Source organism: Quercus suber, unplaced genomic scaffold (genome assembly GCF_002906115.3).
Source record: "Quercus suber isolate HL8 unplaced genomic scaffold, Cork oak 2.0 scaffold_909, whole genome shotgun sequence".
Lineage (NCBI taxonomy): Eukaryota > Viridiplantae > Streptophyta > Magnoliopsida > Fagales > Fagaceae > Quercus > Quercus suber.
The window spans coordinates 41,380-113,468 of record NW_027070333.1 but is presented as its reverse complement, the minus strand read 5'-3'; the positions used below and the strand labels follow the sequence as shown (position 1 = coordinate 113,468).

The following is a 72,089-nucleotide window of genomic DNA, read 5'->3' as shown; positions in this document are numbered from 1 at the left end:
ACAAGGTCCGTGCAGTCAGAGAATGGCCAACCCCAAAGACAGTGAGTGATGTGCGAAGTTTCCATGGGCTAGCAACCTTCTATCGGAGGTTTGTTCGAGATTTCAGTAGCATAGTAGCCCCTATCACTGAGTGTCTGAAGAAGGGGAGGTTCTCATGGGGAAAAGAGGCAGAACAAAGCTTTGCCTTGATCAAGGAAAAGTTGAGCATAGCCCCGGTTTTGGCATTGCCCAACTTTGATAAGGTGTTTCAGGTGGAGTGTGATGCATTTGTGGTCGGGATAGGCGCTGTTCTTTCACAAGACAACAGACCCGTAGCATTTTTCAGTGAGAAAGTTTGTGAAGCTCGAAGTAAATGGTCAGCCTATGAGCTGGCGTTCTTTGTTGTAGTACGGACTCTTAAGCATTAGGAGCACTACCTGATTCAGAGGGAGTTTCTATTATTTACAGATCATCAGGCATTGAAGCACATTAACAGTCAAATTAGCATTAACAGGATGCATGCTCGGTGGGTAGCTTATATTCAGCGCTTCCATTTCACATTGAAGCACAAGTCTGGTGTCACTAATAAGGTGGCTGACGCACTCAGCAGGCGAGCATCTTTGTTGACCACCCTACGTACTGAAGTTGTAGGGTTTGATTGCCTCAAGGAGCTATATGAGAATGATGAGGATTTCGGTGATATTTGGGGTAAGTGTCAACAAACTTATACTGCTGTCAATAGTATGTACATCCAGGATGGTTTTCTCTTTCGCTGTAACCAATTATGCATCCCTAAAAGTTCATTGAGGGAGCAGATTATTAGGGAGCTGCATGGTGGAGGTTTGGGTGGACATATGGGCAGAGATAAGACTATAGCATTGGTGGAAGAGAGGTATTATTGGCCACAACTCAAGAAGGATGTTGGAAATCATGTGAGGAAGTGTCCAATCTACCAAACTGCTAAAGGTCAATCTCAGAATACTGGTTTATACATGCCTTTGCCAGTTCCACAAGCCCCATGGGAGGATCTATCTATGGACTTTATACTGGGTCTTCCTCGAACCCAGCGAGGTATGGATTCTGTTTTTGTTGTGGTTGACAGGTACTCGAAGATGTCCCATTTCATAGCATGCAAGAAAACTTCAGATGCTACTCGAGTGGCCAATCTGTTCTTTAAAGAAGTTGTGCGTTTGCATGGAGTGCCAAAGTCTATCACCTCTGACCGGGATACCAAGTTCATTAGTCACTTCTGGCGGACTTTGTGGAAGCGTTTTGACACTTCCTTGAATTACAGCAGCACCAGTCATCCACAGACTGATGGCCAGACAGAAGTGGTTAATCGCACTTTGGGGAATCTGATCCGGTGTATCTCAGGCGAGAAACCCAAGCAGTGGGATCTTGCATTTTCCCAAGCAGAGTTTGCATATAATAGCTCAGTCAGTAGAAGCACTGGTAAGTCTCCATTTGCCATCGTCTACTGTGTGCCCCCAAAACACACTTTGGACTTGGTACCTTTACCTGAGCTTCCAAGAGTGAGTCAAGCAGCAGAAAATATGGCTAATCGTATTCAATCCATGCAAGAGGAGGTGAGGCAGAAACTTGAAGCTATAAATGCCAAGTACAAGGAAGCTGCTAATAAGAAGAGGCGTGAGAAGATCTTCAATGTTGGGGATTTAGTTCTGGTCTATTTCAGAAAGGAGAGATTTCCTGTTGGTACCTACAACAAATTGAAGGACAAGAAGTATGGACCATTTCAGATTACTAAGAAGATCAACAACAATGCTTATGTGGTTGCTCTTCCCCCAGACATGAGCATTTCTTCTACCTTCAATGTTGCTGACTTGTATGATTATCATCCTCCTGATGAACCAGATAGTGGGAACTCGGGATCGAGTTCTTTTCAAGTGGGGGGGACCGATGTAGAACAGACAGCACATGCCTTCCTTGAGCAGCAGGGGCGCAGGAAGTCACAACGCAAGATCAAAGGGGGCTGCCAGTAGGAGCCATCGGGGTAACAGTGTCGGAATTGCATGAAATTTGGCAGGTTGAAGGGAAACGACGTTCTGATCCAGACAGCACATGCCTTCCTTGAGCAGCAGAGGCGCAGGAAGTCACAACGCAAGATCAAAAGGGGATGCCAGTAGGGGCCATCGAGGTAACAGTGTCGGACTTGCATGAAATTTGGCAGGTTGAAGGGAAACGACGTTCTGATCCAGACAGCACATGCCTTCCTTGAGCAGCAGGGGCGCAGGAAGTCACAACGCAAGATCAAAAGGGGATGCCAGTAGGGGCCATCGAGGTAACAGTGTCGGAATTGCATGAAATTTGGCAGGTTGAAGGGAAACAACGTTCTGATCCAGACAGCACATGCTTTCCTTGAGCAGCAGGGGCGCAGGAAGTCACAACACAAGATCAAAGGGGGGTGCCAGTAGGGGCCATCGGGGTAACAGTGTCGGAATTGCATAAAATTTGGCAGGTTGAAGGTAAACGACGTTCTGATCCAAACAGCACATGCCTTCCTTGAGTAGCAGGGGCGCAGGAAGTCACAACGCAAGATCAAAGGGGGGTTGCCAGTAGGGGCCATCGGGGTAACAGTGTCGGAATTGCATGAAATTTGGCAGGTTGAAGGGAAACGACGTTCTGATCCAGATTCATAGCCATGAATGTCGCCAAAATTTAGGCGAATTCCTTCATTAAGGCCCCGATAACAGTGTTTTTGTTATTTATAGTAATATTTGTTTTTCCTTAATAACTTTTAGTTTAAAAGTCAGAATAAGGTCCTGTTTGTTTTGGGACGACCCTTAAGGTCAGTAGTTTATGATTCTGCATTTAACTCAATTTTGCCATTTTTGGTAAAATTCGGTAGTTTTGTCACCTAATCACTTAATTAGTGCGAATTAGGGTTTTAAACGTTTTTTTTTTCTTAGTACTTATATGTTTTGTAGCCGTCAGAGGTAAATTAGACTATTATCAATAAACACAGACTTTTGTCAATTTTTCTTCTGGTGGATTCCAGTTTTATCTCCTTGTGGATTCAGGGAAACCCCTCGTGGATTCGAGGTTTACTACCAGAAACTAACAGTTTAGTTTCTGTTCCATCGAGAGAGCATCGTGTGTGCTTCTCTTCAGGCTTCCGCGACATCACAAAAGAAAAGAAAAAGCTTAGTCAAGACTGGATCACATTTCCATGGTAGATAAACTAGAAGTTAAGAATGCAGAGAAAGTTCAAGTTAATTACAAATGAATTAAGAGGACTAAAGTTGTAGTCCTATAAAAGGTATTGATAATACTTGTGCATGGAATTCTGCTTTATTTCATATCCTGAGGAATTTATTTGTGGCTTACACATCGAAGCCAAGGGGAAATCCTGACAGGAATCCTTCAATATGAGCTGAATTGCCCACATGAGGTAGAAATCCAAGGGGCAAATTTATGGCTATAATGAGCATGAGAGTTACAAGTGTTGCACACTAAATATTTAGGACTCAGGGCCTATTCTCACAAATTAAGAGTATATAAGTTTAGGTTAATCTGATAAAACCTTAGCTTTGAGTCTCAGACTGTCACTGTTACTAGCCAAAGACAAAAAGAGCAAAAAGAAAATGCTACCTTATTTGCATAAATTGTCCAATTAGTGAGAAGCTTAGAAATCATGGCTCCCAATGGTACAAAAAATGCACCAGGTACGCCAACAGATTTTGTAATTTCACATGTCATCATGTAGCTAAAAGCCTCCAGAGTTGTTCAGAGAATCACCAAGGGATGATGAACAAAAGCATTCATATAGCATTGGCTGATTGAACATTATTAACACTAGCATTTCTTTCACCTGCAATATTAACGTAGGTGATTAATGATCAAAAAATTGAAATTTAACAAAAGCATGCACTTGTAAAAAAAAAAAAAATTTGTTATATTCGAAACCATAACCTGTCACTATAATGATAAACCCGATAACCAGTCATTGATGAACAAACCTGAAACGATTAGAAAGAAGTACTTATAGGTATGCATAATGCCGTCTACAAAGCCAAGCCATAAATTTGAATTCGTTACTACACAAATACTCCTCTTTAAGTTCTTCCTCTACAAACTTTCATAGGTGATCTGCTCTCAATTTCCAGGCACGACAATCAACACATTTAACACCGAAGCAAGAGAAAACACTCTAGCACCCATACCTTGATTTTTGAGATATACAGACTCACATCCTGGTGTAGCTTATTTCCAAATTCTCCACCAACTCCTTCAAGGTAAAAGGGTGACTCGGGAATCAAGCACAAGTCCTCGTCAAAGTTAGCATAAAATGCTATAAATCCTGCATGAATTTAATTCAGCCACAAGATTTAGGTGAAGCTAATTTAACTTCCCTTTATAAATTGGCTGATTTGATTAAGAAATGTTAATGGACGAGAAATGTGTCGGAAAGATTTAAGATCATTAATGAGAATGCTGATTGACTAGGTTCTTAGCTGCCGGATGGCTGTGCCCCACGTAGCACCCTAGATTGACCAATGGTGGTCATTTACGGATTCCTGACATTTGTTCAAATATAACTTTTAAGTATACAAGACCAAAGAGAACAGTGGAAGAAGAAACAACTGAAAGATTTAAATATTAAAGAATATACTTTATAATACCATTAATAGCCAATGAGGTTTCTGACTTTCTACTTCATCCTTAGCCAACACATTGTTTCTCAACCTTTTTGGACTAGGTTCAAAGAGTTTGCTCCCCATGTAGTGTTAAAAGATTTTATAAACTAGCAGGGCATTAAGTGTTATAAGATTTGAGTTCTAGCCAGGTGTTATAGACAATCTCATAAGTTCATTAGAGTTAGGCATAGAGAAACTGTGATGGGATAGTTTTACTGAACATATTTGGGATAATCATTCTGTTCATTCATATGGATTTTATATTCCTAATTTCCAACGTGTATGTCTTGCTACAGATTTCATCACTGCTGCATGATTACTCTTCTCTCTTTTTGTTTCTATCACTTCATTTTGTGATATATTTGATGGATGGGTGATTGATTATGGGTACTGGTACGAGGCTTAAATTTCTTTGATTTTACTGTTATGGGTTTTGCAAGGTTATTCTTGGGGTTTCTTTTTGAGGGAGACAGAGAGGCAAATTTTTAGAGAGTTCTTGCTTGTCCTCTTCTGGGTTCTTTGAATTTGTCCAAAAAATTTTGTTTCAATTTGGGTGAATACTTTCTTCTCTAGCGAGATCTGGTCTTAGCTCTAATACCCGGTTGACAGTGATGATATTGGAGAGAGATTGGAGCAAGGGAAAGAAAGACAAATTATAATGAAGAAAAAATTGTATTTCACGTGTTGGGTGTATGAGAATGAGTATAACAGCGGGTTTGCTTGGTCTGTAATTGAGATAGAATGAGAGAGAGAGAGAGAGAGAGAGAGAGAGAGAGAGAGAATGACGTGGGTCTTTTTTAGCCTTTAGATTGTTGGCCTGCCAGGTGTCTTTCGTCTATACTAAAATTGGAGAAAACATGAAAGTTTGAAACGGGAGGAGAGCCGGCCCGGTAGTTCTTTCTTCTATCATTCACGCCTAGAAGCTTCTCTCTCACGCAGAGTCCTTTTCAAACTCCTCTCTCTCCCTCTTTCACCACAGATTCATTTGGACTCTACCTCATAAATTTTCATAAATTCTTCAGATTCATATTTACTCCTCTATCTACCAACGGTTCTCATAAATGAAGTCTTCTAATTCAAATCCTACTTCTTTGTTTATAACAGTGTCCATTATTTCTGTGTTTATCAATTTCTCTATAATTTAATTGTTGTTGTATTAAAATTCCTTGGGTTTTATTTGTTGCTGATGGACTATAGTTCTTGTTCCTGTCTAGGTTTTTGTTTTATTTTGTTATATACAAATTATATTAAGTTTTTGTTATGTATGTTTATTAGTTAACAGGCTAGAATGAGTTTAAAAAAAAAATTACATGATTTTAGTATATTTTTGTCTTCCTCTTCCTTCCATTTATTGTTTTGTGTTGGCATTTCAGTTTTTTGTTTCTCTTTGTTAGACTGTTTTCTATGAGTATCATAAACGTGTTGAGTTTTTGAAACTGTCATTTGAGGACATTTGTTATTGTCTTGTCCCCTTTTCGAATTCCAGATATTTTCTGGGTTACTGTTTTCTGGGATTGGATTTTGGTCTGCCGTATTCTAACAATAATTTGGTTTTGTTTGAAAGTACTTTTCCCTTGCTGTATTTCAAAGGGGTCAGATATTTTCTTTTGGTCTGTAGGTAAGCTTTAGGGGATAATTAGCATATTCTGTTGCATATGCTGCAAATGAGGCCATTTTTCTTTACTTTCAATTCCCATTTAGCTGTTGTTAAATTTCTGGAAATGCCAAAGCAAGCACCTATATCATTGTTTATTGTAAAATGCTCATGTGACCATTTCAATACCATGTTATTTGAGTTTGCATTGCTGAGAGTATGCCATGGCAAATTAAAACTATTAATTTTTTGAAACTAATAAATTGATATGAGAAGCCAATCCATCTTATGTAACCAAGGTCTTGAAAAAAGCCCAAACCACCTTTCTATATAACATGATTAAAACATTAGGTACAATCCATGGACTTGGGGAGGGGATAAAGGTAACCATATGGTCAACCATTAAATTTGATGAAAAAAATTAAATAAATAAAAGAAGATTTGGTGCAGAAAATAACTGACTTTTATAAGGATTTCTAATTGTCAATCAAATACCAAGTTTCCTCGTGGTTATCATGACACTTATGTCCTGTTTTTTTTTTTTTTTTTCTTCCTAGAGAAGTGTTGACTTTAGAACGACACCTCTTTGTAGAATTAGGAAGGCACTTATTTGTGGAATTAAGTATTATTGTGGACATTAAGTACTAGTTAAATTGGTAGTTTGGTTTTTGGTTTCAATTCACAAGAATATTGTTTTGTCACAGGAAATGTGTTAAGAGAAAGCTGAACTGCTTCTGTGAGCCTTTTTTTTTCTGTTCACAAGTCACAAATAGTTTTTTTTTTTTGCTCTTTTCTAGTGTTTTGAACTCCAACATCAGGTTTTGTATCGGGCAAGAGAGAATTGTAAGTTTCTGTTTTCTTTTGTTACATGTGAATTTTATATCTTCAAATTAGCCTTACTCTAGCCTTTCATTATGTACCAATTTTACATGGTTTTTTTTTTTTTTTTTAAATGAATGTTTTATGTGTTAATAGGATACTACGTGTTTAAAAAAATTGATATATATGCTTCTACAATATTTTGTGTTCAACTATTTGGATAAATTGAGAATATTTTAGATGTATGTTATTGGATATTTGGGTATTGGTTAAGTATGTGGAACTTTTATGCCATTAGATGGCTAATGCATCAAGCGACGCAGAAGATAGGAAATTGTGGCCTCTGCCTATTGAGAAGCATTTTATTGATGTGCTGGTGGAAGAACAACTCAAAGGGAACATGCAACCAGGTATGTTTAAGAAAGCTCTTTGGGGTTTTATTCAAAAAGAGTTTAAATGACGTGCTAATAAAAACTACCATAAAGACCAAGTAAGGTAGAAATTTCAAAGCTTGAAGGTTAGAAATCGTGTATTTTCTGAGCTAATCGGACATTCAGGGATGGGTTGGGATTCCCATACAAACATATATAGTGATAGGAAGTGAAGAGGTTTGGACAAACGCAATTGCCGTAAGTGTTATATGTGAACACAATAATTTTAATGTTGTTGAATTATTGTTTTACTTAAATAAATATTACATGTGTTTAACTCGTTATGTATGCATGTTGATAGCCCAACCCTAAATGCAAGGAGTTCCGGAAAAAGGGCCTTGATCACCGTGACTTGTTGGGACAACTTTTCAACAAAAGCACTGCCAATGGATTCCTTCAAATTTCATTAGCCCAATCAGCTCCAAACAGTGATGAAGAGCAAGAGCTAGATGAGGGATTTCTATCAGCTGGAGTACGTGTGTATTTAGAAGCTGATAGTGGAGATGACATAGAGGAGCTGATCACACCAATTGAAGAGCAAAGCAGGTGTACTGAAAAGCATGTAGCCCAACCAGAGCATTCCAAGGGGAAGAAGAAGAAAGGAGAGATACTTAGTGAGATGAATGAGGCTATCAAGCGCTTCATGGAAGTGTCAAAGGTAAGGCTCATAGCTAATGAGAGTAGAAAGCAAACAGGTGAGTCTTTTGTGGGGGGTGATAGGTTCTCCATTGACAAAGCCGTTGAGGTGCTCAACTCCTTAATCCCAATGTTAGGGCTGCTTTTATTTCCATGAAGCCGGAAAGGAGAAAAGCTTGGATGGAATTAGTTGGGAATGGATATTAGGCAGGATTGCTTGCGTTGGGTTTGCTTTGTTTTGTTGTTGTGTTGGGTTTGTTTGGTAGTGTGCCACATATTTTGGATATAATGTTAGTAGTTATGTTTTTATGTTAGTGGTAGAATATGAACCAATTGGATGAACAAGTGGTAGTTATATTTTTATGTTATTATGAACTAAGAGCATTCTTATCAAGGATCTAAAAAAATTTAGCATTTAGTATCTTAAAAAGCCACTTTATCAATTTTAACAACTTATTTTACAATACACTCAATATCAAAGGTTTTATTTTTTTTACCATTTCGTTTAAAATAATATAAACTACTCATTAAAATAATAAAAAACAACTACACAAATCATCTTTTCCACCACAAGCATTAAAATAATAATTTTTTTTTAAGATTGGAGCTACAGTGGGCTTTCAAAGATGAAAGCTCATTGTAGCTCAGATTGTATTTTTTTTTTTAAGTTTAGCATGTTTGTTGTAGCTTGCTTTTCGGTGTTTTTTACAAATTTGATGTTAAAATTTAGCATTTATAGCATTTAGCATTCTTAATGAAAATGCTCTAAGTGCTTTTAGGGATTTATATATGGCATGCACTTATATATTTATATTATTGTGGACCTATTGATGTTATGTTATAGCTAATACTACTTATGTTGTCTTTGATATTACACATATTTTATTTATAGCTATATTCATGATTTACCATTGTTGTATTAATCATAGGTGTGATTCAATCATAATTATGGTTCGGACTATGATGAAAGTGATGTAGAGTTTGTAATAGCAACAAGTTATATGTTTGAGTGTATCCAATATGTGCAAAAATATTATCTCAAAAGTCCTAGATGTACCAGTATTTTGACTGGGAGGTCTTTCATGGATGAAATTATTAAGAAATTCCCTAAGTATGTTATGAAATGTTTCGCATGGACATTCACATCTTTCAGCATTTATGCAACGAGTTGACTACACTTGTTAGAGAAAGATACTGGAATTGTCTCAGTTGAGGAGGCGGTTGGGATGCTTTTATATATTGTTGGGCATAATAAAAACACGAGGTTGGCTACAAACCGCTTCCAACATTCACTTGAAACCATTCAACAGAGATTTTATCATGCATTAAGGGCAATTCATTCATTGAGATCCATGATAATTAGGCTAGATAATTATGCAAATGAGCACCCTGGTCATTTTCGTGAAAGTGGGAAGTATTATCCATGGTTTAAGGTATGATACTTTTTCCTATTTATAATAAATATATCATACTTATCAAAAACAAATAATAAATATTTCATAATATGCTAGTGTATACTCAGGTTATACTTGTGTGTGTTTGTTTTTGGTAAATTTTCAATGAAACTTAACTACTTATTAAAAATAAAAAAATTCTTATTATATATTGATGTCACGTTAACTTGTGTTAAAATTTATGGTTTGTTAAAAAAAATGTATAGGAGCTATTGATGGTACCCATATCAGTAAAACTCCATCTTGTAAGAGTACCGCATTTAGAGATAGGAAAACTAAGATAACACAGAATGTTATGTGTGCATGCAACTTTGATATGAGGTTTACATACGTTCATGCTAGATGGGAGGGTAATCCAAACAATTCCAGGGTGATGCAAGAGGCTTTTGGAGATGCTAAGTACCAATTCCCTTGGCCTGCTAGAGGTTACAAAAATAATTATAATTTCTTAGCCCATAGCCATGCATATTAACTTAGTGTTTTAAACTTGTCTTACTTTATTCATGTTAAGACTTACTTTCAATTTATTGCAGGATCCTATTATCTTGTTGATTCGGGGTACGCAATAGCTATTGCATTCCTCCCACCATAGAAGTCAGTAAGATACCATGCTCGAGAATACCGAGGTTCTAATAGATAAATTACAAATCCCCAAGAATTATTTAATTATAGGCATTCATCATTGCGAATGGTTATTGAATAATGTTTTGGTGTTCAAGGCAAGGTTTCCTATTCTAAATGACATGCACTCATATTCAGTACAGCTATTGATGGTACCCATATCAGTACAACTCCATCTTGTAAGAGTACCGCATTTAGAGATAGGAAAACTAAGATAACACAGAATGTTATGTGTGCATGCAACTTTCATATGAGGTTTACATACGTTCATGCTAGATGGGAGGGTAATGCAAACAATTCCAGGGTGATGCAAGAGGCTTTTGGAGATGCTAAGTACCAATTCCCTTGGCCTGCTAGAGGTTACAAAAATAATTATAATTTCTTACCCCATAGCCATACATATTAACTTAATGTTTTTAAACTTGTCTTACTTTATTCATGTTAAGACTTATTTTCGATTTATTGCAGGATCCTATTATCTTGTTGATTCGGGGTACGCAATAGGTATTGCATTCCTCCAACCATAGAAGTCAGTAAGATACCATGCTCGAGAATACCGAGGTTCTAATAGATGAATTACAAATCCCCAAGAATGATTTAATTATAGGCATTCGTCATTGCGAATGGTTATTGAATAATGTTTTGGTGTTCTAAAGGCAAGGTTTCCTATTCTAAATGACATGCACTCATATTCAGTACAGCTATTGATGGTACCCATATCAGTACAACTCCATCTTGTAAGAGTGCTGCATTTAGAGATAGGAAAACTAAGATAACACAGAATGTTATGTGTGCATGCAACTTTGATATGAGGTTTACATACGTTCATGCTAGATGGGAGGGTAATGCAAACAATTCCAGGGTGATGCAAGAGGCTTTTGGAGATGCTAAGTACCAATTCCCTTGGCTTGCTAGAGGTTACAAAAATAATTATAATTTCTTGCCCCATAGCCATACATATTAACTTAATGTTTTTAAACTTGTCTTACTTTATTCATGTTAAGACTTATTTTCGATTTATTGCAGGATCCTATTATCTTGTTGATTCGGGGTACGCAATAGGTATTGCATTCCTCCCACCATAGAAGTCAGTAAGATACCATGCTCAAGAATACCGAGGTTCTAATAGATAAATTACAAATCCCCAAGAATTATTTAATTATAGGCATTCGTCATTGTGAATGGTTATTGAATAATGTTTTGGTGCTCTAAAGGCAAGGTTTCCTATTCTAAATGACATGCACTCATATTCACCAGCCAAACAACAACTCAATGTCACAGCGTATTGTGCATTGCATAACTCGATACACATGCATAACCGGTCAGATAATCTGTTTCATGCAGGGGAAGAACAAGATGCTGAAGTATGTGATACAAACAACTCAGGTGACGCAAGAGTTGGAAGTGGCAGGAATAAAGAAGCCTTTAATCAACAAGCACAACGAGCCATGACTTAGTATCATGATGAGATCACTGAAGCAATGTGGGCAGATTACAGAACCCAACATGTAAACTTTTTAAGTACTTGTATTTGTGAACTATGTTCGTTTTTTTAACAGTTACATGAGAGTATTATTTTGTCGTAGTTTATTTGTAGTTAACTATATATTCATGGCCATATATTCATGAATTATTATTTATAAATTATCAGTATCATATGCTCTATTACTATTCACGAACTACTACTGAAGTTAGTGTATTGTGCATATTTCCATGCTAATTTGAGTAAAATATTAAATGTCATAGCGTGTTAAAAAACATTTTTTCTTATATTGGACTATTATATGGTAAAGAAAATGAATAAATATGAGTACATTCAAAATAACACACCAAACGCAAAGACATAAAGTGAAGACAACACATACTGCACAACCACGACAATAAAATAGTTTTATATATCCATATCATTTTGACAGCAAGTCTTACATGATAGTGTACTGTGCATACAAAGGAAAAAAAAAAATTGTCCATAACACATTTTTACAAAGATGTCATGATTAGTATACACCATCCAACAAACATAATCTTCATCATCTTTTTAGTCTCTACAATGGGTTGGAACTTATCATGCATGGCCTTCAATTCCTCTCTCAATACACAACCCAATTCGTAGTTGTTGGAAATCCTTTGCATATGACAATGGCGCCTTCAAGGTCATACACCATTCAAAATAACAACATTCATCTATTGGGTGTGAGCGCGAGCGTTCCTCCTTGAAGGAAGAGGGGGAGTACACCTCAGCCGAGTGGATCGAGGTAGAGAAAAGATTGGTGTCGCCACCTAGATTAGGTCTAGGAACCATTTAATAATTCCCTTACATGGAAGGACTAAGTTTTACTACCAAAGTATGGGTTCGAAGTTTAGGTACAGTTTTGGGAAGATATTAGGCACCCAAAATCGCCTGGCTTGTGGGTTGGCTTCCAGTCACTGTGTCTTATATCTTAATCCTATTAAAGGCACATTCAACATTGCATTCTATACTCACACTCACACACACACTAGCATACATCTAAGCATACAACATGACATTAATCATTCCAAAACCCTAACATACATCTATCATGGCATCATATCATCATAAACCCTAGCAAACAAATCATGGCAGCAAGTATACATGGCAGAAACACAAACATGGCAAGATCCAAATAAACATGTGATTGCATGAAGAACAAATCATCCAAGCAATCATGTTCATACTCATCATCAAACATATATCCAATGCATGTTCATGTAAATGCATGACTTAGCTCACTTACCTTATTGCGTCTCAACACATATGCATCAATGGATGGCCATATGAATGCATGTTCATGGCATTAGAGCAAGAAATAAAAAGAATCTCTAATCTAGCATGTTAAAGGCAAACAAGTATGTAAATAGAGGAACAAAAACTTAGAGGGCATAAAACGGAACCAGCCAAAGGCATATGATGTAAAAGAAACAAAGAAATAGAAACAGAAAATTCATATTAGAGTTTCCGGATATGAGTATGCGTGTGTATATATAAGCTTGTGTACACAGGCCAGTTTTATGCGTACACATACTATGAGTTTGCGTGCGCATACAGAATCATGCGTATGTAGACACGCTTGATGAACCCTAACCCATAAACTTAGAAACACATAAAACAGAGCAAGACTTAAAACAATAAATCTAACAACCTAACATGCTTTTAAAGATACAAACTACTAAACCCTAGGCTAAACAAACATATCTAAGCATAAACAAAGCAAAGAAACAAGATTAAAAACAAGATTAAAGCATAAATGGAAGAAAAGAGTTTAGAACTCAATACCTCAAAACAAAAGCTCCTAGGCTTGATTTTAACTGTCCCCCTCAGTCAAATCTATTCACAATTAAATCTATTTATTTGTCTTTTCACACACACGTTGCTCATGCTTAGAGACTTCTATTTTTTTTTTCTTAGTACAAAACTTTTCATTCATTATAATTCAATGTTGATGCATTTTTCATTTACAAATATATTTAGGGGTGTGATGAGATTTATGCATTTTTAGATGTATTTATATTTTGATCTTATTACAACCCTAGAAATTTTGATAATTGGTAAATCCATCAACTTCGAGTTATGATAAATGAAAAATTGTTTACCTTGGAAAAAAAATAGAAAAGCCTCTAAGCATATGCAATGTGTGTGTGAAAAGGCTAGTATTTAATAATTTGTTGTCATGTCTCCTTGTCCCCCTACTCAAAAAAATTATTAATATCAATTTTTTTAGAGAGTTTCAATCTATGGCGTCTACTGCTGATGATAGCTTTTTTATTATCAAACCAAGATATCAATCAGTTTTTGGTATAGGCAGGAATTGAACCTTAGATCTTTTATTCAACCATAAGAGACTTTACTAGTGGAGCTAATTAGAACCTGCTATTAATATCAAATTCGAATAGGTTTCTTTTCCTTTATCCTGTTCGTACACTTCTCTTCCCAAATTTAAATAGTTTCTATAATAAATCAAATAATAGGTAAAAAAATGATACAGGTAGCATATGAATATATTTTTCATTTTCCATTATTTTTGTGTTACCTAACATATATATATATATATATATATATATCATTATATACTATATAATCAAAGTTTGGTTTAGATTCTTAGAAGTCGTGGTTGCACCAAGTGATTTCACCAAATTGTAGAATTTTTTTTAAATTAAAAAAAAAAATAGATATAATTTTTCTTGTTCTTATCTTAATCCTATGATTTCTAAGTTGATAAAAATCTTAATTTGATTACAATCTAAATTCTTCATGTAATCATTTTATTAATATAGTTTATCAGTTGATAAAAAATCATAATTTGATTACAATCCAAAATCTGCATCTAATCCTTATTTTTTTTTAAAATGATATTAATACACTTAAATAAAAACAACAACATATTTTTTTTTTTTAGATTTAAAAAAAAAATCCAAATTCTTTATGTAAGGTCTGTTTTTGTTGCCCAAGCCCAAAGGATATGGGTCAGAGGGCCCAACGAACCCAGAACAATGAATTTGTAGAGAGTGGATCGAAGGTTTAGGCACTGGCCGGCGTTCGCGAAGCATGAACTCTTTTCTTTCTTTGAAAAACACTTAGAAAAATCTACGACTGGGGGATGCTCCTCGGCCGTAGTCCGAGGAGGCTTTCCCTTCCCTTCTCTCAAAAAACCCCCCTTACATTTTGCTCACATTTCTTATATATCCCTCTCTTCCTCCTCCTGTTGGTCATCTATTGGCCTTCCACCTGACCGTCTATCCCATCAAAGGTCATATCCGTGCTCAAGTGGTTCACCCTGATCGATGTTGCCCTGTCAAGGGGTTACATCCTCATTAATGCGGCCAGAAGGGTTAGGTGAGCGTATTCAATGCCGAGGTGAAAGTTCGCCTAGGGCTTGCCCCTTCTTTGTACTGAGGCCTCGAACGACAGAGGATAGGGTCATCCTCGGACCCATCATGCGTCCTCGGCGTGGGCCATTTGGGCCTGGGATGAAGTGGGCCGAGGCTACCCGATTTTCTGGCCCCACAATAGCCCCTCAAAATCCTGCTGCACGCATCCTCGGGCGGGGAGAAGGATTTTGACATCCTCGGCCTTATCCCCCCCCACCCCTCGTCAGTGCTGGGGTCCATTCACCTGCCAAAGACACGTCGCTGACGTTTCGGAGCACGTAACGTGCCCATCATTAAATTCAGGTGGCTCTGTGCTTCCCACGTCTAATGAGGCGTTACCCATCCAATGGTGGAGATTCGTCTTGCATTTATGGGCGGGAAAACCCGCATGGTTCCTTGAATTGGGGTATAAATACCCGTACGAACCGCTTCTTCCTGTTCCTTATTTGTAATCAAGAATATTCGTGCGCCCCTTCTGAGTTCAGCCATACTCTCACTAGCACCTCCAGCGCAAAAGCCTGTCCGAAGAGCCCTTCCTCTTTCCAGTAAGTCACTCTGTCTCTCTTTAACCTCTCTTTCTCTTTACCCTTTTTTCTACTTCGCCTGTTCTTTCTTAGTTCTTTTAGGTGTCAATTGGGATGGGTAGGTTTAAGAAATACGTCGATACCGCGGAGGCGATGGAGTAATTCATCACCGACCGCAGAATTCCCGGCAATGTAGGTCTGGGAGTGGCACATACACAGGAAGGAGGGCAAGGTGATAATTCCCATAATTGCCTTCCTTGAAAGGGGGATGACAATCCCCATGGGGCCGGTGATGAGGGATTACCTCATGCACTTCCGGTTGGCCCCCACCCAGTGTGGGATAAACGTCTTTAGGATTCTGGGCTGTGTGGACGCCCTGAACGAGAAGATGGGGCTGAGGTTGACCCACCACGACGTGAACTGGTGTTACAACCTTCAGCTTCTTAAGGGCAAGTCGTATTACCTGAAGACGAGAGACGACAGGGTGCGGCTCATTCAGTGCCTCCTCGAGTCCAGCAAGAGGTTCTACGAGGATTTCCTCATCGTGTCAAGGGAGTGGCACGATGGCCTTTATTGCCCAACAACAGAGGGAATACCAGGTGGGGCAGCGGGAGACAGAAAGGGTTTCAAGTTCTCGTCTTTTTTCTTTCCCTTTTTTTTTTTTTTACTAACGCAGTGGTGCTTTCCATTTGTAGACCCGCACGCCTTTCAGCGTCACTTCCATCTGGTCAACCGGGAAGATTTGTAGAAGGTGCTAAGGGCGCCGGTGTATATAAACAAGGACGACAATCAGGTTAGGGCTGCCCACATAATTTTGGGTTATAAACCCATCCAGAAATCGTTCCCGGTTCCGAAGCACATTATCCTCGCCAACGATCCTCGGCTTCAGAGGATTACTGTGACCGAGGATAGATTTTCGTTCCCCGAGGAGCCCTCCGACCAGGAGGCTGTCACATTAGCCGTACCCTCCTCTTCCCAACCGTTCGCTGAGGTAGCCGAGGAAGCTCCAAAGGGTGAAGGGGACGCGTTTGATGTTTTCGCCCAGCTTGATCAGTCCGAGGACCTTCCCAGAGACTGGGGTGATCCCAATTTGACCAAAGCAGACCTCCTTGCTTCAGAAGCTCCTCCCCGGCCAACAATGGGGTACAAGAAGAAGCCCACCACCAACTTGCTGGACCTGATTGAGGGCCAGCCGGGGGAGTCCTAACAGAAACTTCCCACTCCACCTCCAAAGACTAGGTCAACTTCCGATCGGCAGAAGCTCCCTCCTTCTCCTTCTCAGACGCGCTCGCCCTCTGGGTCCGTACCTGCTGGCCCCAAGAAGAAGAAGGATAAGGGTAAAAGGCCTGTGGAGGATAAGACGGTGTCCTCGCAGGAGGAGGACACTACTCTGCGGCCGTCCAAGCAGCTTAAAATAAGCGACAAGAGCCAAGAGAGGCAGGTCGTCGACACCACCTCTTTCGAGGCCAAGGCCTGGCTCCCAGCCCTGATGCTCTGTAGGGAGCCCTTGAGGGATACCGCCTCCCTCAGGGACTTCAATGAGGGCGAAGGGGCGCGCGTGGCCGACGCGCTGGAGAGGAGCCTGCTGCTCCCAGCGGACATGGCTGACTTAACACTTTGACGAGCGAGCAGGTCTTCCTCAGCCTCAAGCGATATGTGGGGATGGTAAGGGCTACAACCTCGACTCTTCTCCCACTCTTTTTCTTTTATTGGGCTTATAGCACATTGGTTATTCTGGCAGGCTGTCCAAGCTATCTTTATGTTGGAGGGGGCGGCAAACGACCAGAAAGAGACCCTCAAACGGGAGCATGACTGGCGCTTTCAAGCTACCCGGACTCTGAAGAATTTCGAGGCTGACCTCGCCAAGGCCCGAGAGGATTTGAAGGCAGTGACTAGGGAGCGGGACAATGCCCTGTCCGGTCTTGAGGGTGCCCAGAACCAGGCCAGTGAGCAAACGAGGCGCCTAGGCGAGGCGCAGGACCAATTGCAGATCGCAAGGGATCTGATCGCTGATCTGTAGACTAAGGTGACAAAGGCCGAGGAGGCCTAGAGGGAGGCAGAATGGGCCAGAGACCAGGGTCGGGGGGCTAAGGACGAGGCTGGCCATGGCAAGGAGATGGCCGAGCGCGCCAAGGAGGAGGCTGAGACCACAGCTTATGCTGATGGGATGGCTGCGGTGGAGGCCGCCTACAAGGCTCAAGTCCCGGGGGTGTGTAGGCGATATTGTTCCCAGGTCTGGGCTGAGGCCCTCAAACAAGCTGGGGTGGAGGCCACGTCCGACCTGTGGAAGGCAGAGAACGTGTATTACCCCGTCGCTATCCGCGAGGCCGCCCCTGAGGACCCTAAGGTTGGGGGGATTGTTGAAGAGGTGTGGGCAACTGAGCTGGGAGAGCCTTCGAGCGAGGAAGTGCCCCAAGAGGTAGTGGAGATCCCTTCCGATAATCCAACCCCCACCACTGAGGAAGCAGCTACTCTCGCCGTACCCCCGCAGGCCGTCCCCTCAGGCCAGGGCTCGGAGGGGTCAAGGGTTGCCCCTGTTCAGCCTGAGCAAAAGGAGTAGACTCCCCGGCGGCTCGGCTCGTCCTACTTTCACGCTGTCATTTTATTTTGTTGTGTTTCTCCTCTGTGTACTGTGGCTCTTGCCATGCAATTTTTTACAAACTCATCGCTGTAATGCAAATGTAATTTCCCTTTATTTGAATTGCTTACTTGTATGCACGCTGCCTGCTTCTCCTTTTAGATCTGTACGATTTTAGCTAGAATTGTATGTCGGTCAATCGCGCAAGTAACGATGATAAGGAGAGAAGACGTATGCATGGGCAACTCTCTTGCGTCTTAAGGGCTAGGTGGGGCTTGGTCCTTTCCTAACTTGGGATATTTTGTAGTTAGCCTCCTTGTAGGCTTGAGTCCGAGGGCCAAGCGAAGCCCTTGTTCTGTTCAGCACCCTGGTCTAAATAAGCGGTTAGTTTCCCTATAGGCCTGAGTCCGAGGACAATGCAGTGCCTAGGTTCTGTCTAACGCTTTCATTTCTCTGTAAGTATCTAATTTCCCCATAGGTTTGAGTTCGAGGATCATGCAATACCTTGGTTCTGTTTAGTACCAAGGTATAGAGGAGCGATTAGTATCCCCAAAGGCCTGAGTCCGAGGACCATGCAGTGCCTTGGTTCTGTCTAACGCTTTCATTTCTCTGTAACTATCTAGTTTCCCAATAGGTTTGGGTCCGAGGACCATGCGATACCTTGGTTCTGTCCAGTACCCAGGTATAGAGGAGCGATTAGTTTCCCCATAGGCCAGAGTCCGAGGACCATGCAATGTCTTGGTTTTGTCTAACGCTTTCATTTCTCTATAAGTATCTAGTTTCCCCATAGGTTTGAGTCCGAGGACCATGCAATACCTTGGTTCTGTCTAGTACCCAAGTATAGAGGAGCGATTAGTTTCCCAACAGGCCTGAGTCCGAGGACCATGCAATGCCTTGGTTCTGTCTAACGCTTTCATTTCTCTATAAGTATCTAGTTTCCCCATAGGTTTGAGCCCGAAGACCATGCAACACCTTGGCTATGTCTAGTACCCAGATATAGAGGAGCGATTAATTTCCCCATAGGCCTGTGTCCAAGGACCATGCAGTGCCTTGGTTCTGTCTAACGCTTTCATTTCTCTGTAAGTATCTAGTTTCCCCAGAGGTTTGAGTCCGAGGACCATGCAATACCTTCATTCTGTCTAGTACCCAGGTATGGAGGAGCGATTAGTTTCCCTATAGGCCTAAGTCCGAGGACCATGCAATGCCTTGGTTCTGTCTAATGCTTTCATTTCTCTGCAAGTATCTAGTTTCCCCAGAGGTTTGAGTCCGAGGACCATGGACTACCTTGGTATTGTCTAGTACCCAAGCATAGAGGAGCGATTAGTTTCCCTATAGGCTTGAGTCCGAGGATCATGTAGTGCCTTGGTTTTGTCTAACGCTTTTATTTCTTTGTAAGTATCTAGTTTCCCCATAGGTTTGAGTCCGAGAACCATGCAATACCTTGGTTCTGTCTAGCAACCAGGTATAGAGGAGCGATTAGTTTCCCCATAGGCCTGAGTCCGAGGACCATGCAGTGCCTTGGTTCTGTCTAACGCTTTCATTTCTCTGTAAGTATCTAGCTTCCCCATAGTTTTGAGTCCGAGGACCATGCAATACCTTGGTTCTGTCTAGCATCCAGGTATAGAGGAGCGATTAGTTTCCCCATAGGCCTGAGTCCGAGGACCATGCAGTGCCTTGGTTCTGTCTAACGCTTTCATTTCTCTGTAAGTATCTAGCTTCCCCATAGTTTTGAGTCCGAGGACCATGCAATACCTTGGTTCTGTCTAGCATCCAGGTATAGAGGAACGATTAGTTTCCCCATAGGCCGGAGTCCGAGGACCATGCAGTGCCTTGGTTCTGTATAACGCTTTCATTTCTCTGGAAGTATCTAGTTTCCCCATAGGTTTGAGTCTGAGGACCACGCAATACCTTGGTTCTGTCTAGTACCCAGGTATAGAGGAGTGATTAGTTTCCCCATAGGCCTGAGTCTGAGGACCTTGCAATGCCTTGGTTCTGTCTAACGCTTTCATTTCTCTGTAAGTATCTAGTTTCCCCATAGGTTTGAGTCCTGAGGACCATGCAATACTTGGTTCTGTCTAGTACAGGTATAGAGGAGCGAGTAGTTTCCCCATAGGCCTGAGTCCGAGGACCATGCAGTGCCTTGGTTCTGTCTAACGCTTTCATTTCTCTGTAAGTATCTAGTTCCCCATAGGTTTGAGTCCGAGGACCATGCAATACCTTGGTTCTGTCTAGTACCACAGTATAGAGGAGCGAGTAGTTTCCCCATAGGCCTGAGTCCGAGGACCATGCAGTGCTTGGTTCTGTCTAACGCTTTCATTTCTCTGTAAGTATCTAGTTCCCATAGGTTTGAGTCCGAGGACCATGCAATACCTTGGTTCTGTCTAGTACCCGGTATAGAGGAGCGAGTAGTTTCCCCATAGGCTGAGTCCGAGGACCATGCAGTGCCTTGGTTCTGTCTAACGCTTTCATTTCTCTGTAAGTATCTAGTTTCCCCATAGGTTTGAGTCGAGGACCATGCAATACCTTGGTTCTGTCTAGTACCAAGTATAGAGGAGCGAGTAGTTTCCCCATAGGCCTGAGTCCGAGGACCATGCAGTGCCTTGGTTCTGTCTAACGCTTTCATTTCTCTGTAAGTATCTAGTTTCCCATGGGTTTGAGTCCGAGACCATGCAATACCTCTTGGTTCTGTCTAGTACCCAGGTATAGAGGAGCGAGTAGTTTCCCCATAGGCCTGAGTCCGAGGACCATGCAGTGCCTTGGTTCTGTCTAACGCTTTCATTTCTCTGTAAGTATCTAGTTTCCCCATAAGTTTGAGTCCGAGGACCATGCAATACCTTGGTTCTGTCTAGTACCCAGGTATAGAGGAGCGGTTAGTTTCCCCATAGGCTTAAGTTCGAGGACCATGCAATGCCTTGGTTCTGTCTAACTTTTTCATTTCTCTGTAAGTGTCTAGTTTCCCCATAGGTTTGAGTCCGAGGACCATGCAATACCTTTGTTCTGTCTAGTAACCAGGTATAGAGGAGCGGTTAGTTTCCCCATAGGCTTGAGTCCGAGGACTATGCAATGTCTTGGTTCTGTCTAACGCTTTCATTTCTCTGTAAGGAGGGGTTTGTCCTCGGACCGCTTTATTGGAGACGATTCCTCCTTGGGTCGAATTATGATCTTACACGTGGCGTTGATCTCGCCTCCAGCTCGAGCCCCCATCTTTTCATTTACGAAGCGTCCCTTGGCCGTTCATGTTCCGCGCTAGACGTTTCGGTGTGCGAGACGCGCCTTCATTAATGTCCTCGTGAATTAACACAAATCCAATGGTCTACGGTCCCCTTGGAATTTGGTAACTCCATTATTAGCCCTGCTGGTAACTCTCTTTTCGAATTCTGCGTGGATTAATTCTCACCAACCTTCATCCTCTATATAAGGCTTTCCAGGGGGATGGTTTCTCCATACTCCATGAACTTCCTAACGCAAACAGAAAAAACACACCCTTTCAGCTCCCCAAGCCCCTTTAATAACCCCTCCGGAATTGTGACCGGAGTTGGTGGATATGGGGCGGCTTTGGGCGGGTGTGAGGACATCCGTGCCAATAACCGCTGTGACTGCGGCCCCCACTGGACTTCCGGCGCTGCAGAGTCTAGGCGTAACACTAACAGTCCCGTACGCGGTGGCCAGGAAGGACGTCGCTGAAGTACCTAACGTCTCTCCCCGGAGTGCACCCCCGACGGAGGAGATGCGCGAACCTATGTCATGGCTGGTGCCCGAGTGTTGCCGTCTTCAACGGCCAACGCTCGTGAGGATTGGAGAGAATCAAGGGAATATCACAGGGGAGGGCGTCCCAGAGCCCCTGCATCTGCTCCTCGCTTTGTTCAAGCTCCGCCTCTCCGAGAAAGGAGTTGTTGGTGGTCTTGAAGCGAGCCAGCCTCAGCCCCCTTCCGCCCTCTTATTGTCAAGTTCTCCCATTCTCTTGATGCCAATAAGAGTCCGGGTTGACACTTCCCTCTAGCTAGTTTTAGGACGGGTCCGCCTGGGCCTCTGATTGTAGAACTAACTTGTAGGAATAGTTTTAAAACACGCCTGCCTGAGCCTCTGATTGTATTTTGTACTTTTCTTTTTATGAAATAATATCAAGCTTCCTTTCTTTGCTATTAAATCTCCTGTCTCGAACTTTTATCTTTCTGCAGTGTTTGTTTGGTAGTTTTTTTTTTTGCATCATCGCCGATCTTCCGTAGAGTGATTATTTAGAACAATCGCCTGTTGCGCCGGCCAGCGCACTAATCTTTCCCACAGACGACGCCAATTGTAGGGTCTGTTTTTGTTGCTCAAGCCCAAAAGATATGGGTCAAAGGCCCAACGAACCCAGAACAATGAATTTGTAGAGTGGATCGAAGGTTTAGGCGCTGGCCGGCGTTCACGAAGCATGAACTCTTTTCTTTCTTTGAAAAATACTTAGAGCAATCTACGACTGGGGGAGGCTCCTCGGACCACGGCCGAGGAGGCTTTCCCTTCCCCTCTCTCAAAAAACTCCTCTCCTTTACATTTTGCTCACATTTCTTATATATCCCTCTCTTCCTCCTCTTGTTGGTCATCTATTGGCCTTCCACCTGACCGTCTATCCCATCAAATGTCATATCCGTGCTTAAGTGGTTCACCCTGATCGATGTTGCCCTGTCAAGGGGTTACATCCTCATTAATGCGGCCAGAAGGGTTAGGTGAGCGTATTCAATGCCGAGGTGACAGTTCGCCCAGGGCTTGACTCTTCTTCATACTGAGGTCTCAGACGACCGAGGATAGAGTCATCCTCGGACCCATCATGCATCCTCGACGTGGGCCATTTGGGCCTGGGTTGAAGTGGGCAGAGGCTACCCGATTTTCTGGCCCCACAGTTAGTAATTGAATTGGAGATTAGTAGCTTAATAATTGTTTGGTTGTGTATATTGAAAATGATGTAGCAGATAACATTAATAGTGAAACTATCATATCACAAAAGAATTTCAAAATATGAAATCTTGTGAAATGAAATTTTAAAATTTTATGTATTTACTAATTTTTTATTTTGTAATGTTAATACATTCAAGTTTTATTTTTATTAAAAAAATTTTAAAATTTCCTAGAACCGCCGCTGGTGTTACCCACAACTCCGTGCCTTATTGCAGGCACAACGTTTGGATTGGTCTGTGTAAGAACCTGATTTGAATTCCTAACCCAAAGATATGAATAGACTTAGGCCCAAAAGGCCCAAAATAATGAATTTATAGATAAATGGGTTAGAAAACTGGGTTTTAGTTAATCAAATAACAAATTAAGTAGGTTGATGGTGAAAGAATGAAGATGGACAATTGTAGAATGAGTAATAAATGTCCTCGGTAATATCCGAGGAGACTGATTCTTATATAATGATCTTAGATGGGGATACAAGTTTAGTTCTAGATTGCTACAGTGTTTCACCCTTTATTTTTTTTATCCCCCTTTCTTGCTTAGGGATGGCAATTTAAATCCGACCCGTGGATACCCGGCCCGGCCCGACCCTAATGGGCCGGATTTTACCCGGTCCGATAAAGAATAGGGTCGGGTATGAATTTTTTAAAAAAAAACCCGAAGCGGATCCGGGTCGGGTTCGGATTTTATCAAAACCCGGCCCGAAACCCGACCCGGATATAACCCGATTACCTTGAATTTACAAAAAAACCCCCTTATATATATATATAGTAGTAGTAAACCCTAAGTCCCTCTCATAATCTGATCTCATTCAATTCTCACACCTCAGCCTCTCTCTCTCTCTCTCTCTCTCTCTCTCTCTCTCTCTCAAGCTCTCTTGGTCTTGATACTTGTCCCATCAGCACCTTCTTAAGTTTTTGTGTGGTAACTGTAAGGCTGAAACCACTTTCATGTATCATCTCTATATTAATGTGGCAAAGAGTTAGCTGTAGAGCATTTAATATGGTGGTAGTAGTTTTCTCCTTAGATTTTTAGGACTCTCCCTGTCCTATGTTCCCGCAATGCTTATCCGTACCAACAGAATTTTCTGGAACGTTCCTCGCGACGGCAGACTACCTTTTTGGACCTCAACTTTGGTTAGCCGAGAGGCATTCACCTTCGGCTCACACTCCTGGGCCATTATGACTAAAACTAACTTCTTTATTTACTAACACAGACTTTCTTGACAATGTTTACTCCATTTTTGGACGACCTCTCGTCTTCAGCTTGGCCTTAGGCCCAATATATACATAGATAATGAGCTCTGGGCCCAATACCCCTACAGTAAATGAATTGAAATATTATAGATAATGTTTTTTTTTAGCTTTTTAGCCAAATATTGTTTTGTTGGAAGGTTATAATTTATAAAGATTTATTGTTATACTCTTATTATATATAAGAAATTGCTCTTTTTTAGGGTATAAAAATTAATTGTTTTTCCTAATCTTATATAAGAAGAAAATACTATCACTGTTTTAAATAAAAAGTATCATAATGTAAAGTAGTAGAGTTAAACACGTCACGTTTATTACACTATTTTATTTATTTCTTTACTTTCCATAATATATACTATTGAAGTGCACAAGATTAATTACAAGATTTACAAGAAGAGCCTAGCCCGACTTAGGACATGTTTGGTAGACTGTAATAAGTGTTGTAATGTAATAATTATTTCTACGGTTTAGTTATTCTTTAGTTTGTTATGTTTTTATTATAATGAATAATCATTCTTTATGAATAGCTATTCTTCAAAATGGGGAATAATTATTTCTTTTTAAAATGTTGTATTAGCTATTCTTTAGTGAGTGCAATAATTTCAAAACTTAATATATTTCAAGTAAACAAACTTTTCATATACATCTAACAATTATAAAAATAAAAAATCATAAAAATAACAAATATCTCTCTTAAATTTAAAAATAAATTTTTTAAGGAAATATAATTGTATGAGTAAGAAATTTCCTAAAATAAATGTTAAGTTTCATTCTAATATTATATATCACAACCAAACTAATGAATAGATTTTGTTATTACATTACAACACATTTTATTCNACCGCCGCCACCCTCCCTCGCCCTCAGACGCTCACGGTCACGGCCTCACTCAGCTTCACAGCCCCACGCCTCATTTTGCCTCACGCTCCCTCACGGCGTCATTCCGCCTCGCCACCCCTTACCTCTCTCATTCTCACTCGTTTTCTTTCAGCCGCGCCTCACCCAGTCATCTCACTCTCATTCACTCACCAATCCATCCTCACCCTCACTCTTATCACGTGGTGGTTGTTTTTCAGAGAGGAGCACGGATCTTGTTGTTGTTGAAGTTTGTCACGGAGGAGCACGGGATTGTTAGATCTGATCATAGGCTTGTTAGATCGGAGAGAGATCAGATGATCGGAGGACAAGATTGTATTTTCTGTTTATGATTTGTGTTTTTTTTTTTTTTTTTTTTGATGAGTGAAAATCTGTATTAACAAAGAAGAGCCAAAAATAAGCTGATCTGTGTTTCTATTTGTGTTGTGGTTTGTTTTTTTTTTTTTTATATTTTATGAGTGAAGAGTTTATATTATTTCTATTTATGTTCATTTTCGTTTTTATACTTTTGTGAAACTGCCCTGGCAGATCTGCCCTATATCTGAATGTTGATTTTCGTTTTTATGCTTTTGTAAATGGTATCTTGGGTGATGAATCTTTATCACTTAAACACGAAGAAGCAAGGGGAAATTTTTTTTTCAGCTGTAGATTTACTTGAAAACTTTCAAAGACAAAAATTGGAGGTGTTTAGGTGCTAGATTAGTATGGGAAAAATAAAATTGGGTGTTTCTGTGTTTAGTCAGTGCTGTGCTTGCCGAATTTTTTTTTTTTTTTGGGCCACGAATTGGGGCCCAATCCCTTATGGGGCCCATGGGGCCGCGGGGCCCGGCTGGGGCGGGTCCGGGCCCCGAGAAAAAACCCGCTTAGTAAACGGGCCGGGTTTGGGTCACGGGTCTTGGCCCGCGGGTCGGGTTCCGGGTATGAAAAACCCGGCCCGAACCCGACCCGTTGCCATTCCTATTCTTGCTACCTTTTCCTCATTTTATACTCATTTTCCTTTCATCCCTATCTTCAACGTCCATTCCAGATAGTTAGTCTTGATATTTGTCCCATCAGCACCTCCCATAAGTCTTCAGGTAATAACTGTAAGGCTGAAATCTACTGTTCAGGTATCACCTCCACATTAATGTGATCAGGGAGTTAGCTGCAGTACATTTAATGCAGAGGTAGCAGCTCTCTCCTTAGATATTTTAGGATCCTTCTATGTCTTGAGCTTCCATAGTGCTTATCCATATCAACTAAGTGTTTCTATGACGTTTCTTCGGATAGCAGACCATCTTTACGGACCTCGGCCTCGGTCAGCCAAGGTGGTTTTTTATTCTCAGCACAACCCTCTGGGTTGTTATGATCTAAATTGACTTCTCTGTTTGTCAATATGGTCCCTTTTGACAGCGTTTATCCCTTTCTCGGATGCTTTTAATCCTCGGCTTAGACCTTAGGTCCATTATATACCCAAATAATGCACAACCCCCTGGGTTGTTATAATCTAAATTGACTTCTTCGTTTGTCAATATGGTCCCTTTGACAGCATTTACCCCCTTCTCGAACACTTTTAGTCCTCGACTTGGGCCTTAGATCAATTATAATACCAAAATAATGAGATCCGAGGCCAAGGCCCCTACAGTCATTTGTTAAGAGTAAAAAAAATTGATATAATAAAAAATAGATAATGATTGAAGAGTGAAAAGATTGACAAGAATTCAATTTTTCGGTAAAGATGATAAAAAAGTAAATGTAAGAACGAGATTTGAGTCCCTAGTCCAAAAGATGGATGGACTTAGGCCCAAAAAACTCAAAACAATGAATTTATAGAGAGTGGGTTAGAAAACTGAGTTTTAATGAATTAGACAACCACTAAAGTGGATTCAAATAACAGGAGAATGAAGATAGACAAGTTTACACTAAAGAACATCGTTCTCGGCACAATCCGAGGAGTTTAGTTCTTATATATTTTTCCAAGTTTAGTTACAGATATAATTCTTGTTACTATAGTCTTTTTCTCTTAAGTTCTCGATCCCTTTCCTCATTACCTCCTCTCTCTTTTATACTCTTTTTCCTTTTGATCTTTACCCTCTATATACATGCCCGATGGTTGGTCTTGATACTTGTCCCATCAGCACCTTCTTAAAGTCTTTGTGTGGTAACTGTAAGGCTGAAAACCACTATTCATGTATCATCTCTATATTAATGTGGCCAAAGAGTTAGCTGTAGAGCATTTAATATGGTGGTAGTAGTTTTCTCCTTAGATCTTTTAGGACTCTCCCTGTCTTATGTTCCCGCAATGCTTATCCGTACCAACAGAATTTTCTGGAACGTTCCTCTAGACGGCAGACTACCTTTTGGACCTCAGCTTTGGTTAGCCGACGAGGCATTCACCTTCGGCTCACCTCCTGGGCCATTATGACTAAAACTAACTTCTTTATTTACTAACACAGACTTTCTTGACAATGTTTACTCATTTTTGGACGACCTCTCGTCTTCAGCTTGGGCTTAGGCCCAATATATACATAGATAATGAGCTCTGGGCCCAATACCCCTACAGTAAATGAATTGAAATTATTATAGATAATGTTTTTTTTTAGCTTTTTAGCCAAATATTGTTTTGTTGAAGGTTATAATTTATAAAGATTTATTGTTATACTCTTATTATATATAAGAAATGCTCTTTTTTAGGGTATAAAAATTAATTGATTTTTCCTAATCTTATATAAGAAGAAAATACTATCACTGTTTTAAATAAAAAGTATCATAATGTAAAGTAGTAGAGTTAAACACGTCACGTTTATTACACTATTTTATTTATTTCTTTACTTTCCATAATATATACTATGAAGTGCACAAGATTAATTACAAGATTTCAAGAAGAGCCTAGCCCGACTTAGGACATGTTTGGTAGACTGTAATAAGTGTTGTAATGTAATAATTATTTCTACGGTTTAGTTATTCTTTAGTTTGATTATTTTTTATTAAATGAATAATCATTCTTTATGAATAGCTATTCTTCAAAATGTTAGTTTGATTATGTTTTTATTACAATGTAATCATTCTTTAGTTATTACATTACAACACATTTTATTCATAGTAATAAAGATTACAATTTTTGTCGTAATTCTCATTCAGTGTACCAAATGTACCCTTAGTATAGATTGCAGGAATGGAACCAAATTACTTGTTTGTTGGTTATTTTAACTTTGCAAATGACTTTCTCAAAAAAAAAAAAAAAAATCCCTTTGCAAATGAATTTTATAAATACTTCGGAATCCTTGGCATTTCATCATTGAAAAATAAGTAATAATTTTTCTCAATTCTCTCCCAAATTATCTCTTTTTCAATTCTTCCTTTCTTCTTCTTTTTCTTGAAGGTGCCTTATAAAGTCAATTTTCATTCATGTTGTTTCTTTTCCCCGAGAAAATTTTTATATAAAGTTTCTTGAAACTATAGTGATTAAAATCGATATTCCATATAAGATCAATAAAACAGTATCGTAGATCGTATCAATGATCATAAGATTTTATTTTTCATTTTTTTTTTAAGGAATAAATCACCACAAGTGTTAAAAATAATTGGGGAAATTTAAATTTGACATTATACAATTTACATACTCTACACCACACTTCTACGGCTCTACTAGTACTAACTAAAGAAATATTATATATTTCTAAACACAATTTATTTAAATTATTTAAATCGATAATTTTTAAAATGATGAAGAAAAATAGTATATTAATTTTATATTTTAAAAAAAATGTTTTTTGAATATTCCCAAAGCCAAAGTTGTCAATTAACTCATATTACTAATCTAAATATTATTTTTTCTCTGGAACAATTTGAATGAAAATTTCTTCAATCGGCTACCTAACACTGACAGCTTAAAAGTCGATCCATATCTACCTTTAATCACGTAACCTACTTAAAAGTCATGTAACTCGATTGAATGTTTTAATGAAATATGACATTTGATACGTAGACTTAATGATATTATAAACTGTCACGCAATGATTAAGAGGAGAATTTTTGGAGGAAAACTTTATCTTAAAAGGACAAAATTTCAAAACTATATCCTTTAAAATATAGGATGGGTCAACACATAGCAGACAAATTGCAACTATACATTTTTCTTTTGATGATTGCCTTTAAAAGCCTCTCAAATATTCTTCCCAATTCTTAAATACTCAGCCAATGAAACCAGCACGCTTGAAGCCATTATTGACAATGACAACCACACCTTATTCTCAAATAATTTGACGGTGACACTAGTGAGCTCAAAGCCATCATTGGCAGCCACACCTTCCGAAAAGTGTGTTATCATCAAGGCCGTTGACATGCTCCTCAATATACTCAAGGAGGCCATCATGGCATTAACATCATCATCACCATTACCCTTTCTCCTTCCCTCTCTCTGAGTTTGTGATTTCTTTTTTCTGTTCACTTGAATTGAATTTTGGTATGCGTGAATGGTGTTGTTGTTAGGCATTTTGAGAAGCATAATAGTATGGCATAGGACATTATTTTGGCTGAAAAAGATGATTTGAGCTTATGATAGAATCATCTAGAATCATCCTTGGGATAGCAATGCAATCTCAAGTTCTAGCATGTGATTCTTCAACTTTATTCTATGACTGAATATGCAACAATCCGAATCGATCTCATGATCAAGCATCATAAGATACTACAATTTAGATCGTGAACTTAATAACTATGACATTGATATAAGACACTTTATCTAATGCAACCATACAATGCATTTAACTCTTAGGCGATGGCCAAATGCTACTATGCCGAAGAGCACTAGCAATAGTGGCGCTAAATAACTATATAGTTATTTTTAGCACCACTATATATTAAAAAGAGTGCTACAATAGTGAAGGTATAGATATATTTTTTACCTATCTTGCTAAAAAATATATGGCTGTGCATTGTAACTGAGAGCTAAAAAATATATATATTTTACTAAACTTCTCTCTCCTCTCTCATTAAAAAAATGTTCTCTCTTTTCTGCATCCACTTGATCTCTGTGGAAAATGTGCTTACAATTCCTCAACCACCTGATCCCGTCCTCTCCATCAAACTCATATAGACAGACATCACAGTTTTTCGGTGCCGGCACCGCCACAATGTCCTGGACCTTCATCACTGGCAAGAATTCTCGAATCAGGTGCTTGGAGAAAGAGGTTTGGGAAAGTGAGAAAACGAGGTTTCTGATGAAACCCAGAAGGAAAAGTGCTTCAGAGACAATCACAAAGAATTGGCAATGGAAGCAAGAGCAGTTCTTCCACCACAACATTACTTTTTGGGAAAAATATTTATACACCCCCTAAACTTTGAACTAGTGGCCAAAACACCCCCTGAACTTTTTTATTAACCAATTTACTCCCTAAACTATACACATCTGCCAAATTACTACTCCTGTTAGTTTCACTTTAAAACACTAACGGAATAAGAGCATGTGAGAATCACGTGACCTTTAAAAATTAACTAAATTACTGTTTACATAGAAATTTTTATTGTGTAAAGGAGAGACTGACCGGCAGAGAAGAGAGAGAGAGAGGCAGTAGATCCATCAGAGGAAAATTTTGGATCTTAGTTCCAACATAGATCGGACAACAAATACCTTACTATATAACCCAGAAATAAAGCTAGCAAGAAAGACTTGCCGAATTTTTTGCAGTTTCTTTTTTCGAATTGCTGGCATGGAGATTTTTCTAGGCAAGTTGTGTTGTTTCACGGCTGGGCCTCTCTTTGTAAACTTTTTTCTCTCTATAAACTCTTTTTTGTCTTTAAAAGAAGTTGTTAGATCTAGCTAAGAACGTATAAATGAAATCCATATATATTATCTTGTAAATTGTTTTATTTCTATGTTCATGAACAAATGAGTTAGACAAACTAATCAATTAAACAAAACCAAATTTGTGAAAGATAATCCAGCCAAAACCTCTCCATAGCTTTCATCTCTTCCAAGCGTAAACCAGCAATGAAAACCCAGATGGGCCACCCAATTCACTCTCCTCTGTGCGGGCCCACTCCATTATAGAGATTTCCTCGAGAAGACCCTGCTGAAGACCACATAGAAACTGAAGATGATGACAAACTCTTCCTCATCTTTCTCTATTCAATCCCACTCAAGGAAGAAAATGATATTTTTTTATGCCTCTACTGCCTCTCTCTCTCTCTCTCTCTTAGGGATGTGCATGAGTCGGGTTAGGTTGGGTTGAGAGGATTTTTTGACCCAACCCACCATGGTGGGTCAAAAAAATTCAACCCAACTCAACCCAACCCACATGGGTCAGGTTGGGTCGGGTTAAATCCATGGGTTTGACAAATTTTTATTATTATTATTATTAAATTTATTAAATATATTATTATTAGTATATTATATATATAAGCACTTATAGTATATAATATTATTATTAGTATATATTAAATTTACAGCTGATTTTTTTTTTAAATTATTAAATATATAATATATTTTAAATATGGGTGGGTTGGGTCGGGTTTGGCGAGTTTGTAATTTTATGACCCACACCCAACCCGATCCGCTATGAAAAACTTTTTTGTGACCCAATCCAACCCACCAAGCCTTAAAAACCGACCCAACCCGGCGGGTCGGGTCGGATTTGGCGGGGTCGGTGGATTTTCTGCACACCCCTACTCTCTCTCTCTCCTCTACGGTCAATCTCTTCTTTCTATGATTTAGTGTCCGTTTGGCCAGCGCGTTTGCGTCTGGCGTTACGTTTTCAGCCCTTTTTTTTTTTTTTCACACGCGTTTCAAGCTTTTCTCAGCCGAATTTTCACTGTTCATTACTATTGCGGCTACTGTTCATTGAACAGTAGCCGCAACATGTGACTTTTCAACCCAAATTTCACTGTTCACGGACCCACAATTTTCACTTTTTAGCAACTTTTTCATTAAAAATGGGTCCTACAGTACTATTCACACATTTAAAAATTATTTTGCTACAGTGTTTTCAGTTTTCAGTTTTTAGCTGTATCCAAACGGACCCTTAGTTAGTTTTTAAAGGTCACATGCTTCTCACATGCTCTTATTCAATTAGTGTTTTAATGTGAAACTAACTGAAGTATTAATTTGACAGGTGTGTATAATTTAGGGAGTAAATTGGCCAATAAAAAAGTTTAGGGGTGTTTTGGCCACCAGTTCAAAGTTCAAGAGGTGTATTGGCATTTTTCCTTACTTTTTTCAAGATTGGGTTTTGCATATTATCAAAACAAAAAAAAAAAAAAAAAAAAAAAGATTGCGTTTTGCTATTGAGCTTTTTTTTGGTCGACGTTATTTGTTTCTTCAAACTGATGGGTTAGGGTGCTTCATAGACATTTGGAGGCTTGGATCCATTGATTTTCATTTGGAGGCTTTGTGGTTTTCCTTAATTTTTAATTGATGGATTGTGGGTCCTAGTAATCCAACCCTTTCTATTGGTTCACGCAGATATGATTGTCGAAATCTTTCATTCTTCATATTATTGAAATCTAGATGTATTAGATTTTTGGCAGCGGTTGTGAGTGGTTGTTCTTGGTTGGCAGTAGTTGTGAATTGTGCCATTGATGAGTTTGTGGTATATCTTTGGTAGTGGGATATATTATTTTATTATAGTAAATATATTATTTTATTATGATGTTTATATTATTTTATTGTGTTGAAAGCTAAAATAAATCCACTGCTGCTGGATGTTTTGTAAAATAAGTAGGTAAAATAGATAAAATAACTTTTTGTGATGCCAAATAGCTAAAAAAAATAGCTTCACTACTGTGGATGCTCTAATAAAGAGAAATAAAAGGTTTCAAAGGCCAGTTCTGGCGACCAAGTGAACAAATATATAACCTTGTAAACATTCTTATTTCTTGGCAATCCATAATGCAAACCAGGCAAATTAGCCAGCAGAAATCGGCAAGGGCAACTAAAAGATTTTGCAGAACTGCAGAAGGATAGCACTACCATAAGATACCCAAACCAGTTTAATCAAACTTAAAAACACAAAATAAACTATAGATTTCAAGCCCCCACAGGCTAAGGCAGAAACGTAGCCTTAAAAGGTGAAAAAACCCTTAAAATCCAATAATATTTCCTGTTTTCCTGTTCAATGAAAACATCTATCTCTAGTTCAAATTCCCCCTCCCACGCATTTAAAATGCGTGTGTATAACTCAATAGACAAACGAGATATTAATAGAACAAATGACACTACAAGAGAGAGAGAGAGAGAGAGAGAGCTCAATAAATTCATAGAGCAACTGTCAGAATGATTTCACAGAAGTCCTTCAAAGTTACAGGCAGGTCATTGCAAGGCCCAATAACAACCTAAAGCAAATAACACATCACATTTTACCTCAGCTTCACCTTAATTGGAGTCCCAGCATCAATCATTGTTGTTGTGTCTCATGGCTTTGACTTAAGACCTGAAATCAGCAATCCCCAAAATTTAAACAACAACGGAATAACAATAACCAAACCTTAATCCCAAATTTTTGGTCATTACAATTTACAGCAATCCAACAAGTTGCAAAAGCAAGCATCATTAATTATCTAAGAAGTAATTGACCTGGATGGTAAGCAACACTTATATTTTCTTAAAAATTGTATCATGCCAATTCTCTTGAGAAAAGGGGAAAAAACGGAGGTCATATACACAGTTTTTTCTTTTAACTTATTTGCTTATATATAGCTTTTGAAAGCCTCACATTTTTTTAGGCACAATTATACTTTGACCAACTTTCAACAAAATGCTGAATCCAAATGGACAATATTCTTCCATTTCACAATTAGTGGAACAGACAATACATACAAGACATAAGGGTGATAAGTCAATGAAAATATCTATGATTGGATATTTGGATTTAACATTAAAAAAAAAAAAAAAAAAAATCCAATATCCAAAATGAATGATTTATAAAGTTATAATAAGCTTTTACCTATCAAAAAAGAAAAGTTATATTATTATCTGAATGAGGGGGTACCAGCCATAGCAATGGTAGTTCCTTTGTGAGGGGATAGCAGGTGTACCCCAGGTGGGTTGGGGCATAGCCTGACCTGAGCCCCACCCAAAGCATTGACGGTTTCAGGTATTAAAAGGCAATAGTCCTTAAACCAAACTAGCATCCCACTGTCATCCAGAAAGGTTTGAAATCAAGACCTACCACATACCAAGACTCTAACCACTAGGCCATGATGTTGGGTAGTTCATGTATCTCTACAATTGAATCTCTATATGTAAGAGTACCAAAGATAGAGTTTGGATTTAAAACCATCATGTTTAATAAGGACCATAGAGAGAAAGAAATAGAACTTTTGACTGGTGTGAGATGCCAATAGATAGGATCAAATAGATATTTGTTAACGCTCTTGGCTATTAGTAGAAGAGGGCAGACCATCTAATTTTGTAGAATTTAAGATATCCCTGTATTTTTTATAGTTTATCAGGGATAGTTGGGTATGTACCCAGCATGCATATCTATCTTTAAGAACTGAGTTACTCTTTCTCAAATTTTTAATATAATTTATTATCCAAAAAAGAAGAGTACCAAAGACAGTAACAAACATAAAGGTGAAAATAAAGTATTTATGTGACTTTTCTTTTTTTTGCTGAATAAAAATGGTAAATGGTGGTGACAGGCCATAGCTACCTTGCCTAGGTTTGACCACATAGATCCTATATCCACTAAAGAGCCTAGATACAGATAGGGGGCCACAGGCACTCCATCAGGTCAGTTAAGCCATTGCCTGACCTTAGCCCCGCCCAAAGCACCACTGGTTGATTTACAAGCATTATTTAGTTGGAAAGAAACAATGATACTATACACTTTCCCATGAATCTGCTCTTAAGATTCTATCTAATACTACCAGTAAGCTATAGTTCAAATACTTCCCCACCATGCATTAGCTTTGTTTTCACAATTAAAACTACTTATAGTGCTCCTCTGGCATTCCTCTCTTCAGTTCTTATAAATTCCAATAAGCCTGTTCAAATAAATTTATTTCTTACACACAGTTACTTGGTGCACACTCATGAGCTCACACACAACATTGCTTGATAGTTGCCCACAGTATGAGAAGACCTTAGAAGACATACTCAAAAGTTAGTTCTAACAGCGAACTCAAGCATGGTCAATTGAGATCTAAGTGCACTAAACTGCGCAATAAGAAAAAAGTTCAGATTTATACAAGAAAGCAAATCATCTAATGCATGCATTCTTTTACAATTGCTAATGTTCAACAAGAAACCCCAATGAGGTCACAAAAACCAAGTTTGTAATCTATTCCAAAATCAACTCAATGCATATTAAGAAGTAACAGCACAACCTAAAATTATGAAAGACACGAAAACATTTAACAAAATGGGTGTGGTAGATGTCTCACCTAGCGCCCTAAATAAGATGGCATGGTTCCAACGGGTCCAGTACCAGTTTGGGGTCTCGGTACTGCTGAAGATTGAGCCATTTGTGAACTCTGATACGCGCCCAAACCTTGCAAAGCAGCTTGAGCGCCATAACTACCAATCACAGAAGGGCTTATACTATTAATAGGAGGCTGTGCACCAAAGCCTCCTGCACTGAGTTGAGTCAATCCCATAGGATTAGGAGCATTTCCAACCCTGTTCAAGGGCTGCGACACGCCACCAGGAAACCCAAATCCGACATGGTTCAAATTCAAAACCCCTAAAGCTGGATTTTGGGCCATAAAAACCGCCCCGGGATTAAAAGCTTGGCCGGGATTAAACGCTTGACCAGGATTAAAAGCTTGACCAGCCAATGCCGGGTTAAATGCCGCCACAGGAAGAGTAGGAGCAACACCAGCAACACTAGTAGCAACAACGTTATTGGGCTTGGCATCATTGCTATTACTGCTACTGTTATTATTCTTATTAACACTGCGGCCTTCGGTGGCAACAGAGCATTGCAATTTGTTACCTTGGAAGAACTTCACAGGTTCTTCCAATGCCTTTTTGACTCCCTCCGCACTCTTGTAAACAAGTATAGCAAACCCTTTGAACTTACCTGTGTCTTTATCCAATCCGCCTAGTGCCACTGGCCCGTCTTCGAGCTCGCCAAACTCGGCGAAAAAGGCCCTGAGCTTCTCCGGAGCAATGTGAGGACCCACGTTCGCCACGTAAAGCCTGCGGCCGCTTACAGGGGCGGGCTGAGACTGCGGCTGCTGGTGCTGCTGCTGGGACTGATTGGCGCCGGAGGAGGCGAGCTGGCAGGCCGCCATTCTGGAGCCGATTTTCTTCTGGGGTTGCTTGAGGGCTTTGCGGGCGGAGGCGCTGGTTTTGAAGAGGATAAAGCCGTAGCCTTTGGATCGGTTGGTGATTTTGTCGGAGACGACCTTGCACTCCTCGATTGCGCCGAAGGGTTTGAATGCGGCGGCTAGGGTTTCGGAGTTGGTGTCCCAGGCGAGGCCGTGGACGAAGATTTTGCGCTGGATTGGGTCGGAGTCCACGGTCTTGGTTATGTGCTCGATGATTGATGGGGTTTTCGACGCGGCTTCTTTGAGGATTGAGATGAGTTGGTCTTTGCCGAACGGCTCTAGGAGCTTCTTGATACTGTCTCGCTTCGTATCGTCGTCTTCCTCCTCTTCTTCTTCTTCTTCTGATGATGATGAAGAAGAAGAAGAAGATTTGTCATCCGATTCCTCTTCTGCTTCTGCTGCTACTTCTTCTTCTTCTTCTTCTTCTTCTTCTTCTGATTCAGATGAAGAAGAAGATGATGATGATTCTTCTTCTTCTACTTCTACTTCTTCTGGTTCTGATTCGACGTGTTCTTCTTCTTCTTCAGATTCTTCTGCGGGTGGTGGTGGCGGTTGGAGTTTGAGCAATTTAGGTTTAGAAGAAGAAGCTTCTTCGGGTTTGGAGGCTGATTTGCGCTTCTTGCCCATTTGAATCTTTGATACGTTTCAAAGTTTCAGCGAGGGAGAGGGGTTAGGTTTTTTCAGGACTTTCACACGAATGAATACAATGAGGGCTTTTTAGGTAGGGGGTTTTAACCTTATCGGATTTTGGGCTCGCGGAACCCTTTTTTTTTTTTGGTAAAATATAAAAAAAAAAAAATAAATAAAATTCAATAGTTTAAAGACAAAAATAATAGTGAAAAATAACTTTTTTTTATAGAAAAAAATAAATTTTTTTAATAATTTAATAATAAAAAACAAACTTTTAATAATATTTAAGTACAAAAATAAAAAATTTTCAATAATTTAGAGACAAAATATGAACTTAAAATTTAAAGATAAAAACCAAAGTATTTTAGCATCTAATTTTATAGATGTGTGTTGTATCACATCTTAGAAGCATTAGCAATGACTTTGTTGGGATGGTTTCAAGATGCTAGCTAAGAGTTTTAAACACAATACTTTATAAATTTGATGAAATCTTTGAAACCACTACCCCGACTATTTGATTGATTATGATAAGTGCAGTTCCTTACAAACCCTAAAGGAAACATAATAACTTTTGAGTTATTGTTTTTTTAGTAAAGGGTTTTTTTCTTTACTAATCAAGTGGTAAGGTAGGTTATGTTCAATGAAGAAAACAAACATTAGGAAAGTGGTTTAGGTAGCTTAGCTAGTTAGAACAAATGACTGAAAATACTTATATTAGTGGATCCAATCCACTTCTAAGCTTGGAAAGGGTCCAAAGGACAAGTAGCTAAGAGCAAGCCATATTTTAAGATTAATGGCATGTTTGAATGTTTAAAAAAGGAGGGAGAGTAGAGTAGAGGGAGGGAGAGTAATGCAATTACCTTGTTTGGAAGTTTTTTAAACAATGAGGGGGAGGGGTTTGTAGGAGTTTGGAAGGGTTTGGACTCTCTCTAGCCCCCAAATTTTAATTCCCCCAAATTGGAAAGATTTGAAGGGGGAGTAGAGTACATAAACTATTGACCAAGTAAATTACCTAATTTACCCTTATTATATTAACAAAATTACATAAGGGGAAGGGTTAATTACTCCCTTCCCCCTTACTAATTTTAAAAACATCCAAATAAGGTGGAGGTGAATCATTCTCCTCTACTCTCCTCCCTACTACTCTCCTCTACTCTTCTCCCTCTCTAAACTTCCAAACAAGCCATAAAGTGAAAGAGGAAGACAAAAGACGTTAGCGCTCTTACACTATATGACTTTTTGGTGTCTCCCCAATTTGTTGAAGGCAAGATTTATATTAAACACTAAACAGTGCTAATTCAAGACCTAAGCCTAAGGTCCTCATTACAAAAATGTCTCACCCCTTTTATAACAAGGCCCATTATAAAAAATTTCAAAAATATATATGATAGTAAGTGGTTTAAAACAATGTCTATACATTTTTTTGTTGTTTTCTGGGATTTTTTTTGTTGCGGGTTTGTGTTTTCAGTTCTATTGTGGGTATGTGAAATGTCGTAGGTTTGTGTTGTTTTCTGGGATTTTCTGTTACGAGTCTATGTTTTCAGAGGAGGGAACTCGAGTCTTAGATACTCAAGTTCCACATGGATTTTTTAATCTACCTTACCTCATAGAAATTGAGTTTTTAAAACTCGATTTGCTACAGTAAAATCGAGTTTGAAAAATTCGAGTCGTTAGATATCTAACTAGTTTCAAAACTGTGCTAATTAACAAAATAGTTTGACTTTTATAGTTATTAAAAAAATAAAAAAACCTTAAGTCTAGGCCCGAATAGCAAAGTAGGCCGAACCTTGGAAGCCCAAAACGGAGGCAATAATGAGGCATTATCCAGTCCTGTCATGTTCTGCCAGACCCTTTAAAAATCCCATCTCACATAATAGCGACGGAAATAAAAACACTATCCTCTTCCCACAACTCCAAACCCTAGCCCCCCCTTTTTCTGCTTTCCCGCGACACGCAAGAAAAAGAAAGAATTCCCCTAAATTAATTACCATTCTCCGCCATGGCCAAGAAGCGAAAGCTGCGATCCTCCGTTAGTTATTAAAAAAATAAAAAAACCTTAAGTCTAGGCCCGAATAGCAAAGTAGGCCGAACCTTGGAAGCCCAAAACGGAGGCAATAATGAGGCATTATCCAGTCCTGTCATGTTCTGCCAGACCCTTTAAAAATCCCATCTCACATAATAGCGACGGAAATAAAAACACTATCCTCTTCCCACAACTCCAAACCCTAGCCCCCCCTTTTTCTGCTTTCCCGCGACACGCAAGAAAAAGAAAGAATTCCCCTAAATTAATTACCATTCTCCGCCATGGCCAAGAAGCGAAAGCTGCGATCCTCCGACCCCGAACCCGCCAAGGCGCCCGAACCCGAACCCGAACAGCCAGTCGAAGAAGTGCAGCGCGAACCGCAGCCCGACCCAATCCCAGAAAACGAAGAAGAAGAAGAAGAACAACAAGCTCAGGATAACATGGCTGTAGACGATTCTAAAGAAGACCCAGAGGAACAACAACAGCAGCAGCAGCAGCAACAAGAAGGAGAGGCCGAGGAAGAAGAGGAAGGGGAAGGAGAAGGAGAACAAGAGCAGAACGAAACCCTAGAGGCGGCCTCGAACGACGCCGTTCAGGCCGAAGCCGAAGCGAACGGAACGGCGGCGGCGCAGGAGGAGGAGGAAGTGGAAGAAGACGACGAGGACGAAGACGTGGAGAAGCTTCTAGAGCCGTTCACGAAGGACCATCTCGTGGCTCTGATCAAGAAGGGAGTGAGCAAGCACCCGGACTTGATCGAAATCGTGCGCGAGCTCGCCGATGCGGACCCCGCCCACCGCAAGATCTTCATCCACGGCCTCGGCTGGGACACCACCGCCGAAACCCTCACCTCCGTCTTCGGCAAGTACGGCGAGATCGAGGATTGCAAGGCGGTCACCGACCGCGTCTCCGGTAAGTCCAAAGGCTACGCCTTTATTCTCTTCAAGCACCGGAGCGGCGCCCGGAAGGCTCTCAAGCAGCCCCAGAAGCAGATCGGCAATCGCACCACTTCCTGCCAGCTGGCTGCCGCCGGGCCCGTCCCGGCCCCGCCGCCGCTCACTCCTCCGGTCTCCGAGTACACTCAGAGGAAGATCTTTGTCAGCAATGTCTCGGCGGAGATTGAGCCGGACAAGCTTCTTCAGTATTTTAAGCAATTTGGGGAGATTGAGGATGGCCCACTTGGGATTGATAAGCAGACTGGTAAGCCTAAGGGTTTTGCGCTTTTTGTGTATAAGAGCGTTGAGAGTGCTAGGAAGGCTTTGGAAGAGCCTCATAAGAATTTTGAGGGATTTACATTGCATTGTCAGAGGGCTATTGATGGCCCAAAACCCAGCAACAAGCCTTTTCATCATCATCAGCAACACCATCAACCGCAGCAACACCACCATCCTCACCACCACAACCCTCACCCCCACCATTACCATTCAAGAAAGGATAAGAATAAGTATTCGTCCGGTGGCCCTGGTGGTGGACCCGGGCATTTGATGGCGCCTTCAGGTCCTACAGTTGGGTTTAATCCGGCTGCAGCGCCTGGGTTGAACCCGGTGCTGGGTCAGGCCTTGAGTACATTACTTGCTAGCCAAGGAGCCGGGTTGGGGGGGCTTGGTAATCTGCTTGGAGGTCTTGGTGGCGCTCCCATGAACCAGGCAGCTGGGCCGCCGACAGCAGGAGGATATGGGAGTCAGGCTGGGGGCGGTGGCGGGGGCTATGGAAACCAGCCTGTGATGCAGTATCAGAACCCACAGATGGGGCAGAGCAGTGGTGCTAGGCCCCATCTTCATCCTGGTGCCGGTGCACCATACATGGGTCATTAGGTCACCCTCAGGTATCATTTAGCTGTGCTATTATGTTTTTATTATCTAATTGCTGAGTTTTTGTATTGTAGTAAAGAAAGAGTTTTGAAAACATAACATAAGGCTGGTAATCTGGTTATGTGGTACAAAATTAAGGGAACATAATATTTGGGGTGGGGTGGGGGGGAGGGTTTAACAACTGTTTTTGGTTTTTGTTTTCAAAAATCGCTATTAATGCATTGAGTAAATTTTTTCAGCTTCTGTTAGACAGCATGATTTTTAGTGTGATTTTCAATATAGCGTGCCTATCAAACATGTTTAAATGAAGAAATGTAGATGTGTTCTCTAAACTCAATCGTTAAGGTTGAAATATTGTTAATTGCATTCAGTCAGTTGTAATTTTATCTGCACATTTTGTTCTTATTCTAATACACATCAAGATAATGTCCATATGAAAAGTTTGGCTGGATATTTTGCACATTTCTTTTTCATGTATTTGTCACTTGCTATAAAGTGTTGGAACAATTAATAAATTGGTCTTGGTTGGGGGTTGGTCAATAATTAACCCATGTGTTGCTGTCGGTTGAAAATGTGGACTATAGTAGTGTGGATATTCAGAGAAAATGCTAGATGGCTTCTCTATTTAAGGCATTCTGGGTTGATAATTGTAATTCTCCATTTTTATGGCCTCTGTGATGGTTAAGGCAGAGAAAATGCAATATGGTGTTCTGCTATTATGATTTCTTTTCATTTTTATTGAGACATGACTTGTAATAATTCTTCAGGTACATTACATTTGCCTAGTCTTTTACATCATTTAGGCTTCTTGCATTGTTGACTTTATGCTGTGTATCTTTATCAGTAAAGATATTTCTCCAAATAGAGATTTTATATCAGCTCTGCATAATATGTATAAAACCTGCTTTGTTGTCAGTTCTTTTATTTGCAATTCTCATCTGAAATAAATCTTTCATAGTTCTCATGTCAATGTTACGTCTATGTAGGCTCTGGATTGTAAAATTGTGTTTATTCTTCTGTGTTTTTTGATGTGTATTACCTTATTTTGGGTGTTAACTTTGTAGAGAAATTGTCCTTTCTAAGTTTCAGTGTATATTTTCATTGCATCCTCTCTTTTTGCACAGTACATATCCAGGTTTGCGTTTTAACTATTTATCATTTTTGATCCTTAATTAATTTGAATCATCATATAGCATTCCTTCATTTGCTACAAAATATTCCCCTGAATATATTTTAGTTGAATAGAATATGGGGTTAACACTTCAAAATTTCTTCCATATTCTATAAAATTTTCTGCATTTATTTCTTTTATATGTGTTCTTCTACTGTAAATTTTGGTTTTTGAATTTGGTCTTTTTATGCTTATGTATTCATTGTGCAGATCCCTCATAGATGCATCAATCATTTAGTTTTGGACTCTGGTGATACTTCAGAAGTTCCAGGCACTCTTGCAAACGACGTCTTTAAATTTGTACTGAAAAGTTATTATTTGCCAACTCATAAAGACTTGCTCAAATTTGTATTTTCTTTCTATTTCAGCAACCTTCATCCCTCCACCTATTTTCAAAACAATGTAGTATTTTTGGTTCCAATAACTTGTTTCTTAAAAAGTGTTGGGGTACTGGTAGAACTTTGAGGCAGAGAACATCGCGTTTCTTCATGATTTTAAGTGTGTTACTAAACAATGCTTTTCTTATCATCTCCTTGGATTAACTAATGCCCTCATTCTGTGGTTGCTTTCCCCCAGACATAGTAATAAGCTAAATTTTAAACTTTTATCCCATGATTTGAAATCATATTTTGCAAGTTGTGTTTTATTCTTTGAAATAGGATTGTATATGATGCTTTGATGCCACTTCTCTTCTATTATTATAGCTCTGTAAAGCCCAGTAAGTGCAAGCTGGATATAGATCAGGTAATCCTCTCATTGGGTTTTGTATTTTGCTTTTTCCTCCTTCATATGTGGTGGAAGTTGCTTCAGTTTCATATGCATTTTATCATAAATTTCATATTATCTTCTCTCTTGTTATTAGTCTTTTCTTTGAAGTTGGGATTTTTTTAACCAAATAATGATCAACAGATTCATTAGTGCATAACTCCTTGATGATTCAAGATACCTTAAAAAGCAATTAAGTGAATTCAACAATGTTGGTGACTGTATTTAAAAATTTTTTAACTTCAATTTGTCTAAAGAATTTCTTGATATCCAACTTTGGAAACGAGTTTTGAATTCCCCCCCCCCCCCCAAAAAAAAAGCAAAAAAAAAAACCCTCTAAATTTCATTCTAGTCACCTGAGGTTTCAGCAAAAGAAAGCATTCTTCTCTACATTTTAATGGAGTTATCCCACACTCGTAAAATTTTCAAGAGAAAAAAAAAAAAAAGAAGAGATTATTTTCTTCTTGGTTTCCAAGATCTTTGAGATTTTTGTCCTATTTTCTGCTCTGAGTTTTGGTGCCATAGGGTTGTTGAGTAGACTAATTTCTTGTTACATCAGTTTCCAAAAAGTCATTTATCAATATTTTGGCCATTACATGTGCATGAAATTTGGGGAATATGCACTTCTGGTTTGAGAGGGCTGTGGCTTTTACAAGGCTTGGAACCTTGGCAAGAATGGATCCATAGCGTTGATGATCTGCATCTACTGATGGAATACCCAACTTCTATGATCTTTCAAGGTAAGAAGCTGAATTCTGCAGTTGCCCTACTTGGAGGTTATGAGTAGCTTGTTCCTTTGTAGATGAATGAATTCTTGGGAAATTTGATAACAGCTGGAACAGACATTGGGATTTTAAGCATCTTTCTGATGTAGAAACATTCATATGGAGTATTGGCATATTAAAGTGGCATCCATTTGACTTTTATTAGTCTGAGTAGGCATTGAGCTTATTTGGCCATACGCTAGTATTAGCTGAATAGGTTTATATGCTTTGAATATGCAGCTCTAACTCCTCTATCTTTACTTGGCACTGCGGATTGTAGTCAATGGTATTAGTGTTGCCTTGCAAAATTCTGCTCTTTTTGGGTCCGAGATCCATTTGGCGGGTCTCTTCATCGTTTTTTGAATTTTTTTTTTTTTTTTTTTCAATGAAGGGTCTTTCATCCTTAATCCCCCTCATTTATTTTTATTTTTTAAAAATTTTTATACACCTTAATCCCTATTCCGGACTTTTCTGGTAAAAGCATCAAGAGACTCAATGTGCCTTTTCTTTTTTTTTAACCTGGCAATATTGGGGTCTTGTGGGTTAACCGTCGTTACCTTCTCCAATACACGATCTAATTCTCCAATACATGATCTAAATAAGCGTGCGTTTGAGTTGGGCATGATGCGAAAATGTTTGTAATGTTTTTATCAAATGTGCCTTCGTGAGGGAAAGTGGCAATAATATATGGTAAGAGGGAATGGTCTAATGATATGCCTGCTCGTCTAAATGAATGGTAATAATCTCTCATTGATAACAATTTATCCAGCATTAGAATAATCTCGATCTTCCAAAGAAAATGAAAAGATGGACCAAAATAAAAAAAGGGAAATTGGAGGAAATAAAAATAAAAAAAGACAAAAGACAAGAACTTGTTAGAAATTATGAAAAATAAACTATTGAATGTTTGATAGACGTCAAAATTCACTGGAATTCTGGTCGACGTGGAATATGGGAGGTTATCTATTTAGGCCATTCGGTTGAAAGGGAACAAATTTGACAACTGGTTTGGTGACAAGAGCCCATGACTTATTTGCACTTGTAGGGTGCTATGTACCACTACGTGCAGGTTACATGACCAGCATGCAGTCATGGCCTACTACATTTGTGGTCGGCCATGGCTGTTATTACTAGTGAGTCACATAGGCAATACCTCCCATGGCTGGCTATATGCTTACTACATGTGTGAGGCAGCTATGGGTTGTTACCATTGTTTTAATAAAGAAAGACGTTCGAGGTTTTTGGGTTGAATAATCAACCATTATGACTAGGAAATTCATTTTTATAAGAAAAATATGACAAATAAAGAATAAATAACGCCCAATTTATTTAGAAAGAAAAAAAAAAAAAAAAACGTAACATAAACAAACATGAATAAAAACTAGGACTATATTTGGTTGGAGTGAAAATAGGGAGGATAGAAAATACAAGAGAAAAAATAGGAGAAATTTTGAGTAGAAGGATTATTCTGTTAGAGTGATTTTGGGAGAAAGAAAGTAGTGGGACCTAGCTGTTTTCTCCCTTAGCCTATCATTTTTCAGTCCACCTAGATTTGAGAAAAAAATGAGGAGAAGTAGTTTGGTGAAAATGACTTATCTATTCCTTCTCTTTTCTCAAAGGAAATTTAACGTTATAACATGATTTTCTTTTTTTTTTATTTGCTATGTTCAAACTTTTTTTGGGTGAAACATTGAACCTTCTTTCGTTTTTTAATAAATTATTTTTCTGGAATCTTTACTACTCACATTTAAACCTTTTCTTTTCTTTTTCTGAGATTTTTCTCCTTACTTTGAACCATTTTTTTTCTTTATAAAATATTTATATAAAAAAGTTATGTAATAGCCTAATAGGGATATGAGAGTAAATTTATACAAACATTATTTTTTATTCCTCTACTTTTCCAATTTTCAACCAAAAACATATGAGAAAAATTAAAACATTTTCTATATTTCCACTTTTCTATCTCCTGCCAATTTTCTATCCTCCCAACCAAACATATCTTAAAGCGGGTCAATTCTCAAATCCTTGTAACCCCTAACTGGATAAGCCAATACTCATAACTAAACAAGCCACTGTATGTTTGTAGCCAAACATGCTCAATTAATATCCAACTCTTTTAGTGGTGACAATAACACACAACTTCATTAGTAGTGGAACACGAACAATTTTATCCTCACAAATAATTACATCCAATGTAGTTATGAACTGATATTTAATTGGTGAACATATTGTAATACACCTAAGAAATTGTATACCTAATTTCTACCCTCTTATTAACAGGGATTTAGTATTTTTATCCACATTATTGTTTTATTTTGATTTTTTTTAATAACATTAATTTTATCCACTTATGAAGGAAATGTGACAAGAGAACCAATTTGGTAATTTCCTTAAGTTTAAGGTTGAAATTTTCAAATTAAAGGATAAGTTTTATTTATTTATTTATTTTTTAGAATGAAAGATAAGATAAGATAAGCATTAGTTTATATATATATATATATATATATATATAAAACCAAAACTTGCATTGGCTGCTTCCAAGCCCAACTACTTTAGGCATCAGTTAAAAACAACAATAATTCGTGGTGTGGTAATGGGAATAACCAATAAGCCCTGGGGCTGGCATATATAAGGGAAACCAAAACCTTGTGCCTCCGCTTTTTCAACAGTTTCGCACTTCTCTGCAACTGTCAAAATCTTTTCTGTCCTTCTCTCTCTTTCACTCGTTCTCTCTCTCTCTCTCTCTCTCTCTCTCACAACAAAACACACACGCTCACACTGTACCCAAAAAAAAAAAAAAACCCTAATCTCTCTCTCTCTCACAAACCATGAGCGCTCTCTCTCACACTGTAAAACTCGGTCTCGCTGCTGCTGACGGTGATGATGAGAGACTGAGTTGCCATTAAATTAAAGGTTTTGCTCATTTGCTTTATATATAATCGTAGCAGCTGCGAGTGAGAGAAGATTTGGTGGGATTTTTTTTTTTTTTTTTTGGGTTCTAGGTTCGATCGGAGGAGGGATGGTGATGGCGGAGAATGATCAGGAAGCGAGTGGGACCAAGTCGAAGTCCAAGTCCGCGTGGAAGACTCCGGCGGCGGCGGCGATGAATGGCGACGATGCTCCTCCTCCTTCTCATGTAATGATTGGTGCCTCGCCTGATTCTTGGCCAGCTCTTTCCGATGCGGCCGCGGCGGCGGTGGCGGGAGGAGCAGCCTCAAAGCCTGCTACGGTGGCTTCTCCACCTCCACCTTCGCAGGTTTCCCCCAATTCCCTCTTACTATGGTGTTATTGCTTATTGATCAGAAAAAAAAAAAGAGGACTTGCTATGTGTAATGGATGAATTAGTTAATTTTTTCTTGTATAAAAAATGTACTTTGAAAAAAGAAGAAAAAAAAAATCTCATTTGATTGAAATATTATTGATTTGAAATGCTTAATTGCAACTTGTCTGTAGTTCTTGAGCTATTGGTAGTGAAAAAAGCTGATTATTTTACTTGTGTTTTTTTATTGATAAGTTCACATGCACACAATGGGTTTTTGGACCCATGATCTCAAGGAAGGAAGTGCTGTCCCCCACCACCCATAGTAAAATGTTGACATGTTGGTGTAATAGTGCCAATCATTTGTTAGTGGTTTTTAAGAGATATAGACGAAGTGTTTGTGTTTTCATGGTTTATATGGTTTAGGGTTTAATATGTCAAAATTATAAAGTCAGGGTTAATACTCCCAGATCCTAGAAAAGTGGGAGCTTTGTGAATTGGGCATGACCTTTATTTTTGGCGTGTTGGATGTAGTCTTGGTAAAACTAATACTAAATTTATTTCGAATTGTTACAATAACCAATGAAGTAGTGGGTAGTATTTACAGAGGGGATTAACACAATAGGTAGATTGAGGGACTCGGCCATATCAGCTGTCCATGTGGGATGACATGTTCTACCACTCATGTGCCACATCATTATGGCCATGGGTGACCACATTATTATTCCTTGTATCATAATACTTCTTCAAAGTGACCTTCTCACCAACCCAGAAAGTTCACCAATTCCAAGCTTCCCTATAATGCATTTCCAAAAAAGGGCTTTTTTTTTTTGCTTGGGGTAAAATTCTCCTACATCAGTTTTCCCCAGGTTCGAGAAGCTCGTTCTCGAGATTGGCTTCAATTTTCCATGATCTATTGAAGTCATGAATAATATTTGCCATCGCTTCTTTCTTTTTTGTCTTAAATACATAAAAACATAGCTGGTTAGACTTAACATGCTAATAAAAGCTTATGCATGACAGGCTTGGGAACCTTTCTTCAGTTCGTAACATGAAAAATCATGTATAATTAATTATGATTGCTGGGACCATATTGCTTTCCTCTAAAAATGGGCTCAACCTCATCTTTGCATTTTAATATTTATTTTTATAAAAATAATGATACCTATGTTTCAACATTATGCTAATAGAAAATATTATTAACACATCTTCCCAAGTGAAAGTGTCAATCTTTGTTTTGGATTATAATTGAACGCTAGTGGGTATATGAGTTGAACATTCTATGTTCAAAAGAACACTCTTATGAGTTGCATTGAGCACTTGATGTGTATCACTCTCTTGAATAGTTTCTTTGATAAAGTATTGAAATACTTACCTCTAAGCCATTATGATCAACGTGGACATCATAGGTAAGTAGAATGACACAACTTCTTTTCAAAATGTTCTTCCTTCAATTCAACACATCAATTGATAATCCAATCTGTTTTGTGCCACATGTTCTATGCCGGCATCATGGAAGAGCTTTTCTTCTTATATCATGATTCTCATCCTCAAGACAACCTTTCGATATGTCCCAAAGTTCGCGGTTGCCTTCCGAAATCTCCATATGGGCTTGTGCTAGTCCCCGTGGCTAAAGACCTTGTACAACTCATGACAAATCTTCAATTATACGCCTCATCTCAGTCATCTCTATCAGCAGGCTTGATTTCCTCTATACCACAACCTTTACAATGATCAACCATAGCTTAAAGTTGCAACTTTTGACTTTATTCTTGATCTTAAGTTGTTTTGTTTAAATCTTTGTATGATTGGATATATCATTGGCTTTGGGTTCTTGTAAAGCTTAGTTTTTCTTTCAATGAAGCATTATTTACTTATTAAAAAAAGCATTGGGTTCATTTTCCTTTACTTCTTTCTTAGATATGATTGACATCTGTACTTTGAGAGCTTGATTGTACAGGTCCTTATCATTAACGATTGAGGTTTACACTAAATCTAAAATACGACTCATTAAAATATTTGGTGGTCATTTTCAGGAATATATCTGAACATGTTCTTATAAATGGCCCAAAAAACTACTTTCACATTTTTCTTTCTTATTTCCTGAGAGGCAAAGCATTTTTGAAATTTCCATCAGAAAGGCCATACAATTCAACTGTTCTTCACTTTTCTACTCTGTCCTTCTCCCTCTACTCCTCTCTCTAGTCTTCTTTATTAGTTATCGCACCCATGAAAAAATAGTGAAAATTATATGGCCTTTTTTTATTTTTATTTTTATTTTTATAAGTAATAAAAATTGAAAAAAGAAGAAAGGTGTCATCTGAGTATACAGGCAGTATAACATGGCTTTTAAAAATTGATTGTTGTTATTGTTCATAGAGGATTTGAATTATTTCTTGAAAACACATGTTATGTGCTTTTTTTGATCATTCATATGATAGAATATTTAGGATATGTTTTAATGGTATTAATGTTTCCTGCTTTGTTTTGGTTGATCCTTGATCAGTCTGATACTTAATAAAATAAAATGTAACAGAAACAGCCTAAAGATATATATATATATATATATTCTTTTTAAATATTATTCTGTCAATTTCCTTTGCTTGCATACATAAGATTTTAACCCATTTTAGGGCTGCAGATAAGTATTTTTTATATATATACATATATATATATATATAATATATTTAATCAGGAATGGGTAATATGGAGTAGCAAAACTTAGTATGTTTATGAAGGTTGCTTCTATTAATTTTTTTGTTCTTTTTAATTGCACGAAAATTTAAATGTATATATCTGACTGTAGCTATGTTTGTATCTGTCTAGGCATCAGTTGGGCAGCATAAGTCACATGGATCTGGAAATTTTAATCCTTCACATAAAAACTCATCATATCGTCATCAAAAATCAGGCTCTAAGCGCAACCCAAGTGGTGCTCAACCTTTTCCTATACCACTACCTTACCATCAACCACCAATGCCACCTGTTTTTCATACTATGGTTCCTCCACCTAACATTGGGTATGCATACCGTCCTGGTCCAGGACGTTTCCCAACTGTTGAAACTCATTTGGTGAAGTCTGGATGTGAGACACCCCCTCAAGCCCTTGTTCCGCCAGGTCATGGTGTTGATGCTAGTCGAAATGTTCAGCCTCCACCCAATACTTATGTTGTCAATTTTTCTAATAGAAGACCAAGCATGCAAGAACCTGGTGGCCATTTCAATCATGCCTGGCACCATCAACGGGCATTAAATCCTAGAGACAACATCCCAATGCAACAGGGTATTGGACCAAGGGCTTTTGGAGGGCCTCCATTCTTTGGTCCAGCTCCAGGGTTCATGGTCGGTTCTAGCTTCTATGGTAATCCTATGATCTCATTGCAATGTGCTTTCATTCAGAAAACCAATATTTACTTTACTTACTGTCCTCATCAGTATATCATGATGTTACTCCGCCTCACTGTCCAAAGTAATTTGTCTGTTATATACAGGGCCTGCACCTATATACTATGTTCCTGTTGCAGCTCCAGGCTCTATTAGGGGACCTCATCCTCCACGCTTTATGCAATATCCTATTAATCCAGGGGCTCCTGTGGTATCCCAAGAGACAGTAGCTTTGAGGACTAATATAGTGAAACAGATCGACTATTATTTCAGGTAAGTCCTTTGAGAATAGTTGCTCCTGGGCATGAGCATAAACTGCTTAGCCTGTTAGGGGTGAATGCCCCTACCTGGATTACTTGGCAACTGATTCTGGTGGGTGGGGTTAGTTGCTTGTAGGTTTTACTTGCTAGAGGCAAGTCCAAAGGGCTCTTCTTTAGAAAAGTCCTCTATATAATAAAAAAAAAAGAGTCATTTGGGAATAAAGGTTTGTTCATTTATGTTTTCACTTTTGTATTGGCGGCAAGAATTCTATACCATCCCCTATGCAGTCTACAGATTCCATTTTAACTGTGCTGTGATAGTATTTGCATTTGCATCTTTAATGCAGTATTTAGTAAAAAAAGAAAAAAGAAAAAAAAAAGAAAAAAAGTGTTTAATGTATTTTTTAACCTTGAAGTTTCTTTTTCTCATTGGTGCACAAGCCTTTTCAATATTGGCTGGATTTGGATATCCCATGGACATTGAATGGCTTTGGTGTCTCTAATTGCTAAAGAATGTTTAGGTTTTTAAAAATGAGGCCATTTATTATATGAGAGTCATCACCACACATTGGAGAATCTGATCTGTAAGTGTTGTAATCGGACTGCCTAAATATTTTCCACATTTATGATTGACCTTTGTACTTCTGGATGTTCTATAAAATGTGAGTCATTCAATGGTTAACCAAAATGTGCCCCTGGATTTATTTGTGATTTAATTACTACAGAAAATATGAGTTTGGATCTCTGCGTTATGTGGCCATTCAATAATTTTTGTTGATTTGTGGTGCACCTTAAGCACATGTCCTGTTTCTGGGGAGGTGGTCTTTGTAGTTTTTTACTAAAATATTTACTTATCAAAAAAAGAAAAGAAAGAATCTGTTTGTATGATATAGACTGCTTGTTGTGTCTGTTGACATTATAACCTTTTCCTTTGGCAGTGATGAAAATCTGCAGAATGACCAGTACCTAATTTCCCTTATGGATGATCAGGGATGGGTTCCAATATCCATCATTGCTGACTTTAAAAGGGTACATTTTCTTGCAATTCTTTGTTCCAGTTATTTTAGAATGCCATGAATTATATATGGTGGTGCTTTACTGCTTATGCAGGTCTGTGCTAGTTTATTCAGTATTTCCATAATGTAAAGTTAGTTTGTGAGATTTACTAAAAACAGGTTCCCTTGTTATTTTTGCTTGAATTGATGGCAAATCTTGCTTTTGTTTAATATATTAAGCAGGTTAGGAGGATGAGCACAGATATACCATTTATCCTTGATGCACTGCAGACTTCTAGTACTGTTCAAGTGCAGGTAGATTTTCTTCACTATTCGGTATTGTTTCTCTTAATCATTCTGTTTCTTACTGCATTTATGCTGGAAGTTTTGGAGCCATAAAATTTTCTAAATTGGGTTAGAGTTTACATTTAAGAATCAGGTTTCTAATTCACATTTTAATGGACTTTTTTTTACTCTTTTTAAATTTAAGTGAGTTTTTCGTTGGTCATAGAGTATGATCTCCTTGACTTTCACAAGATCTTCCTGATTTGTCTGAAGCTGACTCGAAAAGATTTTTGTAAAGGCATCTTCCTAATATTTTTTTTGCTAAATTTGCAGTTGAAGTTTAATCTCCTAGATGATAGATCTATGCAAACCTTCCTATGATTGGAGACTCGGACTGTCTTGTTCCAATTTATGATTTAGGCTAATTTTATTTGTCTAATGATGTCTGAGGATTGCATGGGAAAGGATGTCACTGTGAACATGAGAAAAATTGCTGCAGCATCCCTTTTTGCAACGGTCATTGACATCTGTTTTGAATTTTAGAAAGGCTACTTACAAATGTCAGCAATGCGAAAGTAGTTCATTAAATAAAACCATAGTAGGGTAGGTGGTGCTAATTGGTTATTTTTTTCAAAGATTAATGGGATTTTCAAAAATAATGTTGATCAAAACTTGCTTTCCACTTTGGACCTTTTTTCACTATTTTTCTTCAAGTTAATTTAACAAGATCATATTTCTCTCCAAATCCTATAAGAAGTTTTTTAAAAATTGCATGTTGCATTGGCCTTCTCCTTTGATAGAATTTTGTGAGTATTAATCAGTGGTGATGGTTATTCAAATGGGAAAAATGTTTAGGGGATATCCTGTTAGCTTTAACAAGAGTTGGAGGGGACATTCATTTATATGAATTACTGATATGAATTGTTCCCACCTTCATAACCTTTGGACATAATGTATGGTGCTTTTGATAAAATTTGGGGGTATTGCCTCTATGCTGTTGGAGCAACCAGCGCATATGAAGAAAAAACATTTAGGGCTGCTGAAAAAGTTGGGGGATATTTTGACAACTGATTGGGTTATCTCTATTGCTTTGATACTTTGCTCCAGTGGCCTTCACTTATCATTGTTGCTGTTTCTGTAGGGTGACAAGATACGGAAACGTGATAATTGGTTGAAGTGGATTCCATCTTCTAAAGAGAATTCATTGTCATCGCAAGCTCAGACTCCCCAGGGCCAATCTATGGAGAAGGATATTGATTCCTTTGTGAATGGTGATGCCATCGAGAATAATGTGGGCAACAACTCTGAAGAAAATGTTGAATTTCCATCACATGGTGGAAGTTTGGTGGAGCACTTACCGCCAAATAGAGAAACTCCAGTCATACCACTTATTAGTGACACAGAACGTGACAACATGAGTGCTATTGTTAATGGTGGAACACAAGCATTAGGCTGTGGAAGGGTCAAATTCTCAGATCGTGGCACCAGTTATAGTCCACTAAGCCGAGACCACTCACAAAGAGAGGAGCATACAGAATTTTCTGTTGATGGGCCTTTAGGCAGGGAAATGTCATCAGATATGGCTGGTGACTTGTCAAACGATTTTGCGAACACATTTATGCTTGATGAAGAGATAGAGCTCGAACAGAAGACAATAAAGAATGATGATCTTTTTTCTGCTAGAAGGTACTATATGCATTTGTTTTTGCTTAATGCACTTCAGCTGGAAGTTACAACATGCTTTTGTATGTGCCTGATCCTTATTTTGCATTTCATAGTATACAATGATCCTTTTTCAAAGTTAGAATTATCTGTAGCGTGACTTTGTTCTGTCAAGAAATTTTCTTTGGGTGGTTTGGGGTTTGTAATTTTATGCCTTCATGAATTACATTCATTTAATTGAAAGCATGCAAGGCTATGTAGGTATTCCTTAACTTTGCAGTCACATTAATGATAAAGATAAGTGTAGCATTGTTAAACAATTACACTGTGGAGTATCTATTTGAGTTCTTTTGATACTTGGTAAATTTATTTGAAAGAAAAAAAAAAAAAACTTCCGATAGAATTTATGTTGAGGTTACTTTATTGAATATTTGATGCAGCAAACTTTGCTGGGTGCTGTAAAACTGCAAATGGAACAGTTTGTAAATTGTGGACTGGTTTTCTTGCTTATGAACTTGAGAGAGGGCTTTGGTTGCAGAAGCGATAATTATTTCATTGTTATTTACTCAATTGTTATTTAAATTTTTTTGATAAAATTATATTGTTCATACAATTATACATTTTTTATTTATTCCTTGAATAGTTAAAAATAGGAAAGACAATATAGTTCCACTATGATTTCTCCCAAAGGGCCTTGTTAAAAGTTATGCATGTAGGTTTATTTGTTTATTTTTGGTTACAAGGAGTATTGGGCCAGAGTTTTTTTGCCAATATTTATATTGGGTTTGGAAGTCTCACAAACTTTGTTGGACTATCATGCCATTCATTTGTTTACCTATGCATGCATTTTGTGCCTCAATTAATTTGGAGTTGGGAACGCGTAGTGGATTCTGATACGGAGGCTGAAAACACAATTTCCATTCTGTTTTGGTTCTGAGAACAAGGTTTCAAGTATAGAAGTCAGTGCTGTCTGAACCACTTGCATATCGTACATCTACTCTCATGACTGCCATCTACAATTGACTCTCTTTCTCAGTGGCAAGGCTAGGACAATATTTAGAACTGCAGGTATCGCCTCAATGTTTGGTTCAATGTTCACTGAATTGAGGACTTACCAAACAAAGGATAGGGGGAGGGTGGTGGGTTGGGGAGTGGTCTTCTATTGACAATTGGCTTTGACTGCAATTTGATGCTTAGCCACAAGGCGATGACAAGATTTGTCGAATAAAGAGAGATGACTTCCCAAACAAAAGGGGGCTATTCTCTGCAATATTTTTGGATTGTTTAATAAATTATAGAAAAAAATAAAAACCTATAATATAATCTAAAATTTCTTTGTTTCCAACATGGGGTTTAAATTAAACAAGTGGATGCTCTGTGATTACATGGTCCGAGGAAGAAAAAGGTTAGTTTTAAATTGGGGTATTCAATGAAAGTATTACCCACTGGGCTACTGTGTTATAGCTAATTGTGAGAACTTGGCAACTAACCAATTGTTTGGATGGAGGGAGATGGCCCTTTCCTTTATTCTCCCCTACAAACAAACCACCCCCCCTCCCCCTTCCTCCCATCCACACAGACACATACTTACAAATCTTCCTCCATTCCAAACAGACCTTCAAAGAAAGAACTTCTTTTGGTAGGTGACCAATACTTACAAATTTAATACACACACTTTTGAGATAATGAATACACAACAATATATATATATATATACCGGTATTGACTGGTAGCAAAATATATCATTCCCTTAATTTAACCAGAAATGTTTACCTATTCAAAGTGGAATTTTAAGCATTTCTTTGCATCATTCATTATATTTGGTTTGGATATATGCCTTTAGAACTGTATTTATTGGCTTTTTTTGTTTGTGTTTTCCTTCAGTATTTAGGGTTTTATTTATTTTTTTTTTCCGATTGTGTGATTATGGAATACACTCTGATAACTGTTTTCTGACTCATGTTTATGTGCTTAACTATGTATGTGGTTACTAACCATATATTGTATTTCTTATTGACTTTATCGACTAAAGGATTGATGAGGAAGACGATGAGATGGTTGACAATGATCAGGACGTTCAGAGACTTGTAATTGTCACCCAGGTATGGCCATTGAGTAATATACTATTGTCGTTGTGATATCCAGGTATTTCACTTATTAATGTTCTTAAAGATTCGGTTATTGTTTCTCTTTCATTTGATTGTCCTCTAATTTCATGCTTAATTCATAAACAATGTTGAAAATTGAATTTTAATGCATACAGTGTTTAAAATCCCAATTAGCCATAAAATATTAGGATATCAAAGGACCCAAAATTGGTGGGCTTTTGGTTGGTAAAGGTGAGGATCTTAGGGTTTATGATGATGGAAACTAGGGTTTGTAGGATGGTTCAGTTTTTATTTTTTATTGTTGAAAAGTTGGTGGAGGTTGAGTTAATCATTGCAAGAAATTTTGCAATTGGGATGTTATGATTTTGGGCTGAATGGCTAGGGTGATGGGTTACTAAGTTGTACTTAAGGAAAAGTCAAGCTTTAAACAGATATAACTTAGAGAGTAAGCTGGCTTACTTTATAAGATAAGTCAAAACAAATGAGCTCAACTTCACTATTACTTGGGCGATGGGTTCAGCTTGTGCCAGTTTTTGTTTTTTCAAAATCTGGCTACTTCTTTCTCCTTAGTTGTTTAGATTCAAATTATAATTGGGGCTTATAATGATCAATTGATTTCCATGATGTCACCTTTGGTGAAAATGGTCTAGAGTTCTTTGTCCTGATGTTTTTATTTTTTTTGTACATCATTAAATTCTATGAGTTGGGGAGGCACTTGTATCAGTGTATGGCACAAGTGGATGCTTTATTGTCATCTTCAGATTGAACAAATTAGATGGTCATTTATTCCAAGTATAATCACCTATCTTAACTATTCAATTACATCATAAATTCTTGAAAATATTCTTTGTTAACTAAGGAAGTGGAGGCCTCTGATAGCTGCCTATCTGCAATGGTTTAACATAGTAAAATTTATAGCAATGGAGGCCCACCTGGGATGATAACTTGGTCATGTTCAAATGCAAGTTTCTTCACAAGTTTTCTTAGTGCTTTATGTAAATAGATCCCTGAAGATGCATCCTTGAGTACTTAAGGACTTTAGAGCTTTTTTGAGTTCTTCCACAATATTTTAGAAATGAGAATTAGTGCAAGTCTTCTGCAAAACACTTCATGGTTCTGCTCCTGGAAAGTTGAAGCCTTCTTGTGAGGGTTTGTATTTGTGTTATTACAATTTGAAAGAAAAAAAATCTGATCTCACATAAGGAAGAAACAAATTGGAAGTTACAAATTTACAATTGTTGCCTTGCAGGGTGCTAACAAAAAACTTTTCCTTGATATGAACTGATTTCTTTTAGCCTTTCTCACTTTTCCTTTTAGGCTGTGTTTGGTTCTCGTAAAATATTTTCCTATTTTCCGGAAATGCTATTTTTGGAAAAGAAAAATATTTTCAAGTGTTTGGTTGCATTAAAAAAATTGTTGTAGAAAATATTTTCATGTGTTTGATTCTATTCTGAAAATACTATTTTCCTACAATTTTTTCACATTTTCTTAGCATCCAAACAAATTTTATTACAAAAAATTTCAAAATTATAGCCAATTCAACAACAAATTCCGGCAATCAAAAGCCACAACCACCAAAACATCACCACCACACCACCACAACAACAACAAAAATCAAACTTAAAAAAACAAAACTGAGAGATTGAGGAAGAGAGAGCGAGGAAGAGAGACCGAGCTCGAGAGGGCGACGAGATCGAGCGGAGGCAAGATCAAGCGGCGCGGTGCGTGGGTTCTTGGGTCGAAGGTCGTCGGCGGTTGCTCGTGCGGTTGCTCCAGGCTTGGAGCGGCGGTTCGAGCTCACGGCTCGTGCTCTCTCTCTCTCTTCGTGCTCGCGGCTCGCGCTCTCTCTCTCTCTCTCTCTCTCTCTGTTTTCCGGAAAATGATATTTGAAGGGAAAATAAAAACGGAAGTGATTTTCACCCTTGAATCTCGGTCAACTGAAAAGAATTTCTGGAAAATTTATTTTCCATGCGCAACCAAACACCCGCATTTACAGAAAAGCATTTCTAGAAGTGGTTTTCACCCAAAACAAACACAGCCTTAGTTATAACTAAAATCCACTTTTATTAACCCTTTTGTTTTGGGCATTTGAATATTACATAACAAAGAGAAGATGTAAAATGCTTCAACACTTGTTTCTTTTTGGTAGAAAATCTTGTGACTTTGCTAAATACACTAATGGCCTTTGGACCAAATATCATCTCTTCCCATTATAAGCAGATGGAGGTGGCGGTCATGTGGCTTGTGAGTTGTATATGTAATAATAATAGGCTAAATACTGCTCTCATGTTGCCTTTTGCAAGTTTCACTTTGAACATCCTCTGCTTTGAGTTAGATGTAGCAGCTGATAACTCTTACTGTCCTCTGATTCCTCTTTTCCTTTAATTTTTAAATGCCTTGAAACTTGTAGCAGCTGGTTCCCTGCTAGTCTTTTGTCGTTGTCCTTTCAAGGATCTCAGAAGTTGTCCTGTCCTTTACCAGACTGCAATAAGGCATGTATTTTCCTGTAAATAAGGGTGTGCATTCCACCCACCAACCCAAAAAAACTGAACCGACCCAACTTATGCTTTGTTTTTGGTTTTTTATTTTTATTTTATATTTTTTAAGCTTGGGGTGGGTTGTGTTTGGGTTGACAAAATTTTCAACCCAAATAACCTGACCTAACCTATGCTATTAATAGTTTTTTAGCATGTATGTATTTTAATTTTATTTTAGTTTTTTTATTTATTTTGGATTTTTTGGACTTATTTTTAATTTTGATTTATTTTGGTATTTTGAGGCTTAGATTTGAGAAAATTGGAATATTAGACGCAATTATGTTAGTTATAATCATTAATTAAATAATGAAGTTAAATAACTGAACGAAAACCCAATTTCTTTACTAGGTCCAAAAAATGGCCTTAACCTAATGACCCAACTATGGGTTCGGTTGGTTTTTAGAACTACATGGGTTGAGTCAAGTTGGAGATTTCTCAACTTGACGTGGTTGGATCGGGTTGGAAAAGACTCCAAACCCAACCCAACCCAACCCAACCCGTCCCATACACACCCCTATATCAAAGGGAAAGAGCTTTGTTGAAAATTTTGACTTATTATCCTTCATCTCCTGTGCAGAATAGCAGGACAAGTCAAGAAACTAAAGGTCGTGGTAAAGAGTCCAAATCCATTTCCAATGAGCTAGCTTCTGCAATAAATGATGGTCTTTACTTCTATGAGCAGGTTGAAGTGCCCATTGTTACTTAGGCACTAATTTAAGTTTCTTATCTCTTTAGCGAAATTGTTTAAAATTGATTATTATTGGCAGGAATTGAAAACTAAGCGATCTAGTCGTAGAAAGAATAGCTCTAGTTTTGAGAATAAAGATGGAAGCTCAAAATTTCCAAGCATTGCTTTAGGAGTCTCCAATCCAAAGGCTAGTGATAATTTTGCTGGAAGTGTTGTCCTTGAGGAGTCTGGAAATGCTAATTCAAGAAGGAAGCAACATAAAGGCCTTCCCAGGCAGCTGTCCTCCCATAAACAACGATTTTTCTCCAGCAACTTCAGAAATCATGGAACTTCCCGAAACTCTAATGGAATCATATCGGAAAGTCCACCTAGTAATTCGGTTGGATTTTTCTTTAGCTCTACACCTCCTGAAAATTATGGGTCAGTTTGGTGTGATTGTTGCCTGTGTTGCTCTTACAATGAATTATTTGTTAGCTTAAGTAGCTTTTGGCTATATTTTAGTAATATTTTACTGCTTTTGAGAGCTCTCCAAGTAATTATTGGTTTCAAAGCAGGATATTACTCTGAATATGCTAAGTTAATGATGACTAAGTTCAACTGGATTATTTGTTTCCCACTAGGCTAATTGAAATCTGAATCTCAATTTTACAGCCCTAGGACTTCAAAGTTGAGTGGTTCACCACATGGGATTCTATCTGGGAGTCCACCAGTGGGTTCCATGCCAAAGTCATTTCCACCATTTCAGCATCCAAGCCATCAGCTTCTAGAAGAAAATGGGTTTAAACAACAGAAGTAAGTGATGGGCATTGCTTGAATTTCTATGTTTGTGGGAGAGAGAGAGGGGGAGAGCTTGAGTTACAAAAGTTCTTTCACATGATTGCTCATTCTGTTAGGTACCTGAAGTTCCATAAGCGGTGCCTGAGTGACAGAAAGAAGTTGGGAATTGGTTGCAGTGAGGTGGAATTCATCTCTTAAACTTCTTTTAAAGCTTGTTATATCAATAGAGGGAATAAATAAATAGCAAATTCATATTTTTTCTTAATGTTTAACATCCTGTCATCAAATCCCTTGAATTAATCACATTAGTTTATTTAGGCCTATCCAAAAAAAGAAGACCATAATGTCCATCTTTGGTGCTGTTGTTGGTTTCTCTTTGAAAGAAAAAAATATGGGATAATTTATTTAGAAACGTGTAGGGTTTTAAAAACATGTTGATCAATTCTTCTCTCTTTTTGTGTATTTTGTTAATATTTTCTTTTTGTATTATTTAGGTACTTAACCATTTGAAAAGAAATGAATACACTTTACCGGTTAATTTTTAAATTACTTCATTTATTCTTAATGTACAGCTGCCTGTTTCTTTAAATGCAGGAAATGAATACACTTTACCGGTTTTGGTCATATTTTCTTAGAAACATGTTTGTCCCTTCTATGTATAATGAGTTCAGAAAATTTGCACTGGAAGATGCTGCTGCTAATTATTACTATGGAATGGAGTGCCTTTTCAGGTTCTACAGGTATTTTTTATTTTTGATAAGTAAGAATGATATATATATATATATATATGTAAGTCTACTCTATGCATGAAGAACATAGAGCAAACCCAGAAAGTACAAGAAGAAGAAAACAGAAAAATACACAAAAGAAACCCAAACAAGAAAATAATTACAAAAGAGAAAGGGAGCAAAGAAAAGAAGGGAGAGAGTCACTAGACGTGAGTTCCCAAGTCAGAGACAAATCAAAAAGAGTTCCACTAAAAGAAGTTTTCTTTGCAGTAATATATGTTTTGTTGCTGATTATGTTCTAAATTATCATCTTCTTGAAATATGAGAAGCCTAATCTTGAAATGTAGAACTGCCTAAGAAGTTTTCAGCTTTGATTTTGCACATAATTTTTCCAAAGACTATTTTTGCCCATCTACTATGATAGGAACATTTGTTCCCATTCCTTAGTATGTATTTTATTGTTTATATATATATATATATAAATATTATTTGTTTTCTTTCAGTTATGGTTTGGAGAAGGAGTTTAGAGAGGACCTGTATCAGGACTTTGAACAGCTTACGCTTGACTTCTACCACAAAGGCAATCTTTATGGCCTCGAAAAATATTGGTAACGAACTTGCACTTGTTTTTATGTTATCTGAATGTTTAGAATGGATGCTCCAAAGTCTGAGCTGGGCATGCTTATTTCATTGTTTAATATGAAGAAGTTTGTTTTTATATTTGGTTTTGTATGGTGTAGAGAATCAAATAGCAATCAATGCTAATATAGAGAAAGAAGGTTTCTGGGTTTGGAGAAAAGTACATAGAAAAATCTTTATATAAATAAAATTTGACCGTAAAGTAATTTAATGTGATGAAAATTTTAATAATTCTTAACCGATATTTGCATTAGTTGAACAAACTTTTGAATTTGAAGATTGGCTATACAACATTGTTTTATAAATTAAAGTTTGGCTAAAATACAAGTTTTACTCTCTAAGTTTGGCGCATTGTCATTTTCATCCCGTAAGTTTTATTTTTGTCATGCTCTTGGGCGAGCATAAACTGCTTAGGCCTTCAGGAGTGAATGCCCCCGGATTACTTGGCAATTGGTTTTGGCGGTAGAACTAGTTGCTCATAGGTTTTACTAGCTACAGGCGAGTCCAAAGGGCTATTCTATAAAAAGGCTAAATTAAAAATTAAAAAAGAAATCTTGTTTAAAATTTGAAAGGAAATTTAGAAGAAAGTCTGAAATAATTAAAAATAATTTTGGTTGTATGCCTTGCATTAGTTGGCTATCAATGTGGGAGAAAGAACCTCCAATAGCTGGCTATCAGTGTGGCGCCCATGTAAGGTATTAGACCACCAAAGATCAAAAGAAGAATTCTAAATTTCCGTAGCAGTGCCCCTAGAAATTTTGGGGGAATACCGGGGAGAATTCCACTTCTTGAGGACTGAAGTCTAATGAGCAATTAAAAGTTGAATATTTCTCACAATTTTTCTAGTAAAGAGGTGTTCGCTGCAAAGGACATGTAGATACACAAGGAGTATGTTGCAGGACAGCCTAAATTCAAGGTTAGTGGCTCTATTAGATCACAAAAGATCAAAATAATAATTTTAGATTCCTGTAGCATCCCCCCTAGAAAATTTTATGGAATACCGGGGAGAATCACCCTCTCTGGATTGAAGTCTAATGAGCGATTTAAAGGTGAATATGTCTCACAAATTTCCCAGTAAAGAAGTGTTCACTGTAAAGGACAAGTAATGAGTGATGATGCAGGAGTGTGATGCAGGACATCCTAGGGATCTCGAAGTTAAAGGCACTTCAAAGTTAACATTCTCAGATGCATGCTATGTGGTCCCTAGACAAAATAACTCGGTATTGCCAACGTTGAGTGTAACACACAACATAAGCTGAGACCTCTTCTGTGGCTAAATCAGTTGCAAAGGAGCAATATTAGTATGTTTGGACATTTGTGAGGATACTATGGGGGAGATTAGCCAAAGAATTAGCCTTGTAGGAAAAGTTCCTTTTAGTAGGAACATTTCCTGGAAATTGCATTTTTTCATACTTAATAAAGTACCTGTACCGTTGTTGCTAGTTTGTAAACTAGGTTTGTAGGGGATGATGTGGTAGGTAGCTCAGAGGAACATGAGATGGGGAATTAGCAAGGGAGCAAATGTAACCTTAATAACTTTGTTTAGGTAATGGACCAGCCAAGCTTGTAATGACATATCTTCCTTTGGAAGAATAGTAATTTTTTTTGATAAATAGAAGAATAGTAATTACATTAATGGTTTGATTTAGGAACCTACCATGTCACTAATGCTAGTGTGGCAACACTGCTATGTCAAGCTAATGCTGCTGCTGTTATGTTGCTGCTGATTTTATGTTGTGCTACTATGCTGGTAAGTGTATTTCTGTACTAAAGGTGTCGGCTGCTGCTATGTAAAGTGTTGTGACTTGTCATGCAGGAGCCACTATGCAAGTTCTGTGAATGCAAGGGTCTGCGATTGTGTAAATGTTGCAGTTTAGTTAGTAGCAGATATTGAGGAAGTGTACTAGGTAATTCTATGGCACGTGTGCAGGCTGTGATGTGGTGGCCAATGTGTGCTATGGCTGAATTAAGTTGGCTATAACTTGGCTAATTGCCCATGTGCCTATCCATCCTGCATGTGATCAATTAGAAGTCTGTTAGGAAGTAAGGAGGCTATTAAGCAACTGTCAGTATAGCTGTAAGGATATTTTGGTGTTGTGTACTTGAGTAGCTTAGTGATATATAAGGTGGAATGGCTTGACAGAGGCATTGATGAAAATAAGCACTTTCTTAGTCTCTAAATCTCTTGATTCTCTCTTCCTTTTCTAATTTCCCTTCACTCTTAAGAAGGCTTCTGACAGGTTCTTAACATTTGACAATGTTCAAATTTAACTTGGTACACCTCACAGCTTCTAACAGCCCCTTTACTTGTAATCAGTCCCGCTCCCCAAAAAGAAAGCGCCTTGCTTGAAAAACTCAAAAGCAGTAACAGCATTTGAGCATTCACACCAGGCTCAATGGTGTTTTAGCTGGATTGATCCCAAAAAATTCACTTTTTCTATTTTAGCAACCTCATTTTTCAGATACACCTACATTAGGCCGAATACTCTCTACCTCAGATATCATAAAAATATCTATTTAATTCTATATTTATTGTTTTCTCTCTCTCTCTCTCTCTCTCTCTCTCCAACCACTGTAGGACATCAAGCTGCTAGCTCCAAATCCGAGCTTTGTTCACTGTTGCTCCATTGCTCATTGGCTAACTTGGGCTGCTCGTCTCTGATCTGGCTCTGAAAGGTTGCCTGCTGATCTGATCTGCTATGTGAGAGAGATAAACCAGTATAAACTTTTTTTGTTGATGAACGGTAGTTCAGTAAGTGTATAAATTATTTGGACAAAATGTTGAGCCTGATGCAAGAGGGTTTTAGGTTACTCTAGTCAAATTTTTGTTGAAAAGGTGTTTGGTTGAGCCTGCTACTCATGCTCTTAGGCAGTATAATCTCTGAAGTTTCTTGCTTCAATGGCTATGGACACAAGTTTTGAGATGAAGCTTGAAGCTTCCTGCATTTTTAAAGGGTTTTTCATCTCTTTTGTGTCTTGTTTAATTTATTGTTTTGTGTTACCATAATTGAGTTGCTGTATTGGACACAAATAGAAATAGAGACAGGTACTGCTGGACATTACTGATTTGTAATAGTCTCTTTAGTGTTTATATAATTAAAATGCAATAATTTACGCGTTAGCATGCGCACCATAGTTTCTTCTGACCCCAAACTCAGAAGCTGTTGTATTTATAATTTGAGCGTGTGTGTATGTTTGTGGCAGGGCATTCCATCATTACGGTGGGCTACGTGACCGGAAAGAGCCCCTAAAGAGAGATCCAGAATTGGATAGGTTACTCAGGGAAGAATATTGTAGCTTGGGGGACTTTCGTGCTAAAGAGAAGGCCAATGCTGTGAAAGAAGAGAGACATTAGCTAGCACTTGCACCAATCATATGCCTTAGTGGCATTGAAGCATCACTGTCCCAGTTTTGGAATAGAATTCTTTCAACTTGACTAGGGAGTTGGAGTTAGCATCCTATTTTTGGTTTGGAAATGAAGAAAAGATGGTTGTCATATATTGTATGTTTGATTGAGGCTGCTGACTGCAGAGTTTTTCTTTTGTTTAAAGGTTTTTTTTTTTGGCTCCTGGGTATACATGCATTTTTGGGGTTGTATGCAAAGCTTGGAGAGGTGCCTGTGCTTTTTCTCTACACGAATCTCTTCTCTGGATTGTAACTTGTACATAAACGGAAAAGGAAAAAAAACTGAAAAAAAGAAGGCTGTAGTTTAGACATTTGTCAAAATTAAAGAATAAGATATTTGAGAATTTAATTTATAATCCTTTTCTTTTTCTTGAGGTGTTTAATTTATAAGCCTAGTAGCCGCCGCTGCCCCCCCCCCCCCCTCCCCCCAAAAAAAAAAAAAAAAAAAACTCTATGCAGACAACTGTCCCTAATGAGATTTGGATCCACTTCAAAGTTAATAACTATTTGTGGTTGGTTTTTATTTTTTATTTTTATTTTATATATATATATATATATAATAGTTTGTGGTTTGGTTTTATATTAACTAGCTGTAAACTCAAGTAATACGTGAGAATAAATAATTATTTTGTAATATAATATATATATTTTTTTCAAATATTTGTTGAAGATAATTTTTTTTCTCTTTTAAAATTAAACAATTTCTAATTGGTTCAATTAAGTCTATTTCGGTCTACCCGGTCAATATTGGTCCATTTTGGATTAATTGTGTCTTTAATTGATTCTTTTTATAGGTTGTTTTTTCAAGTTTAGTTCAAAAATTCATTTTTTTTTCCTTAATTTTTGGGTCGAAAAGTATGAAGTTTAAAAAAAAAATATATTTGGGCTAAATTCTTTAGTTTTGAGTTAAAAAAATACAAATAAAGTGGACATTAGAAATTAGAAATATGAACACTAAAAATGCAATAAAAAAAAAAAAATTCAAAATTCCTATTCGGTCCTATTCGGTCTGCTTTGGTTCTATTTAGTCAACTTTGGTCATATTTGGTCCTCATTGGCCCTATTCTGTCCACTTCATTCCTATTCGGTCCATATTGATGCTATTCGGTCCATTTTGTTAACTTTGGTCCACTTCATTCGGGTTATTCGGTCTACTTTGGTCTTATTCAGTCCATTTTATCTATTTTGGTTCTATTCGGTCCACGTTGGACCTATTTTATCCACTTCGATCCTATTCAGTCCAATTTGGTCATATTTGGTCCTATATGTTCTTATTTGGTTCATAATGTCCACTTTGTCCTAATCTGTCCATTCATTCTTATTTGGTCCTATTCAATCCACTTTGGTCCTATTCGGTTCACAATGGTTCATTGTTCTATTCCGTCCACTTCGGTCCTATATTGTCCAATTTGGTCCACCTTGTTCCCATTTGGTCCTATTTTGTGCATTCAGTCCACTATGTTCCATTTGATCCGTTTGTGTCCACTTTGGTCCATTCGAATCTCTTCAATCCAATTCGGTCTACTTTAGTCCATTTTTGTGCACTTACATATGGGTAAAAAGACGTGTTTGGATTAAGAGCACCTATTTTAAATACAAATTTATTAAAAAAAAAAAGATCTCAAACTTGTAATATCTAAAATCTTAAGTATAACATTTATTATTACTACATTTTTGTTGAGCCACATTAATGTAGCATTTCAGTCCACTTTGGTTTGGCTAAATTTAAGTGAAAGTCTTTCTAAACATGAAGATTATGAATATACAAATCTAATATTTAGGGTAGTTACTCATTTGTTTTAATGTCATTACTTTTAAAAGAGATTATCATAATAATTTCTTTTAAGAGAATGAAGAATTTGAATAATTTATTAAAATAAAAATTACACACACTAAGACGAATTCTCAACCCAAACTTGTATTTTCCTATTCTCAAGTATCTAACACCAATTTGTCTAGAAGTGTGCCTTTAACATTCTCAAAGTTAAAGGCACAACAAAGGCTAGGCCATCTTACCAAAATTTATTAGTAATATTTTTCAAAATTTCGAGTATTCGTATTAGTTTGTGCAAAAATTCATGTCTATTTTACCATAAGAACCTTTTTTTTTTTCTTTTACATAATCACTTTTCAAAACACTTCACATAAGATTTTCTCTATTTTATACTATCTTTCATTAATTTTTTTTGAATATTTTTAATTTTTTCTCTTTCTTTACACACAACAACCAAAATCCATCATTTTTCTTTATTCTCTAGATACATAAAAAAAGAATAAAAAACAAAATGAATAGTGTTAGTATAAATTTACACGATTATTGTAACAACCATGTATTTGTACACAGTTTTGCATGGCCTGATGTGAATATATTTTGGGTTTGATTAGCTAAAATGTGGTTTTTTTTTTCTTCTTCTAAGCGTTCATTTGCTATTAGTTTATTTGAATTTTTGCAAATTGATTTTGTTGAAAGTAGGCTAAATTATTGTGCGCACCTAAAACGAGCTTAACGGACTGACTTGATCTTGGGCTCACAATCTATTTGTAATGTGGGTTTTGGATTTCCTACTTTGGGTGATTCTAGCTTAGAGACCCAACAATGTCTCCCCAACCTTTATACTCCTTCCCTTTCACTCCTATGACTATTGCTCTCAACTCTAAACTTCCTCCAAAACCTTTTAGCAACCAACCTCCTTCCTTTCTTTAGTTTCTCATATTTATAGCCTAAAATTAGTGGAAGAATCATGATTACTCTTATGGCTAGTGGGAGAGGAGGTCCAATATTGTTATCGCTAAGTGGGTGTTTAGTTGGGAGTGGGGTGTGGTGAGAGTGGCATTGGAATTGGTTCCCACCTCAGGGAGTGATGTTCAGCAGCAGTATTTCTCAAGACGTCACCGGGCATACGGGATATGGCCTTCCCGAGCAGTCACACTCGTCAGAGATGAGATTTGCTAGGCGACCTCTTGGCTAGGAACTAATGAGCATATATGACCTGCCAAATGGGTTCTGGGTCGAACATGATGACATAAGGTCCGTGTCCATGACCCCAGTGGGCCTTAAGGCTAGTTTCTGACAAGGATGTCAGGACCACGGTCGTACTGTAGATGCAACGTCCCGTTTGTTTAAACAAAAAAAGATAGTAAGGTCAGATTTTTTTGGGTTCCCACATGCCAAAGCCCCACCTAACCCCACTACCCACTCCCTCTTATCTCTTCTTTGGCTGGCTCACTCTTTGCTTTTCTTTCTTTTTTTTTTTTTTTTTTTGGTTTTCTCTCATACGCTCCTCTCTACTCTCATCCTCTCCACCGGCACTTCCACACCACCACCATTTCCACCATCATTTTTCCGGCAAGATCACCGGAAAATTGTTGAGAACTCATAAACACCTTTACATCTTTTTTTTTGAGGTAAAAATTTCTCATCTTTTTGGTGGATTTTGCACTTTTGCTTGAGGTTAATTTTTATCTAAGCTTTAATAATGATACCCATGTGATTTATGAGCATTGGAAGTGATATTTATGTGTTCTTATGTATGGGTTTTGTATTGGTGGAACTAGTTGATGAGTGGGTATATATTTTGTGCTAGTGATGACTACTAAAGGTTTATGTATGGTGGAAAAATTTAGGAGTTTTAAGTTATAACATGTGATGGTTGGTAAATTTAATTTTTCAATTGCCATTGGGTTTATTTGGAGTTAGTTGAAGTTCTAAATTTCTTATCTTGGAGGATATATTGATTTTGCTTTCATGGGTCTCTTAATGATGTAGTATAAATTTTATGGAAGCTAGTCATAATGTTGGAGATGATATTAAATGGGTTAACTTTATAAATTGGAGTTTATGCCTCGTGAATCTATTTGTTGAGAAACTTTGGAAGTGGAATATATTATTTTTGATGAGGTTAAATATTAGGCTTGCCTAATTAAGTGATTATTTGGCAATTCCTAAATTGTGGCTAGATGCAGTTTCAAGCTCTATACTTATTGTGATAAGTTTGCTTGATATTGTTTAGGTTCTAGCTAATCTCCTTGGAGCTTGGAGAATTAGGATTTTGCGGTTGCAAGGTAAGTAACTTTTTAATGGAATTTTGAAAAAATAACCATGTTATATAAATGTTTTTGGGTTAGACACACTTTTGGAAACTACCTATAGAAATTATACTTTCCTAAAAACTATTGTGTTGTAACCTTAATATATATATATATATATATATGATTATATATATGAAAATGCATCATATTTGGTATCGCATTTGGGGAAATGCATGAATTTGTTGATATGGATAAATGAGCATCTTTTATTTAATCTTGATAATAAAATCTTGGATTTTATGGTGTATTGGAAAATTTAAGATGCTTATCTTGTCTTAGTACTTGGGAAATTGATAGAAAATCCTTTTGACAAAAATGAAGTTGAAAACCTTACAAACTTTGTAGAAGTTAGATTATTTAAGGTTTTCTGTAACTACCTGGATATGAACTATGTATTTCAAGAAAATGTATACTTGTGAGCTTTATGTGGTTTTGACACCATGCCATATGTGATTTCCCGGTGATCACCCGATTTGGTTTTCGTGGTCTTTGTGACATTGGAATCAAATCCAGGTCAGTGTCTTTTCACTTTGGATGACGTGTTCTTCCCTGCTATCCATGGGGGGGAAGAGGATTCCTTGATTATGTGTGGGTGAGGCTGCTGCCCATGGGGCCAAAAGACCACATGCAAGAGAGGTCATATTTGACGCGCTCTCTCTGCTACCCATGGGGGGAGAGAAAAACCTTGAGGGTATGGGTGAGGCTGCTGTCCATCGAGCCAAGAGTCTGCATACCAGAGAGGACAATATCATGCCAGTTGTGAATGGGTGGATCTCCTGACCAGTCTATGTGGTAGCGTGGTATATTTGAGATAAATTACCATATGTTAGATATTATGGCTTGAAAAATTATATTTTTGATGCTCACAGATTATAGTATATAGTTTCAAGGTATTTATTTTGAGAAACTTTGTGTTTGGTTATTAAACCATTCTTGTCATATTATTATTATTGAAGATGAAACTTGCATTTCCCCCACCCCCATTAATTATGCTACTTACTGGGCTTTAGCTCATTCCAATATTTCACAGTCTTACAGATTAATTAGCTATATCATGGGAAGGAGCTTGCCTTATCGGTAGTGATTGGAGTTTTATGTTGAATTAGGTGACTTACATGTTGGTAATTCGATCTAGTTGTTTTTAAGGGAGCTTGCAGTAGTTAATTTTATTAGAAGTTGGGCTCTTGAGGCTTGTTAGCCCAAGAGTTTTGTTGGGAATGCATATTTTAGAGAGCTTTGGGGCTTTCTGTTTAAATCATCAAAGTTTTGTAAATGTGGAGGCACATGATTTTTAGTTATTGTTCGTAAATGTGTTATAGAGCTCTGACTTAATTTGAGAGTATATTTAATGGAATTGTTATGATAATTCTTGATGTTAGTACTTGATATGATTTTTGTGGATTAAATTGTCAAAAAGGAAAATTTACAGGTTCTTGAGATGTCTTTTTCATGCCTTGGACCCTTTGGGGTTTGGGGTGTGACAGTAGAGCTGGGGTCCAAGGCCCAAATGGCCCTGGAGGTCCGGTGCCGTACATTAGCCCCCTCTTGATTCATGCTCAGCGCCCAAAGACAAATCAAGGAACCCAAGAGATAGTAGCCATCCTGGAAGCTCGATGAGTTGGTATTGGACGGTTGAGAGGCCCATTAATGTGCCCTCAAAAGGCACGTTGTATTTGACGGTTGGTTTAGCCGTCATCATTACCTGACGGTTTGTGAACTGATACGGCGCACGTGTGGCAGTTATGGTGGGATTCATAGAGTTTCCCGTTCCTCATTTAATAAGTGGCATTTATTCTCTCCCTTTTGGCTCCTATAAATCGCTCATTCTAGATCACTCTTTCACTTTTACATTCTTTGCCCTCTAAATTTCCTTCCTGCCTTGCATACCTCTTCGTGCGTTCATCCTTCAGCCCAGAGTACCTTTCTTTTCTAGAGCCCAAAGTAAGTTCCTCTACCTCTCTCTCTTGTTTTAGTTTCTTCCTTCAATTTTAGAGTTTAGGATGGGTTTTGCTCACCTTTTAAACACTAAGGTGTCCCTAGCCACCTTTAGGCAAACATTCAACATCCTTGAGGATGTGAATGTGGCATACTGCCATGAGAGCGAAATCGCTCTCCACAGACGCTTTGGGTCAAGTACCGTTTTCTTCCCCTTGATGGCAATTTTGGAGGGTGGGGTTAGGTTTCCCGTGAACCCACTCCTACTTAATACCCTTAGGTTTTATGGCTTGTGCCCTGACCAGCTTCCTCCCAATTTTTACCGGGTAGTTAGTCGTGTTAATAGGTTGAACCAGATATATGGTTTATAGTTGAACCACCACGATATAAATTTCATGTACAGCCTGTGTGGAAATAAAAAGACCAATTATTACTTAAAAGTTAGAGATTTTAGAGTACTGCTAATTTCATGCCTGCCCGATTCTAACAGAAACTCAGTCGGGGAGTTTGTCAGGGTGAGTGGCAATTGGTTTGCCAATGAACTCCCCTGCCCACTCTCACCGCGCGAAGTTGGTTCGTATTGCCTACCTATCTATTTCCCTTTTTCTTTTTTCTTTTTTCTTTACTTACGATTGTTTTACCTACCCGGGCACTAACTCACTCTGTTCCTTTGTTGCAGATGACAAAGGATTTGTTTCGGACCTTAGAGTGGTGCACGTTAGGGACTTGAATTTTGTACTTAGGTCCGAGATATTTGTTCATACCGACGGGCAGCTCCAGACATCGCATCTCATACTCGGTTGCGACCTCGTTTACAAGACTTGGCAACCTTTCAGCCAAGACCTATTATTAGACAACCCTTTGCTGTCTTACATAGACGTGCGGCACGTGAACTTCCTCCCCCCCCTCCCCCCCAAACTGACCTTCGGCGAAGCCCGTGACATCGGTCCATGCTACATAACCACGGAAGACCTTACTCCGATCAGACATGAGTCTGCTGAGCGTGTCTCTCAAAGTTGCAAGGAACATGTTCCCATTGAAGAACCTATAGATCTCGCCCCTCCAACCGAGCAAGAAACAACTGAGGTCAGACTAGATGCCAAAATGGTGACAAGGCGAAAAATGATGGTTGAACAATTCTTGCACGACACTCATCCTCCTGCTGAGTCTCAACATCCTCAGGGCAAGGGCCAAACTCCTCCTCCCCCCTCTTCCAACTGCGCGAAAAAGAAGCAGGGCCTTGACGATCAACCACCCAAGTTCCCTAGCAATGCCCCTTCCAAGACCCCGATTCGGCCGACCAGCGGGATCATGATCCGGGAGCCGGTGGCTGAATCTCAGCCTACCGCCCAAGTCGGTGCTAATGTAGCGTTTTCCTCCCAGCATGTGGTTCATTGGCAGCCTACTTTTAAGTTCAGCGCAGGGCCTCTGCCAGCCACAGCCAGTGTAAAGGTATGAGATAAGGGCAAAAGGGGAAGGGTGGCCCAAAACTTAGTGCACGACTTACTGCTGCCCGAGAATGTTCACTTTTTCATTGAGGGGGACGAGGATTCGTTGGTACGACAGTTATAATGGCACACCGTGGCGGTGAGTTCTCTCTCCTTCCTTTTTCGTTTATTTTAATACATGAATCATTCTTCTACCCTTACACTCGTCTTTGTGTTACCAGTCCGTGTAGATGACTC

General features: G+C 38.2%; 3 protein-coding genes and 2 long non-coding RNA genes across 6 annotated transcripts in view; 4 read left to right on the top strand and 1 right to left on the bottom strand.

The window, feature by feature from the left end:
* Window positions 1–8,725: 8,725 nt before the first annotated feature.
* On the top strand, window positions 8,726–11,767 carry LOC136065267 (uncharacterized). 2 transcript variants are annotated; one of them, XR_010626897.1, is made up of 4 exons: window positions 8,726–10,548; window positions 10,658–11,106; window positions 11,216–11,251; window positions 11,534–11,767. It is a non-coding gene; the product is annotated as an uncharacterized LOC136065267 (long non-coding RNA). The 2 variants fall into 2 exon arrangements; XR_010626896.1 differs by having other exon boundaries at window positions 11,216–11,767.
* Window positions 11,768–33,273: 21,506 nt separating this feature from the next.
* LOC112026071 (UBP1-associated protein 2B) lies at window positions 33,274–37,214 on the bottom strand. Its single transcript, XM_024058755.2, has 2 exons — window positions 35,605–37,214; window positions 33,274–33,647 (listed from the first exon to the last, which is right to left on the bottom strand). The coding sequence occupies exon 1, from the start codon at window positions 37,117–37,119 to the stop codon at window positions 35,605–35,607; it is 1,515 nt and encodes a 504-aa protein (XP_023914523.1). The 5' UTR covers window positions 37,120–37,214; the 3' UTR covers window positions 33,274–33,647.
* Window positions 37,215–39,279: 2,065 nt separating this feature from the next.
* On the top strand, window positions 39,280–42,652 carry LOC112026055 (UBP1-associated protein 2A). Its single transcript, XM_024058732.2, has 2 exons — window positions 39,280–40,967; window positions 42,335–42,652. Exon 1 carries the CDS (start codon window positions 39,427–39,429, stop codon window positions 40,954–40,956), a length of 1,530 nt encoding a protein of 509 aa, XP_023914500.2. The 5' UTR covers window positions 39,280–39,426; the 3' UTR covers window positions 40,957–40,967; window positions 42,335–42,652.
* Window positions 42,653–46,288: 3,636 nt separating this feature from the next.
* On the top strand, window positions 46,289–64,749 carry LOC112026073 (la-related protein 1A). The gene is made up of 14 exons (XM_065768230.1): window positions 46,289–46,909; window positions 49,739–50,273; window positions 50,404–50,569; window positions 51,495–51,585; window positions 51,795–51,866; window positions 52,978–53,522; window positions 55,531–55,600; window positions 58,721–58,825; window positions 58,911–59,251; window positions 59,483–59,623; window positions 59,725–59,788; window positions 60,203–60,348; window positions 60,840–60,944; window positions 64,180–64,749. Exons 1-14 carry the CDS (start codon window positions 46,673–46,675, stop codon window positions 64,328–64,330), a joined length of 2,769 nt encoding a protein of 922 aa, XP_065624302.1. The 5' UTR covers window positions 46,289–46,672; the 3' UTR covers window positions 64,331–64,749.
* Window positions 64,750–67,602: 2,853 nt separating this feature from the next.
* The window catches only part of LOC112026072 (uncharacterized), an 8,703-nt gene continuing 4,216 nt past the window's right edge, over window positions 67,603–72,089 (top strand). Inside the window, exons 1-2 of the long non-coding RNA XR_010626895.1 lie at window positions 67,603–67,785; window positions 68,391–68,442. This is a non-coding gene — a long non-coding RNA (uncharacterized LOC112026072). The remainder of the gene's footprint in view (window positions 67,786–68,390; window positions 68,443–72,089) is intronic.

Coding starts and splice junctions, on each gene's coding strand:
- LOC112026071 (XM_024058755.2), bottom strand. CDS start 37,119: ATGGGCAAGAAGCGCAAATCAGCCTCCAAACCCGAAGAAGCTTCTTCT.
- LOC112026073 (XM_065768230.1), top strand. CDS start 46,673: ATGGTGATGGCGGAGAATGATCAGGAAGCGAGTGGGACCAAGTCGAAG. Junction 50,274..50,403: donor GGTCGGTTCTAGCTTCTATG/GTAATCCTATGA, acceptor TGTTATATACAG/GGCCTGCACCTATATACTAT. Junction 59,789..60,202: donor TGGGAATTGGTTGCAGTGAG/GTGGAATTCATC, acceptor CTTTAAATGCAG/GAAATGAATACACTTTACCG.
- LOC112026055 (XM_024058732.2), top strand. CDS start 39,427: ATGGCCAAGAAGCGAAAGCTGCGATCCTCCGACCCCGAACCCGCCAAG.